Raw genomic sequence first — 69,507 nt, 5'->3', positions numbered from 1 at the left:
TGGTACATTGAGGTTTAGTAATGGATGGTTGCAACAGAAGTAAATGTTAGATCAATATCATTTAGTTTATAGCGTATAAGACAGCTCTGTCCTCATCATCACACGCTGATAAATGGCTTCTTGGAGATGTCTTCTTTAATCTGCACGATATATGACAGGCAGGTGAAGGGATAAAACAACATATCATATTGTCTGAAAGGAATGCTGAAGACAACACAGTGTATCATTGCGCGGACCGAGTCCAAGTAACCTTGGCAGTGGACCATCATCTCTGACGAATATTCACTGCCATTAATCGAAAAATCCTGATGGTTTCGCAATCACTACCAAGAGTAGAGACCATCGAAGCCAACTTTTTTTTCTTTTCTTGTAAAGTTACTGGTTGTTTTGCCAACAGACATTCTCTTCATTTGGGCAAACCCACACTGCTAGCAGGAAACATTCACAGCAAGACCAGAACTGCACAAAAAGACTGAGGCAATTTCGGAATAACTCACAGCAAACCAAAAGTGTACGAACTGCTGTAGATGCTGGGTAGTATTCAGGAAGAAATCAGTAAAAGGCAGTAGCCTACACACACTTGTGTACAGAAGTAGTAACTAGCAAAGGTGAGCATTGGTGATCTTGCAGGTAAAGGAGAACTAAAGAGCAGAAGAATGAAATGCCTAGCTGGATTTGAGGGTTGACGTGAGCTAAGAGTGAGTGGCGCTATTAGATGTCCACTCAGGCACACAAGGCTCATTAGTACCTGTCACATATGGTAGTGTTCAGCAGAAACATCGCTTTGAATACAACACAGCATGACGATGCTGACAAGTGTTTTTAACGGAAAGTTTCTCAGGACTCAGCATGACAAAAGGGAGGATATGTCGTATCTTATTCCGTACAGAATATAGAAAGTAAACATGGCTTTCAGTGTTTCACTAGTGCATGTCCACCGTGGTGCATCTTGGGTAAGGGGGACAACAAACTGCAAATCAAAGTGCAGACAGGGGGTTTATTTATTACATAATTGAGCAGAAAACTTCGACATCAGACTAAAACAGGCGGGAATAGAATGAAGTTAATTAATTGCATTCAGTTTCATATATATATGTATATATAATTTTCTCAAGATGCTTCACATAACCCAGAGTCTGAAACCACCAGAGGAAGCACTAAGGTGAGGCAACGGAAAATCTTTAATGGATATAACAGGAAGAACCCTTGAGCAAAACTCAGTTCATGTAGGTCGGTTGAGGACGCCCGGATAGAGAGACAGAAAAAAACAGGGAGGCGGGACAGATGAGAGGAGAGGAGTAGCAGATAAACTCCTTTTTACATATACACCGATCAGGCATAACATTATGTCCACCTTCCTCATATAGTGTAAGTCTCCCTTGTTCTGACTCACCAGGGAATGGACATGGGCCTTCTGAGGGTGTCCTGTGGTGCCTGGCAACAGGATGATGTTAGTGGGGGGCCTTTGGGTCCTATGGGTTGAGGGGAGGGGCCTCTGTGGATCATCCCACAGATATTTGATCAGTTTGGGATCTAGTGAATTTGGAGGCCAGGTCAACACCTTGTGTTCTTCGTGGTTTTTTTTAGTTGTTGTTTTTCCTAAGCCGTTTTTGTGTGTGTGTCTGTGTCAGGCTGCATCCTGCTGGGGATGGCTGCTGCCATCAAGGAGTGTCATTGCTATGGGGTGGGGGTGCCTGGTCTGGTCTAGGTGGGTGGTCTCCACATGAATGCCAGGTCCAAAAGTTTCCCAGTAGAACACTGAATTGTCACAAGATGGTCAATGTTATTCACTTCTCCTGTCAGTGGTTATAATGTTGTGGCTGATCAGTGTATCTGCATGCATACAGCACAGAAACATTATGCAAATAAAACGTACATTCAAAGTAATAGTTGTATAATGGTTTATTGGGTATGCAGTGTGCTGATAAAGTTACAATTCTAAGAATGAACAAGAGCATAGAGGCAGAATACTAAGTCAGCGATGACAGAGCGAGTAGGCTGATATAATGCATGAATATATAAAATATCAATATTGTATAAACAGACTGGTGAACTATGCATATCAGCTAGGAATGAATAACTACAGGTAAGTTGTGTAAACACCGGGCAGGTCGTTGTGGTCAGGACCACAGATAATAAACATAAAACCTCAGGTCGTATCATATTAATTCAGACAAAAAAGCCATTTTACACATTTATGACTAGTGATTCATTGATTTTGTCTTTTAATATTACCCTCCAAAGGTCAGTATCGATCTCTCATATTTGTGTCTGTCGGGCCAGTTGACCAATGCTGACTCCAAGATACAACTTTTATGGCCCTAATAAAGCTTTTGCGTATCACCTGTCGGGAACTTCCAGGCAGTTAAAAAAGTAAATGAGCAACAGCAACACTTTGGGCGTGAAACATCCGCTCATCTTCTCAACATTATGCTATACAATGGAACATTTAGTGAGTACCCTTAAACCAGTCTTGATAAAACGATTCCAGATAAAAAAAACAATTCTCAACAAGTTTACATAGTGAAAGTGTGATGAATTGTGTCAGTTGAGACTTTCCAGTGGATTTCTCTAGAAGTAAGAGCAGATCTTGTGGGGGTATTGTTATATTGCCTGTGTGTGGGACGTATTGCACAACATTATTTACATAATGGTTGCTTTCAAGCCAATCACATTGTAATTGTTCAATAACTGTTGACCGCAATCTAGTCACTCATCGTCAAGTCCACAAAACCAGTTTTATTGTGACATTATCTTTATGTAAGACATGGTGTATTGACATGTCTTCTAAGTAGTCACTAGAAGATGGGAAGCCATGATAGGCTGGTCCAAAGTGAACCAAGACCCAAGGCAGACTGGGTCCTTGGTCGAGAATCATCAGAGTAGGCCACATTTCTTTGTCAGCGGCTTTGTGTTCTCTGATGGTGGGAGCGTAACCTCACCTGATCTGTTCTGAGACCCTCCACCTCAAGGAGTTGTGTGTTTTAAGAAGCTTCCAAATGCTTCAAGAGCTGCATCCCAGCACAAAAGTCCAATGGCCTCGAAGGCAGGTTTTAGGTATCACACCGGTGTCGCTTTGTGCAACTCTCAGTCTACGAAGAGCAGGGAAAAGAAGATTCAACCAACCTAATGAGATACACTTGAATGCAACAGTAGAGTGACTTGTATGCAAGGCAATGCATCACCCTTTGGTGGTGTCAAATGTTGAATAGCTGAAATGTTGGCTTAAATTGGAACAGGAACCACCAAAGCAAAGTTCACCACAAAGAAGAACAAACAAGAAACAAGCACAGATGGAAGATACATATTAAATGTTCTCAATCAAATGTTTATATATTTGTGAATTTATATATTTTCCGCTACAGAGCAGACCTGAAGTAGCCTGGTTGTTCAGCACGTTCTTGTCAGTGCCGTCGGGGAGCTAGAACAGGTGGACATGTGTCTGCAAAGCTTTGCAACGCAGTACCACCCAGGAGCCTTCGGTCCATTGAGTATTTCCACAGAGCAACCCTTTGGTAAGAGCTGATGACAAACATTTCTTTAAGAAGGAGCAAACTTGACACCTCCATTCAGCACCCATTAGGAGTATTTCTCAACATGTAACTGTCAGTGTGAGGGGATGTTAAACCTTTGAAGGGTTTAAGGTGCCAGAATCCAAATACAACAACTCCAGGCATCAGGGGAGCTAATTCTGCCGTAAGATATGTGCATTTCCAATTAGTCAGTCAAGATGTAGACTAAATAAGATGCGTGTGCATCCTCCTCTCCTGCACAAACACTGATTGCATACAACTGCACATTCATTCAAAAACTGTCTTCCTGTGAAACCTTTATAATGGGGCAACCAGGGGTGGGCTGGTGTTAAGAGTAATTTGTTTCCTACGTGAATCGTGAACTTTGGAGGATGAAGCTTTAAAGCACTGATGTCGGATTTCAACCGAACAAAAAAAAAGAAAAAAAGAACTGAGAGATGAGCTTTATTGAAATATGATCCTGGCCAAATGCCACAAGGGCGCTTATAAAGAGTGCCTTGCCTGTACAGGTTGGTAGACACAGGAATAGAAAGCTACAGACTACACCTGGAGCATCAGAGGTGAGTAAACCTGAGGTGTCTAAGAATCTCTGTTGCAGACAGAGATGATGCCCTTTGGATTTCTTGGATCAAAATAGGCTTGTTGATTATTGATCCATATTCTAATATATCATTTTTAGCAATTGTTGCATTTCTTCGTGCAACTTTACTTCTTAAATAACAGGGCACATTAATAAACTGTACAACTTTATAATGTCCTGCAGTTGTGCCAGACTTTAATCAGAGTGGAAGATCATCAGTAATCCTTATTTGTAAAATGTTGTGTGTCTTTGAGAAGCTGTAAAACTGAATTTGACTCACACCCAAAAGACCTAAAAGGCGACAGATAGCAAAGATTTATGGAGATCCAAATATCCCAAAAAAGGTGATGCAAAAAGAAGAGATTTGTTTAAAAGTTGGTTTCATTAAAGAGTCGTTACACACAAACTGGCAACACAAAGACAGCCGGTGTTTAATATTTGTTCAAGGTACACGGCTTCAGGTGTTCGCGGGGGAGGAGCTGGGGTCAACAATCACAAAGCGATAAGACGTATTGCAGCCGAGGCTAAAAAGTCTTTTCCTTTCTGCTGTTTTTCAGAGCCGCCACCAAGGACATCACCATGCAGTTCAACACGCTCTTCTTCATGCTGATCCTTTCCTGTGTCTGTCTGTCACTGGCACAAGGTAAGGCACTTTATCTAAAAGTCATAATCGTGCAGCATGCAACACTTTTTGCCACTCATTGACTGGATCAATTATCTTGATTCAGCGTGGCACAAATTGTTCAAATATTGAACACTGAATTTGCTTCATTTCTGATATTCCAGTGTCTTACGATGACTGCTGTCTGAAATATGTGAAAACGATGGGCCACAACATGCAAAAACACGTAGTGAAATACAGAATGCAGAAGACCGATGGAGGCTGCAACATCCCCGCCGTAATGTAAGGTCAAACAATAAGAACGGCCACTTTAAAATCTGAACTGATCACACTCTTCAGTTCACTTATCTTTCTGTGCTTCTAAAAATAAACTTAGATCAATTGTTGTTGTTTTTTAGCTTCACCATGAGGAGGGGCCGTCGGTATTGTGCGGACCCCAGGGAAGACTGGGCCACACAACTGATTAAAAAGATTGAGAACAGGAAGGTAACTGCTTCAGAAAACGTTTGACCTGAGGATCTGATTGTGTGCTTTGAAGTGACATTCAAGCCAGTGTCTTTATTTTTCACAGGACACGCATCAGCCCAAGAGGGGCTGAGGCTCGGCGCACCCGACGCTGCTCATTTTCCGCCGTCTGCCATCTTTTATTGAGAGCTCTGTTTGGCAACAAGCGGTTTTGTTGTGATTTTATGGCGTCTAAGCTGGCAGGCAAGCGAGGAGGCTGGCCAAGGAAATCTTTGTGGCTCTTTACTTTTACTTTCGCTCTGCACTAAGTCAAAGGTCAAAAGCTTAGTGTCGCAGATGTTCTCAAGGCACACGACACATATAAAAACGTCTTTAAATACATGACTGCTTCAGAGAAAAAACAAACATTCATGACCGTTTTCTTTCCTTTTAAAAGTCATCTGCTAATAAATAAGCTATTTAATTGTCCAAATGGTGATGGAATGTAAATGTAATGTTTAGTGATCCCTTCTGTAATGTATCCATATGTCTATAAAATACACATTTATATGAAAACACATGTCAATATAAGTAAATAATTCAACTTTTTTGTTATAAGCGTCATAGAAAAAGGAGAAGCTCTGTCTTAAATTCTTTGAAACTTTTTTATATGTCTTTTCGCACATTTCGTGTTTTATTGTGTTCCAATAAAAGCATTTCAGTAAACTGTCTTATCATGTCTGACTCAGATAAGTTTATGGTTATGTTTTCTACTCAGAGTTTGTGACAGTGTGTGAAAAAGAGAACGGGGGACACACTTAATTAACTTTCTCTTTGGACATAATGAAACGTTTTTACTTTTACCCCGCGACCCTTCACAGGACAAGCAGTTACAGAAAATGAATGAATGAATGAACTCTAGCTGCACAGTCATCAATACCTGTTTAACTATGCTTTAACACAGTAGAAGACACAAGCACGCTCTATTTAACAAGTAGATATGTAACCAGACACACCTTAAAAGACCTTTGAACAAAGCAGCACTGCGATAAAAACTCCCTTTTATGCCTTATATTTCATAAGTCAAAATGACAAGTTCGCCGTTTTACAGGCAGTTATTTTGTCATTCGCTCTTTACTGTATGTAGTATGTGACTCTGTGAAGCTTTTTTCCAACCATCTGTTTTCACCACTCACATGCACCCATATATATGTATTATTATTATTATTATTATTATTTCTGCTTCTCAACTGATGCAGGCTGAGCTTCATCCTCCATTCGGACCAAGCACGCGAACCGAGTAAACACTCGATTTTTCTTTCTCCCATTGCATTTTTCCTGCAATGCAACTTTAATTTTTTACCGGGCTGTATTTGTTTTGCTTTGCACAAGATGCACGACTAATTAGACCCAACTGAAGCCAGTAGGATCCTAAAAGCGAAGAGCAGAAACTCTGCAGATAGAAATATGCACAACGTCTGAACTGACACAGAGTTGGATATCCCCATTGATCTATGAGTGCTACCCTCTCATCTTCATGGGTATTCACAAGAACTGCTGGGACTTGCAGATAATATGATAAAATCTAAGCTGTGAGTAATTCACCATGTTTGACTCTATCTGCGGAGTGATTGATCGCTTCCACACACACATCTACCTTGCATTAGCACCGTCTTGCAAACAGCAAGACGAAACAAACAAGTTGGTGTGTCTCAATAGAAAATTACGACACAGGATTAATTATCTGATGTTGATTAAAGGAGAGGTGTGAAAGCTTCTTGGGCTCAGTCAGCTCTGCTCAGCTAATTCACCAGGGAGGGAGAAGGAGATTGGAGTTGTATAGCCATAAAAAAAAGATTTAAGGAAGGGCAATCAAGAAATTATAGTGAAAAATCCTCCAAGCTCACAGGTGGAAGAGTTTGTTTGAATAGTTTGCCAATTTAGCTCAAAGGCAAAAATGATAGATAGTCTGGCAAACACATTATAATTACTAAGACGTTAATGGCATATAGAATATTGATAGACATTTGAAATTGCACAGCTTGACTCACAGATGCACCGCTTTTCCAGGTCAAAGAATTGGATTGCAGCTTGAAAAGGATTTCAGTGATGAGGCTTCGTTTCTTTTTGTTTATACCACAACATAGCTGACATATGTGCGCTGGATTTCTGTTCTTGCATGCTGGGGCAGAAATAGGCTGGCAGAAACAGTAGATGCATTTTTTTATCTTTTTTTTTTTTTTTTTTTTTATCCAGGGGAAAAAAGTGAAAAAGTATGAAAACAATACGTGGGAAAAATCCCTTCACATTGAAACAAACGTGATGAATTACAGGAAACAAGATGTTTGGAACACGTTTGGGGGACTGGAAAGCAGACTTGTGTTACTGAAAACTCCTGGGCTGAGTTCAGTGCCAAAAAAAAAAAAAAATTAAAAAAATTGACATGTATGATAGAATTATAAATCAGGATGGACTAAAAAGAGAAGATGAAAGCAGTTGTAAAACACTGCATGCCACAGAAGTATTTGGTCACGACGTTATATTTATTGCCATAATATTTTGTCGTACCTAATCTTACTTCAGAGCCTGTCATAACAGCTACTTTGATTCATGCGCACAGTGAATCAAATGTATTATCCTGATACGTGGCAGAAACATTAAGAGTTCTGCAATTCTTCTTATCAGAGTAACTTTACTGTGATGCAAGTTTCAATCATGGTTATAAAGTCGTTCAATGCGCAGCTGAGTGTCTGATCTCTGCCTATTTGCTGTATCAAATTTTACTGACCGGCTTGCTCACATATTTTATTATCTATCCTTTTTATTCCCTTAATTGCCTATTCATTCATCTTTGAACGCAACTAAGGTAATTTTTACAGTACATGTTACTTATTGCTATCTGTCTTCTCACTTTTTGCCTGTATGTGTCTGTTTTTGCAGATACTTTTCCAAAAATATGTATGCACACACGTTTCTTTATGTTTTTATTTAACATTAAATATGCCGTACATGTAAATTATGACAAACAAGAGTGCAAACTTTACACAGTGATTTTTCTTTTCATGTAGGATCACTAAGGACAATAATGATGGCATTTTCTTTGTAAGGGAAACATGAAAAGGAGCTAGTCTTACTAATTTGTTGAGAGGTTTATCATTAATAATAATGAGCCAACTTCATCTCATATTTCCTCCCTAGAACTATTTACTGCTCAGCAACAGCTGAAACGTATGTCTAAGAGTTGATGGCCGGCTTAACGTATCAAGGTTTCAACACAAGAGGATTAAAAAACTATAAACAGGCAACATTAAGCTCCCATTTATGTGATCAAAGATGTATTCTCAAAGGATAGAATGACAAAGCCAGACATCAAAATGTGCATGAAATGTAATTCCCCTGTTAGCTCTCTGACTGACATTTGACTCATTTAAAAAAAAAAAAAACATTCAGGTGCTTTTGAAACTCCACATTCGTGTTCGCTTACTGGAAGAGGAGTCACCGGGTCATTGTCAGCCCACATGCCCCAAAAAATGCCCGTTTGGTTTAAACGTAGATCATGCTGTAAAAAAACTTGGAAGTTACCAGTGCCAAGTGTGGTCACAGTTTGCTAACTGTTTCTACTTGCATGGACAGGGAATCATACTTTCATGGCTAGATTCACACATGATACAACGTTCTGCTCTTTTTACAACCTCTTCTGACAACAGGACAGCTGTTGGAGGATACCCTCTCCCTAAATCCACATTGGAGTTTTGACACAGGACACAGCATGCTGAGCTCCAGTGGTGCTGGTATATGTTTATTTTTCTCACTATTATTTCATACTTGATTTACAGGCATGAAAGTAATGTCATTAATTTCCCTGAGCCGACATTTATTAGTAAATTTCCCTATATTTCTGTAAGAAACAAAACTACATGACGACACAGATCACAGAGTGGCGCTTGTTTAGCGCGCCATCTGACCCGGCCTTCCATCCGAGTCTGCTCCGAGACTCTCTGGTGCATGTCTGGATGTAACCCACGGCTTCCACGGACCTCCTCTTCTGAACCCGATGGAGTAAAATCCGATACGCCCCTGTAATGGGGCTTCTCAAGTCCGCGCTGTTGAGAATATGGGCCTTGGTGATGCCGAGATCCTCCAGCGCTTCCTTCACAATTAACTCATCTGAGGTGAGGATGCAGTTGGGCTCAACCAGGTGGGAGGGCGTAGCTCTGCAAGCTGGGTAGGCCTGAGGGTATTCAACCCCTCTCATCCAGTCGCTGGACATGATCTTTGCTACAGTGAGGCGATCCACGGGTACTGGCCTCAGGAGGCCTTTAATAATCTCCTGGCATGGCTGTGGCACGTAGGTGGGTATAGTATAAGAGCCCTGCAGGATGCAGCACTTAAGCCTGCCTGTGTTTGTAGCTTTGAATGGCATCGTGGCAGTCACCATGAAGTAAAGCAGGATACCCAGCGCCCACAGGTCTGCATACTGACCGACGTAACCTTTATCTTTGAACAGTTCGGGAGCCGCGTAAGGTGGAGAGCCACAGAATGTGCGGAGGACATCGCCGGGGCAACAGTATGTGCTAAAACCAAAGTCCCCCACTTTGATGCAGTAGGTGCTGGTGTAGAAGACGTTCTCGGCCTTCAGGTCCCTGTGGATTATATTTCTATCGTGCTGGAGCAGGAAAAAAACAAATGCATGGTTTAGATTGTTAGACTTGCAGCAAGGTAATTACACTTAATTAAAACTAAACCTAGGTTTCAAAATATAAAACCTAGACTAAAAATTAACTGAAAAAACAGGGTGACACATAACATATAAAAGTCTTTAGTTGTAGTTTTTGTCTATTTGATCAAATCTGAACTTCAGAAGTGACAACCATTTTAAAAAACTAGTAAAAACTAAACAATTTTTGAAACATTTAAACATTAAACTATTAGAAAATTCAGCTAAAATAAAACCAAGCTACTAAAACTGAGACTAAATATCAGAGAATAAAAAATACTAAACTAATTATTTAGTTTCATCAGATGGGAACACGTAATGAGATTTCCTGCACAACTTTTTAGATATGCAATCTCTGAAATCTAAAACAAACGTAAAACGCATATTCAGATGTTAACTGGTGTGCAGTCGCCTCTAAAAATAATTCTGTGGTTCGATTTTGTGGTCTATCTCTCTCTGTGTCTCACCATGTGTCTGACTGCAGATAAAACCTGTGAAAACACAAGCTTGCTCTCCAGGTCTGACATGCGCCCCCTGGTGGTGATGCGCGAGAACAGCTCCCCTCCGCTGGCGTACTCCATCACCAGGTAGAGCCGCTTGAACGTTTCCACCACCTCGTACAGGCGCACCACGTTGGGATGGGCCAGCTTCTCCATGCACGAGATTTCAGAGGCGAAAAGAGCCTGGGAACATTTATCCAGACGCACTTTATCCAGGACTTTCACAGCCACTCTTTCTACAAGAAAGATGTAGACAAAGACGGTGAGGCAACAAGGATAAAAAAAATAAACTCTCTACCTTCTCTATTATTTAATCTTAATTTCATTTCTGCCTTTTAATAACTTCCACAGCATGCCCACTTATCAGCAGCATTATAGACAAGCTGTGAAAGCTGAGTGCGGATTAGAGGGTGGCTGGTTGATGGGATTAGTTATGTCTTCTGATATCTGGAATGACCCAGACTGGCTGTGCACTGTGAAAAATGCTGACCTGGGTCAACTGAAGTCTTTTCTGTGCGATCAATCTGGCATTCGTTTTAAAACTTTGAGTTCTAATCAAATCTGTAAATATTAGCTGACAGAAAGGCCTCCATATTTTTGTATATATGTACAAAAAAAAAAACAACTGTATATTTATATTGATGTAAAGGCTAATGCCTCGTAATAATCTGCAACTGCGTCATATATTGGTAGTGTTTGCATGTTTTAAAGATTCATTCCAATGAATCAGGTAATCATGCACTTTAATTTCATCCTGCTCCTTTAACCAACTGTATCGACACCATCATGTTAATGATTGTGCATCAAGAAAATTTTAATTTGTTTCTGGAGCTAATAAGTTTTAGTAATGTCCCCCATAGCCAGCCATGATTTAAAACCACCCGGCTCGCGTCCTACCTGAAAGCGGAGGAGTTAGAAGAAAGCAAAGCAACCGAAATCTCACCTTTGGTCAGGTCATGTATTCCCAATCTAACCTGGGAGAAGTTGCCAGAGCCGATCTCCCCCCTGAGCTCGTAGAGGCCCACCCGCCGCCCAAATGTCAGATCATCCATCACCTTCTCCGAGTGGGTCAGATTGTACAAGGCCTTCCCAAGCGTCGTGCACTGTTCCCTCTCCTCTGCCGTGTTCTCCTCTGTCTCCGCCTTTTTCAGGGTGAAGATGTCATCCTGGCGTGGAGTCGTCTTCAGGTGAGCCCCTGAGATTGGGAAAAGAGTTAAATTGGTTGTCGTGGCTTGAATGATCGCCGTCAAATCCTGCAATTTAAACAAAGTGTCTGCACTCACATGTTTTTCCTCTTATGTTCTTCTTGCTTCTTTCTGTGTTGATGGCCTTATGTCTGTTGTTGTACATGATTCCTGTCCCAAACACCAGAAGACACTCTTGCTTTTCTTTGAATCCAGTCTTCCTGGAAATCTTTGAAACTAAAAAGGTGGTAGACTACTAATAAAACAAATTTCCACAAAGCAAAAACCGAACGAAAAGATTTGTCTGAACAAATGTGTGCGATAGGTATAGATGCAAAACCCCTTGTATGCATCAGGAAAAAGGTTGCGAGATGATGTCTCTCCAGCTTCCTGCACGGACGCTGCTAATGATACAACTGCTGCGTGGTCACCGGCTCCCTCCCAGTACTGCATAACTGTCCTGTTGTATAATCCAGAACTACCACTGTACATAACACCCTGTAATCCCTAAGTGTTTGACTCCTCCCATGCAGACAGACAATAGACGGGCTTTAAAGTCTTCTTTAACCCCTAGACATGAACATGACACCTGGTAAAGGACACTGATGAGATTACTTTTACAATGCACCCACAATCGTTATTGTCAGGGGTCAACGAGCAGGGGCAAGGTTATAGTAACTGCATATAAAGTGGTGCAGTTTCATTGGATTTCCTGTGGTTGTAACTGTTAGTGCTTAAATTTTCACATTATAAATTAAACGTTATTATCTGATAATTTTTCTTGTGTTGGCATACGAATGGTAATTAGAGAAATAATTCTGATTCTCATTAATCTGCAACAAATCAAATGAAACAACTCACCCTCTAATTAGCTCATTTTAAAGCTAAAGGAAGAGAGAACAGAGGATGAGGAAGCGCCAGGCCGACCCGGCAACGCAGTGTGCCAGACACCGACCATGACACCAGACAGACACTTGGCCAGACAGTCTGCACTGGTGTCTGCCTGGACTGGACCAGGGATTGTCTGGTAGTCATCATGCATGCTGTAAGCTGCTCGCTCATGTCGCAAGTGACTCACTATAATCCAATCACAACCCGATCATCTCAGCACGTGCAGTTTTGAAGTCCTCTGTGGAAAGGTGAACGAAACAGGGAAGAGTGACAGTAAAATTACTAGCATTTTCTAAAGTCTATTTTGGGCTAGGAGGACATCAGTTGCAGGTTCTGAGAAGTGCATGGTCTGTGAATAGCCAAAGAACAAAAATATATAATTTATGGGTTAAAGGATTAAGGCTATTTATCATAAGCCTAATGGGCCTCTCATCTGGAGCCATAGCGATGTTGAATGCAAGTTTTTGTGTGCAAACTTTTCTAGTTACAGCACATGCTGCAACACCACAGTCATGAAGAATTAGACGGTTTATGGTTTGGATTTCTCAAATTAATATCCAGAATGGTCCGTTTAAAACGTATTTTTAATGAAGATGGTTTGAATTATGTCCAAACCTTTTGTTATATACACACCGGCTCGAAAGATTCTTGACCTTGGAGGCGGCAGCTGGCAAAACAATCTCACCTCGAGGTCCATCGCAGCTGCTCTGGCGCTTTCTCTCTTCATTGTGGTCATTTGTTTGGCAATCAGCTGTTGTTTGCAAGGTCAAGAATGAACCTGGGATCGGCCATCTAAAGTCTTTGACGTGCTCTGAAACAAAATGGAAACGTGAACTCGCAGAAAACTCCAAATCTGACGAGGAAGGCTAAACCCATAACCCAGTAAAGCTTCCTCTTCTTTCAATAATAATAATGTTAATAACAGACTAAACACGTTTTAAAGGTACCCATAATTAAATCAAGTCATCACTATGACTGAATGTGGGTTTTACCAGGATTATGAGAGATTAATAATGAGATTAGCTGAAACTGAATGGAAGGAGTCGACAACTGAAACTGCTGCAGGGGTGTCACCTTAATCAAAGTGTCTGAGTGCTGACGGCTCCCCGAACGATGATCCGTTGATCCTGGTGAAAATGAGGGGATCACATCAGCACATCAAAGCAGGGCTGACACCTTGTTAAGATCGAAGCGGGAAATTAGTAAAAATGACAAGATTAAAACATAGCTTGTATTTATTTTAATGATTTAAAACTTTTTAGGACTCAGTGAATGAAAAGAGAACATTACCAAGGTAGTTTAGTTGCCCCTTTTAGCTCAAACTAAGCTTGCATCTGTGGCCTTTTCACCAATATAATACATTCTTAGTTAAGTTTATATGTAACACCCTTGCAAGTCTTAAAACTTGCTTAATATACTGTGTTTTATGCTAGATTCTCCACTTTCTCTGAAGGGGAAAGAGAAGCAGCGATTCGAAGGACAGCTCTGTGAGGTTTGGCCATTTGGTGTCATGTTGAATAAACACAAAGGTGCTGGGGCTTTCTAAGGTGGCGTCCCAGGCCCCCATGCTGATCCTGTTTATGTGTTCGGGCCGGTTTTTGTTTTAAGTCGGAGGTGCTAAACACCTTCCCCCTGAGATAAAAGATGATTAATGCCTTTGAATGAGCGACGCTTTAATGGCTCAAGGCTACTTAAGCACTTCATTAGTGCGAGCTCAGGCCCGGTCACCACACTCGAGCCGCTGGGTCCCCTCGCAGCAGAAACAGAGACGCTGGAGAGGTTTTGCTTTGAAGTGGCCCCTGCTTGTACGAGCTCCATCCCACGAGGCATTTAACATGGAAATTTGATTAGCTCTCACTTTTTTGTTTTTTTACTGGCAAAACGTTAAGGCCTCGTTTTTTTTGTTTTGGGGTGACATTTGACTTGATCCCGTATAAATATCCGAGGCATCGCTGAGCAGAAGGGCACTCGGGATCTGGCAGCTGAGGAGCACATCTGGACTAAAGCCATGGATATACCCCAATCTTTCCTTCTCTTTCTGTGTGTCCTCCACCTGACCTGTAAGTACCCTGTGTTTATTCTGCACTACTACAGCTGTGACATGTTCAGCAGAAGCTATTCAGTTGACAAATATACCGATTAATTACTTCTGATATAACTGGTAAACATGAGCAGTAGAAAAAGGATGTGAAGAACTTGAAGTGGGATCAGATTACTTTCCATTTAACCAAACACTGTAGCTTTTCCACGCAAACCCAACATGAATATTTCAAGATGACCATAATATAAAGATGCATTTACGTTTTCCCTGTAAAATAACTTTTACAGCTTTTACAATGATAAATATATTTAAATGAATCATTAAAAGAAAACAGAAAACACATTTGTGCAATGGTGATTTCAGAGAAAGTTCTTGAATCAAACACAGTGAAATGAAACTAGTTCAAGACGCTGACGACACTGGCATGTTCTTGTTTTCGCTTCTAGTGACTGGAATGTTGAGCAAACACATCGATCACAGGAACCTGTTCACACAGAGGGTGTGCTGCAAGAGACAGAGTCACTTTGTGTACATTGGACAAGGTAAAGCAACACATTCCTCCACGTGCACTTTCCCAGAGTGTGCAGGAGGTTTCATTTGCACCGACACGTCTGTCTCCATCTTGTTGTTACTCGACCGCTCAAGCGTTTGGGGGCGAATCGAAAGTTAAAGACATGAATTTAAAAATATATATATATAATATTATTATTTTTTGGAAAAAGACCAACTCTCTCTCTTTCTCTCTCTCTCTCTCTCTCTCTCTCTCTGCAGACATCTCTGGGAGTCCTGTCAGCGTGGACGTGGGAATGTGCAGGTCACACTGTGGGGGGACAACAAGATCATCACATGAAGCAGGGCAGCAGGAATACTCCAAACATTCCTCAATGCTGGAATTCCTCAGGAGCAAAAAAGTAAGTGGAAGACTGTGACAGTTCTCTGCTCTGCCACCAGGGCGCGCTATAACTTTGATATTATCTTTCATGACTGCTCTTGCACAAATTTGTCAATGTCATTAACTTAGTCCCCTCAATGTAGAGTTTTAATCAACTGATGCAATATACATATATATATATATTCTTAAATTCAGTAACATTTGTTGAGCTACTTTGCAAAAACTGTGCAACAAACTCTACTCATTAACCCCGTGTTTTAAATATTCACCCTTAATTTGTACCATGCACTCACAAGCGACACGTTTTGACTTTTATTAATTTACCTTGAAACTAAAAGACGAGGACGCGAGGGCCTGCTGCTCCAGAGAGCTCGGAGCCGCTGAACCAGCTGCCCTCCTGCGGCGCGAACCAGGTGTGCGAGCCGACCGGGATGCGCGTGGACCGGGTGCTGCTGTTCGAGGGACCCCGGGAGGTGGAGGTCATCGAGGAGTGCCACTGCGAGATCAAGCTGACTCAGTGCATCCGCGTCCCCGCGCTGAAGACGTACTACTCAGAAACACCGTATGAGACGGTCATCGACGTGGGAGGATGCTCCCGGTCCAAAGGCTCCCCAGGTGTGTGTGTGTGAGGTCTACTAAATAAAAAAAGCAAACAAAAATGTGCTTAGATAGATGAGCACGGACACTTGGCCATTGGAAAATTTCGATTTTGTGAAACAGTAAAACTTAAGTTGGCCTCTTTTATTTAATGCACATTCATGAGTGGACTTTAATTCACTCTCTGCAGCCTAAGTCACAGTAGGAGTCAGGCATTTAAAGTCCCTGTCCTTTTATTTGACTATATAAATACATCTTAGCTAAATTCACACACATAAGTTTATGTTTCAAATACTAGCGGGATAAAGAAACTGTATCAAAAGTATGATATTGTGTCTGTTGCTTCTTATGGTTTAAATTTGAGCCGTTTTTTCCCTTTATCCTTTATCTTTTACAGAGGGATTCTCCTGTGTCCCCACCAAGTTTGACTCAGCCTTGGTGGAAACCCCTAACAAAGTGGATCTGATCCAGACCGTGGTGGCTTGTGAGCTGAAGGAGAGCTGCTACAGGATCCCATATGTGGAGTATTACTATGAAACAGTCCTCCACGCAGACGGCATCAAGGAGGAGAGACTCAAAGTGAGTGTAGCCTGGGAACTGTTACCAAAACACAGCTCTTCTGTTAATTTCCTCTATGCACATGTTGTTGTTTTTTTTTAAAACCCAGCTCTTCAGTCTTATGATTAGCACGGCATATTCTTAACACTATGAAAGGAGCGGTTCACTTGCGATGCCAGTTTCGCACTCTTTTGTCATCGAGTTGAGAGGAAACGAGGCTCTAGCTGAGCGCCAGACAGTAATGAAGTATCTTCATTCATGAGGCACATGTGTGGAAGACGGCACTTAATCAAACTAATCCACTGCCTGGTACCACACATCAACAGGCGTGAAGGACTTCAGGATGTGTTTAATGCTTATTCATGCTAAAAAACAGACTGGCAGGTTTTACTGTAGCAAAAGCAGAGTATGAATTTCTTGTATAACCATCTAAGGGGCATGACAAAATGTAATAAGTCTAATCAGGTCAAAACAAATTTACAGTGTATTTACAGTATTTTTTGTAGGAAAACAACATTAAAACTGTAATTAAACTAGTTTGTGGGCCATATATGAAGAAAACAGGGACTTAAACACATTCTAATTTCTGAGAAGACCATAACCAAGAGAAGGAACCCATTATTTGAGATTTTAACACAAGACTTTATCTAATAAATAAATGGCAGACCACTAATGTTAAATTTCTCAGCAATAAGTTTTTGGCTTCTGCCGTGTCTCAGCACCAATGGTGCAAGTGAAGTGCAAACACAAATGGCCCCCACAGGTGATGAATCAAAGCAGTTAACATGATAAACAGCAGCTGGCCCCCCGACTCAACTGGGTCAATATTTGTGACCAGCTGTGCGCTGATTTGCCTCTCTCTGTGTTGCTAATTTTCCACAGGAAATAGATGTGGGTAGATGTTTGGGAGGCTGCACTACAGGAAACCGATGCCTTCTCAGGTCAGTACGAACACAGCTGCTGCACACACCTCCTCTGCACCTCTCATAACAATTGCCCGCGAGCTCTGACACCTTCTGCACTCAGCATGTTGGCCCTTAAGGTTCATCCCTACACCAAATGTCCCTTTTTTTTTTTTTTTAAACTTTCTCTTTATGCTCAGATTCTGGTAGACACTCAATGTTAATGCAACATTATCAAAATGTATCTTAGACTTAGACTTAGATAAACTTTATTCACTTCATATTTTTATACACTTGCATGTATGCTGCACAACTAGACAACTAGAAAAGTCTATTTAGTCTATTTATTTCCTTAATGCAAGTCTCACTGTGCTTTGTTTTTCTTGTCTTTAATAAATCTAGTCTCACGTGCATAGAAGTGATTTAAGCACACATCTGTTTAACAGAAACAAAATAAAACAAAACAACATTTACACAGGAGATACCCTTATTATGACAGTAAAATGTCTATAATGTCCTGTCACATACTGATATGCTGGATACACAAACTTGTCAGTTTAACTGTTTCTTTTACATTGTCCATTAAAAAAATAAGTGTTTCTGGAGATGCACAACACACTTAAAGAGTATCTGTTGTGGTAAGAATGCAAATTTAAGCCTGTCGCGTTTTATGTTTTATGCTGCAGGAGTCCAACTGATCCGAAAACCTGCCACTTGTGGTCCGAACGACAGTCCAGGTCCTGCGTTCCTCAGGGCCACGAGAGCCACAGCTTCCTCAACCAACATGGCCAGATTGTAACCGTCCTCTCCATCTCTTCCTGCCTTTGTCAAAGCTAAACACTGCGCCCTCTGCTGGGACAAAAGCTTCCAAACATTTGCAGGGACTCTCAAAGTTTGGCCCACGCTGACTGCAGGACACTGATGACAAAATGCTTGAATTTTTAAAGAATTTCCTCCCCTAAAGTATTATTGTATTATATGTAATATATGTGAATAAGGATAATTTTGTAAATAAAATTAATACAACAATTTGTGAAGACTTGAGAGTGCATCATTGTAACTTTGGTCAGTGTGCAGACATTTTGGAAAGGTCTCCAGTGTGTTTTTTCCAAGAAAATAGTAAAATGTCTAATGTTTGTGTGTGAACTGAAACAAGAGCACAATGCCTGGCAAATTGTGCTCTACACTTTAATACGTCCATGAATGAATCAAAATATCAATTATCTAACAACACATTGACCCAGTTTAACCTGCACCATAAATCTTAACTGGAGGTGTGCCACACACTCGTGCATATCTAAAGTTTCAAAGGGTTTCAAATGAAACTTTGAAGAAGCACTATAAAGGGGCACAAAGCCAACCGACTTTGTAAGTGCCCCTTTGAAAAAACACACGCGTAGGTAGTTAATAGCTTCTCTATTTACGTGTGAACCAACACTGGCCCAGCTTTCTGTGTCATCTGACGAGAAAAAAGTTTTATGGCTTGTCTGCGAGGTGTCATAAAAACTTTGATCTCCTAAATGTTTATTACGGTGAGAGGTAACAAAGTCTTCAGCATCATTCTGACTTTTTATTTCCCCGTGCGTAATTGTGGGTAAAGATCAAAGGGAGCAAACGGCACCGTGCGTAATTTGAGTCGCCGAGAAAATAATTGAGCTGGCTTTGAGAAATCAAATATAAATAAGCGAGTTTAAATGATATCACAAACCCATCTACTACATTCAGGGCTTATACTGGATATATGTAATCAATATTTCAACATATATGTGGAGAGATGTTAGAGGGTAAACCTACAGTCATGTTTTCAAACATCATCGTCCAAGTAAATCTAAATCATAAAATTAACTTTAGGTTTTATCAGTAAATAGGTTGTGCAGACAAACTGATTCTGTTGGGTCTGATTTTAATTTAACCACATAAACGACATACAAGAGATCAGCTCAGCTGGAGATCAGGGCTCCTTTTTTAAACTATAACTGCAAATTTGGTGATTATCCAGCTGCAGCTAGATAAGCAGTTATGTAAATCTCAGGAAGTGTAGCCAGCGACACCCGTCTCTTTATCGAAGTAATTGGGTGCCACCCAAGACAGTGTGCCCATTATTCTAAATTAATGGATTCATTTAGGCGCAGTCGACCTCCCACTGCGAATGCACGTCCCTCAAGTGATCAGCTCCAGCCTTATTCTGTTCAACAACTTCACATTTTTGTCCTTTATGGATAACTATATCCAATATAGATGAGACTCAAAGGCTGAATGAAGTTTATTTGAGACGTATTGCCAGACGCGGAGACAATGGGCTTGAATAAAATTCACAATCGGGTTCACACCTCGTTAACTCCGCCATTAGTCTCCCTTTACATTCGCTGATTGGTGATTTACATTTGCGACCAAATAGCATCTTTACTGCTGTTTACCAAAGGTTGGCGGCACTGAAGAGTGAAAAGGGGCATTAGATATAAAAAGTCGAGCTTCCAGGACTCAGCAGTCACTCCGACTCCAAGTTGCTGTGCGCTTCGAGGACACCGATGCACCAGGAATCTACCCACACCTCCGAGATGTTGATGTTTGCGATCGTCAGCTTTGCCACTTTGGTGTGCAACGCCGCTGCACGGCCTTCAGTCAACTACATGGAGAACCACTTCACCGCCGATAATGAGTCAGCGGAAGTCCGTTCAGCTGCCATCAAGAGGCTTTTGGAAGTTTTTGGGATGGAGGACCCCCCTGCTATCCATGGACACAAGCAGCCACCTCAGTATATGCTCGATCTGTACAACACGGTTGCTGATGTGGACGGTGTGACCAAGGACCCGTATCTTCTGGAGGGGAATACCGTGCGCAGTTTCTTTGACAAATGTAAGATCCGATTCGTGGCTGCTTGCGTTTGAAACTGGCTAAAACAGATAAAATATAATCAGGTTTGTTCCGGTGCCTAATGATTTAATTTCACTTCCATTGCAGTGCGCAGTGAACAGGTGGAGTTCAGGTTCAATTTGTCATCAGTCGCAAGAACCGAGAAGATTCTCACTGCAGAGCTCCATCTTTTCAAGCTGCGGCCTCAGGCAACCGAGACATTCAACAGGCATCACTTCTGCCAGGTTTGTAACCCAAGAAAAATCAACAGCTGATGGATTCATGTTGAATTTAAACGCACTCAGATGCACGTTTCTATTGTTGGTTAATGTTTTCGTGTTTCATCCAGGTCAGTGTTTATCAGCTGCTTGACAGAAGCAAAAACAACACCCAGGAGAAGAAGCTGTTGTCTTCTCGACTCATCCCGGTCCACTCCACTGGCTGGGAAGTGTTCACAATCACACACGCAGTAAGTATCACCTACTTTGAGCAAACTCTGGGCAGTGTGGAGTAAAAGACTGGGATTTAACTGACCGATCAACCTCTTCTTCTCAAAGGTCCGCTCCTGGATGATGGACGAAGACAGCAACTTGGGACTCCACGTGGTGGTTCGGACCCTGGGAGGAAGCCAGATGGATCTGAAACTGATCCGCTTCGCTTCTGGGCGCAACCACCATCAGAGCAAACAGCCCATGTTGGTGCTCTTCACAGATGATGGTCGTCACTCAGCGAGCCTTGAGAACGCAGGTGAGATTATTTTTTTTGTCAGCTTGCCTGATCATGTTGTGTTCAGTTATAGTAGAATACAAAGTGCAGGTTGTTCTGTGGTTTTACAGAACAACTGAGAAGCAGGGGGACCAGAGGAAACTCGACTTCTTCTTTCAAACCTCCTCTTCTCTTCTAAAAAAACTGACATCTGGTGCTGCTAAATATCTTCTTGGTGAAAGGAACATACTGTACTATATATTGAAATTGCATGTCCTAATGAAAAGTTCCTCTTTCTTTCTCCAGATCCAAATGATGCCATAGTGACTTCCAGCCTGCTTCAAGCCCCCATGTCAGGTCCATCCTCCCGCAGCGCCCGCTCCCTGGACTACAGCGAGGAGGAAGGTGCATCTATGGCCTGCCAGCGCCTGCCCCTCTATGTAGATTTCGAGGAAATCGGCTGGTCAGGCTGGATCGTATCTCCCAGGGGTTACAACGCTTATCACTGCAAAGGCTCCTGCCCCTTCCCCCTGGGCCAGAACATGAGACCAACCAACCACGCCACCGTCCAGTCCATCATCAACGCCCTGAAGCTGTTCAAAGGCGTCGAGACGCCCTGCTGCGTGCCCGACAAGCTCTTTTCCATCAACCTGCTGTACTTTGACGACGACGAGAACGTGGTGCTGAAACAGTATAACGACATGGTGGCTGGGAGCTGCGGCTGCCACTGACATCAACCAGCGACCAGCTGGGCTGCACAGAAACTCACTAAGAATACCATGTAAAAAGGGTTTTGATTCAGCCTGCTGAGCCTAATGTGCAGCTACGACTGGGTAATGTCCTGCATGCGACATTGTATTATATGTAAATATCCATAAATTATAATATATGACAGCGACGGAAGTGATATCCAGTGAAAGATGTGAATGTGTATATTTTATGTTTTCTGTTTGTAAAATATTAGACAAGTCAGAATAAATGCAGTAAAGAGAAAAGACGGACCTGTGAATTTATTTAAAAGAAAGATTTCAGTGTCGAATTCTTCCAAGGACGTCACTAAATGGACGTGTTAGGTTGTGGCGTGTGTCCATTAATCAGCAAGCCTGCAAGTGCAAGAATTAAGCAAGTTGAGCAACTCCTGTTAGGACATTTTTTTGAAGAGTGCGTACCATCTTCTCTCAGTTTTATGAGTATAACTCTTTGCACGTCTAAAACTACACTAAGTACAATACTATCTTAAACTAAAACAAAACTTTCTTTTGACTTATTACAAAAAATCTAATCTAATCTAAGTATTTGGTATGTGGAAAAAAGCCACAATGAGAAACGCTTTAAGTTTTGGGGTTTTTTTGCATGTCCTTATATGATCTAGGTCTTAATTCATTTATTAAATGCATTTGCAACAGAAACCCAGACTTAAATTAAATTAATATACAGAGTTTGCACCACTGTATGCAAACTCTCTGTATTATAAATAATTTCTTTAAAGGTGTGTGCAATAAATGGCACACTACTGACAATACAAGTGACAACTGTCAAATCTACTAGTTGGAAAGAGACAGAGTTTAAAATCTTATTTGAATGTCACATGCTGTCACTCGTGGACACTGACTAGATCCATTCACTTTGAAAGTAGGATCTCGTCTGCACAGTCTCCACTTCACCACCAGAGGACACTGTTGAGCTGCACCTGGAGCTGCCTCAACTAATAAGACGTGTTCCTATTTCAAGGGTAGATATATAAAACTGATTTGCTTTTAATGTAAATCTGTAATTTTGTAAACATGCTCTTCTAAATGCATGTACAATAAAAACTGAAAATATGCCAAAAAAATAAATAAAATAACACCACAGAAGCAAGTCTACAGAACAAGTTTGAATTATTAATGAAACACTTAAATATTAAACCCAGTTTCCTAAGCGAAAATTTATTCTAACAGTACTGAAGTGCGATGTCTTCCTGAAAGTATAATCCGACTGTTTAAAGAGCTCCAGAGGTCCCTGTAGTTCCCCCTCACCACCTTATGCTAGTTTTCTGTCCCTCCCATCGCCTTGAGCTCAGCGAGTTTTTGTACAACCTGACTTTGCATATATTACCAAAAAAAACTACAAATGTTTAACTTGCTAGTATAGTTCTGCGCTTCAGGATTTGCTCCAAGTCAAATCGCTCTGTAAGGGCGTGAAATCGGGAGTAGAAAACCTCCAGGCCGGGAGAAAATTAAAAGAGCTGACTGGGAGCAGCTGGAAGCTGCTGGAGGGAAACGGTAGCAAAGCACATGTAAAGCAAAAAAAAAAGTCTGGACATAAGGCATTATGAAAAGGAAACACTTTAATGGGACCAAAGTAGTCTCTATGAGCAGTCCCTCTCTTTACAAGCTATGCCTACAGCCTGATATAAAATGATTGTACAACTAATGTTACAGTCAGCAGCTGGAAAGAGAAAATATTTAAGATTTTTGGAAATTGAACGCCTTAAAAAGATTTATGCAGCTTGTCAAGTCCTGCTCATAACCAGGCTGCAAGTATTTTAAGAAGCCCGGAGAGGAAACAGTATCCAGGCCAGACATCAGGCTAAAACATCATTGGTTGTTTCTGCTAAAACACATTTTAATTCCAGTCTTCTAAGACTCTTGTTTCCCACAATATTTGTGCATGACCACCACAGAATTATTAAAGACTGGGAAAGATTGTTGTGGCTGTTTAACTTCAGCTTTGTGAAGGGTGTGTGTCCTGCATCAGCCAAATTTGCTGTAAACACATCCTTACCTTTACTTTGTACCTTCTATCAAGGTATGTTACACCCCTGATTTGTTGAATGATCAAATATAGAGCAAATAACCAGGGATATTTAGGTTCCCCAGGTTGTTACGCACAGATGTAGAGTCCTCCTAATAAAACATTATATTGATTTTAATGAATAACATCCATAATGCAACCCTGTTTGTTAAGTCTTCCTTATCCATTGTGCTACTTGCAACAGAGTGAGGTTAATTTGATACTGTACTGTGCATCTTCTATTGTAAGTTATAATAGAAGGATAAATGACAAAGCTTTATATCAGAGCCTCAAGTCACGGTTGAAACTCTGGCTTCTTTCTTCGTTTAAGGCCAGATATGTCAACACCTGACCTTAAACTGGAGGTGAAACCGTACTCCAACGATGGAGTTCTCAGATGAAACAAAACTTGTCTCCTATCAAAAACTCTATTTGCCCACGACAAAACCCTGCCTCTAAAGAGCGTAACCCGAGCAGGGAACGAGGCGTCGGCCATAGAGTGGCACTAAAGGGGGTTGATACCACTTGGCATGATGCTGAACGACAGCCCTTTATTCATTGTCAAAGGGGCCGCTATTCACAGCGGAGAAAACGATGAAATGCTGCCATTATAGTGGGGACCAAAGGGCCCGGTGGCAGCCCGACACCTGATCTCCTCTTTGGCTCTGGCCTCCTTTTGTGAGAGTATTTCATAACTGACATACCCACCGGAAAAGAAGAAGAAGAAAAAAAATGTTGGAGCAGTGATGGAGCTGAGAGCGGGCGTTTGTGCGCTCAGACATGGGGAATAAACAGACCATCTTTACAGCGCAGCAGCTAGATGCATATCAGGTCAGTGTCAATCCTGTTTCTTTCTGAATGAGAACAGCTCAGGTTAAATGTTGCTTTTCTTATCACTACTAGCTGTCAACATGTGTCAACACGATTAATCAGACTTCTTTACTTTCTTGTTTATTAGCGAAAGGATATTAAGGCTCATGAGGTGCAAGGGGAGCGAAGGTCAATGCATGCCTTATGGCGTTTGTTGATTTTATTTTATTGGTGACCTTCTGCAAATAATAAAAAAGCTATTTGCAAATGTCTGTCTTTGCACATTTTACAGTTTGAACCTCAGATCGGACAATCTGAGGTCTAAAGTTAGAGACAGGATGTTTGAAATTTAATCAAATAAGCACATTTACTCACTGGATTTGATTTATGTGTACTCTACTGGATGCTACTTTTACAGGGAAATATTATTATTGTCAAATTGACACATAATTACTACACATAAAACACTAGGTGTTCAAAGAAAATATACAGAACTCTTATAGAAACTAAAATTATCTTCTCCTCAACTTTCCTTGACGTACATTTTATTGCCGAAAACAACTTTTACTATTAGAACTTTACTTTCTTGAATCTAGTGTAATACTGATCCTCTCCTGCCATGATCTGACTTTATTTGCAGGACTGTACGTATTTTACAAGAAAAGAAATTCTCAGGTGAGCTCACAGGTATTTTGTTTGTACTTCCTGATACACACCAATCAGCCACAACATTAAAACCACTGACAGGAGACGTAAATAACACTGACCATCTTGTGACAATTCAGTGTTCTGCTAGAAAACTTCTGGACCTGGCATTCATTCATGTGGATGTTACTTAGACATGTGGCACCCACCTAGACCAGATCAGGCACCCCCACCCCATAGCAAAGACACTCCTTGATGGCAGCTGCCACTAGATCCCAAACTGATCCAAGTATCTGTGAGATGATCCACAGAGACCCCTCCCCTCAAAGGCCCCCCACTAACAACACCCTGTTGCCAGACACCACAGGACACCCTCAGAAGGCCCATGTCCATTCTCTGATGAGTCACAACTGTTTTGGAGGCACAAGGGAGACCTACACAATATTAGGAAGGTGGTCATAATGATATGCCTGATTGGTGTGTAAATTTTATTTATGACAATATGGCATTAAATTGCGTTGTTTCTGCTAATGTAGGCTAGCACCCTTGAGACAATGAAGCTACCACTTTTGGAACTTCAATGCACTGAAGTACAAAACATCATAATACAGAAGACAAATACTGAAAGTGAACTTTTTTTTTTTTCTTAACCCATCCCCAGACTGTTCTACCGCTATCGGGATTTGGCCCCACAGCTCGTTCCTCTTGACTACACCAACCACCCAGATGTGAAGCTACCATATGAGCTGATTGGGAGCATGCCAGAGCTGAAGGTACACCCACTGGTCCACACGCTCCCAGCAGACCCGCTCTCTCCCTGTGTTCCCACTCCATAATTAATGGCCAACTAATCGACAGAATTCTTTGAAAGGTTATATGTTACCCGACTCTTTTAAACTTGGAAGAAAGCTGGTGGGTCCCAGAGGGCACACTTGTTGGAAATGGGTCAATTATATGCCTCTTTACACAGTGACAGTGAGGTAAACAGGTGTGTGTGCGCTAACACGCTGCTCACCGGCACGAGAAAGGGAAAGTGAGCCGGGCAGCACTATGCTCATAAACTCTGGGTCATTCATTATTCCAAATTGTGACGGATTATTTGGAATATCATCAGATAAAAAAAATAAAATAAATCAGACGAGAAAGCGAGATACAAGTCAGTTTATATTTTACACATAAGGCCTGGTTATTCTCCGTCCAGGACAACCCGTTCCGTCAGAGGATCGCAGAGGTTTTCTCGGAGGACGGAGAGGGGAACATGACGCTGGACGACTTCTTGGACATGTTTTCAGTCCTCAGTGAGATGGCTCCACGTGACCTTAAGGCCTACTACGCTTTCAAAATTTACGGTAAGATGAATAAAGACTGAATAAAATGGTGGTTTTCTTAAAAAAAAAAAAAAAAAGACAGTTCCTGTTTTCAGTGTGTTTTGCTGAGTCTGACTTTACTTCCTCAACGCTGTTCCACAGACAACGAAGATAAAGGTGAAATGAGTCTACTAGTTGTTTGAACACTTATTTGATCCTTTTAAAGCAGCCTAGTTAAAAAACAACTACGCAGAACATTTCTACTGCAAGAGAAAAGGAAATGCTTTATGTGTTAAATGGGCTGTGCACATATAATCATTTTGTTTACTGATACGAGACCGTACAGAGAGAAGATAGGGAAGTCTTAAAATGAATTAGAATCAGGTCAAATTCCACATTAGAGAAATCCCCTCAGATACAGAGTGTACGTAATCTTATTTTATAATTTACCAGGTTTTATCGATGCAATCTCTGACCTGCAGCTGATCTGTATCATGAGGCCAAAATCTGTTGAAAACATCATTTAGTAAACACCATTTAGCTGACTGAAGAATGTCAGGTACACTTTTTTTATATATATATATATATATATGTATATATATATATAGGGGCCTGAGGTCATGGGGTCAGTTAACATACTATTTACTAATATGATGACAGAGCATGCACGGTGAAGGGTCATGGCGCTGTAAGCATGACGGATGGTGCGTGGAATGCTTTAAATCATTAACCAGCCCATTATAGAGGCAAAGAGACTGTCAGAGCCCAGCCTGTGGCTTTGCACCAGTGTCGCCTCTAATTAACAAAAGGCTGACGGAGGAAGAGGTTATACACACACACACACACACACACACACACACATACGGCCGAGACCACGGGTCAAGGGGACTTTTCCTTCATTATTCAGTAATAGGGGAGATGTCACTGAGTTACAGCTTAGTCGCACTCAGATGAACAGGAATTATGCCAAAGCACTGGTTTAATTTACATTCTTGTTTTTTTCCAATAAGTTAATACACTTATCAGACATAACATTATGCCTTATCCTAATATTGTGTAGGTCACCCTTGTGACTCATCAGAGAATGGACATGGGCCTTCTGAGGGTGTCCTGTGGTGTCTGGCAACAGGATGTTATTAGTGGGGGCCTTTAAGGGGAGGGGCCTCTGTGAATCATCCTACAGATACTTGATCAGTTTGGGATCTAGTGAATTTGGAGGCCAGGTCAACACCTTTTTAATGTTTTATTTTTAGTTGTTCCTAAAGTGTTTTTGTGTGTGTGCCTGTGTCAGGCTACATCCTGCATCAAGGAGTGTCTTTGCTATGGGGTGGGGTTGCCTGGTCTGGTCTAAGTAACATCCACATGAATGAATGCCAGGTCCAAAAGTTTCTTAGCAGATCATTGTATTAAGATGGTCAATGTTATTTACTCCTCGTGTCATAATGTTGTGACTGATCGGAATGATTAAATGATTATCGAGAGCTCTCCCATCTATTTTTCTGTGCAAGATTTCAACAACGATGACTTCATCTGCAAGTCCGACTTGGAGAAGACGCTGAACAAACTGACCCGTAACGAGCTGACCGAGGACGAGGTGAGGATGGTGTGCGAGAAGGTGATGGACGAGGCCGACCTGGACAACGACGGACGTCTGTCGCTCGAGGACTTCCAGCACATGATCGTCAGGGCGCCAGACTTCCTCAGGTGAAAAAAAGGGGGCAAGGGTAACGTTTTACCACATGTGGATACGGTGATGATGATGATGATGACGAGCAAACACAGCTACCTTCAAAAACAATACAAAAGAGCACAGGCATTTACAAAATGTTCTTATTTTTGTCTTCACAGCACCTTTCACATAAGGATATAAAGGAAATGAAGCAGCCATTGTACATTTGTTACTTGGAATAGCACCAAAGGATGAACTCAAAATACCTAAGATCTCAGTTTTGAGCAGGAGCCTTACTGTAAATAGATTTGTTTGTAAAGAGCCCACATTCGATTTTCTTTTTTGCTCCTGCAGCCACAAAAGCAAAAACAGCAGCAAGCCACGGTGTGAATGCAGGTCCACAGTGAGGAGGAGGCGGCATCGGCCAATCCATCAAGACAAGGCTCATTAGTTATGACCATCAACAGTAGATTTGCATTTTGTGTCCAAAGGGGTTCAGTTACACCGGACTATAAAAGAAACACATGGCAGATTATTCCAGTGGGTTCAAAGCAGGCCAATGAAGGGCGAGCCATTTATCATGAAAGCCATCCGATATCCGATTCTAATAAGCCAATAAAAACACAGAATGAAGTTTTTTTTTTTTCCATTTTATTTTATTAAATCAAAAGTACACATATCTACAAATTGTAGATACATTTTTATATGGGTTTAGAAAGTACAGTACAATTTAAGTATAACTCTTTTTTTTTTCTCTCATTGTGATATTTACAATGTTTTATTACCCGCCGCCCACCCCCCCCAAAAAAAAATCCTCCCTGTGTACTTCATACTCGATGGAATGAAAATATGGCTGTAAAAAGGGACGTTGAGTATATGACGACACGTGATAGGAATCTTAAGAAAAAGATATGCTTTAAAAAACAAAAAATAAATCAAAGAGGAAGTATCATCTCTGTGGAAAATGATACAGCTTGAGTCCCAAGAAAAAAAAAAGCCTGCTCCCTATTTGTTTCTGTTTAAAGCTACAGTATTCGACCGAGACAACGCCTCGACGCACGGCGCTCGACAGGCTAAAATCGACCTGCATCGATGTAACAGTTCTCTATAAACGGAGCACGTCTTGTTTGTTGTTTTCTTTTTTTTTTGCCTCAGTGAAATCACACGTAACAACATTATCAACAACAACAAAAAAAAATTGCCCGCACATTCAACTGCACAGGTCTACAAAGTATGTCTGAAATTTACATTACACACATATGCACAGGTCCAAGAGTCACAATGCATAGCTCACCCTATGACAGAAAGAACTTGAGTACTAGCGGTTAAGACAAATGGTCGCGGTAGTCATGAGGTCCCAAATTATTCGATATTAAGAAGGTGCAGGCAAGCAAAAGCAGATTCCTCCTCCATATATTGTGCATATAGGAACTTGATTTTTCAGACTAACGAAAGCTAAAGAAATGGGAAACAATGGATGAACAGACTTGAGTTTCGACATCGGAGTAAAATACGAGCGGAAGGTACATATTTGCATCAAACACTTCAAATTAACTGTCTCTTTCTTAATTGAATACTGAGTTTGCTGGTCATCTATTCTGCCTCTGGTGCCACCTAGTTACCAAACAGAAGCGCCACAGTTAACAGGAACGCGTGAGAAAATATAAACACTACTACTACTACTGAGATCACCTTTAAGTTTAGGTCAAGCTGGCTTTTATAAATGTCACTTGGCAGGGCAGTAGCATAGAAACAGAGGCTGTAACGTTCTTTTTACACACGCACTTATTACTGTTGTTTTTAAGTGAACTAATAACATGACAGTGGATCGCTAGCAGTGTAACAGCAGAAGAGATCGATTCATTTATAAGTAAATTTTGGTATAATATGCCCATTATATTACCAAGAATTAAAGTGTTTTTTTCTTTCTTTAACTAATTGTAACTATCACTTGGCACAGGCTACACACAACACAATATACTGGTAAAGTGCAAGGAGAGCTGCATGGATATCAGAAGGGAAGGGGCCATACAGCGAGACTCCTCGAGTGGTTATTTTAAATTGCTGATCAGTTAACCAGAGACGTCATTTAGCTTGACTGTGAATCAGAGCCGGAAGTTAAACTTTTCAAAATGAAAGGCTCATCTTGTTTGAAGCAACCTTACGAGTCAATCGAGAGAGAAGAAGCAACTCTTCAAGCAAAAATATCCAACACTTGGTGGTTTCAGCTTCTCAAAAGTGTGAAATTTTGCTGCTATTCTTCGTCTGCTGCGATGGTAAACAGAACGTTTTTGGACTTCAGGGCATCTCCTTGGGCTCACTGGCGTTTTAAACTTTAAACTAAGCTTTCATTGCAGTTGTAAAGTACAACTAAAGTACTTCAAGATATGTTCCAATATTGTGTACTTAAATCACGTTCACATTACGTACTCAAACATCTGGTCCAACAAAAACAACCCATCATAAATTGTGCAGCTGACACTTTGACAGCAGAACTTGAATGTGTATAGACACATGTCTAGGCTGTAGCTGAAAGTGTATCGCTTCCAAACTGCTTTCCAGCACTTACAAGCTGGCACTCGATATTAAAAAGAGTTGCAAGCCGAGATCAGGGCTTGTAGAAACACATATTTTTTTTGGATGCAACAAATGATTGTCGAGAACTACACGCAAACAAAAGCGCAAGTGAAAACTTTTCCAATCCAATTTCTCTCTGACCCTTGACTTCACTACCGTTGATATCAGCTGCTGAAATGAAAAAGAAAACAGCTCTGCTCCACAGGCGCTCAAGCCCATCAGCCTCTGGTTGACATTTGTCACATAAAAAGGGAAAGAGCTCTAATAAAAAATATATCTAAATATCACATTTGTATTCCAATCCCAAAACTAGTAAATGATTTCTCATCCACGGTTGTGCTACCGCCTGTGCGAAACATCAGTGCTTAGAATGAAGAGACTAACTTCAGAAGTAAGAGCCTGTCTTTTGTGTGAGGTGGAACATCTGGATAATGATCCTGGCCGTGTCCTCCAACAGCCAAGCACTTGACAGATCTCCTTAAAATGGAAGAGATGCACCTCTGGAAGCTTTCAGAAGAGGAAGAGAGGAGGGGGAAGGCCTCCGCTTACTGAGAATATAATGGTTTCTGTGGACTGGGAGGACAGGCCATGACGGGGAAGAAAGAGGAAGGAGGGAGGAAGTGCTAAGAGCGAGCACAGTCCATTTATGTCCAGCCAGCGGGGCTGCCAGTGTGAAAGGCCCCGTTCCCTCAGAGCAGGCTACAGCGGAAGAAGCTGGTCTTTTTCTGAGGCTCTGAGATCTTGACTCCGTGACTGCTTCCCTGTGGCGTGTTGCCCTCCTGAAGTAAAAACATCAAACAGGTCACAGCTCTGTCAAATGTCCACTTTTAACCCGATTCATTCTCACACTGTGAAATAAGCTCTTCTATGTGACACTTACCAATTTTGTGTCCATTTTTGACTTGATGTCTCTGGCGAGTGTCAAAAATGCCTACGAACCAGAACAAATGTACATGGAGTTAAGTTTGTGATATGCATCTATAGTATGGATATTTACATGGCATTTATAGAGACGAGAACTGAAACCAGTTCACGTTAGAAACTTGTGGGCAAGAAAAAAAAACGTATTCACGCTCAGTACTCATAGGAATGTGATTTTCAAATGGAGAAACCTAATTTAAGAAATATGAAGTTTTAACATCAGTGGCTACGTTTATATGTACTAATAACAGAAATGCCTCATGTAACCACCTCAATCCAGCTATACTGGCCAGATCTAGACTGATAGGAATAGTGTAAATGCTTCAATAATCGTTTCACTGAGAAAATATTTGCACTTGATTGGATTGTTTCTCTGTGGTTGGAATAAATGCAGCGTTGCACATATTCGCTGCACATGGGGTAAACATCAGGTGACATGACGAGTTTCTGGAAAGGACATAAACATGGCACACTGGACTCTATGTGGGCACCCCTGTTGTTGAAGACATCTGTCCATCTTGGTCACCTACTGCTTTTGAATGAACTCAGTGTTATCAATAAAGTTACAAAGATACTGTCTTCTTCTTCTGTTTAATTTCCGGCTGATTCGATGCGAGTGGAACCACTCTGCACATGTCAAATAAAGTTACATTCTGGTTGTTGCTTTAAGGGCATGTAAACATATACACTCACTTGCCAGTTCATTAGGTACACTAGTGAAAACGAATGCAGTCTAATACAACAGCCCTGCACTAAACCTTAGCTTCATGAAGGTAATGGTACTCTAAAACAACAGAGAGCCGTGTTGATTCAACTGTGTATTCATTTTGAAGGCTGTGGTTTGTACAAGTGTTGTAATCTACTGTGTTGTACCGACACAAGTTTTGTTATTTTTGACAACCCCGTTTTAGTCGTTGGGCTAGACAGTTTAAGGTCACCACAAATGATCACATCCTCTAAAATGATCTTACAGTTGAACTTCCACCTTTCTTGTTTCAACATAAACTGAACATTATAACATTCACGAAGCTAAGATTTAGTGCAGGACTCTTAGACATTAGAACGCATTCATATTCATTAATGTACCCAACGAATTGGCAAATGAGTGCATATCTTACCAAATCATTTAATTTAGCATCCATGTAAACAGGTAAATTGGAATTTCAATTTATTTCAATCTGATTGGAAACACTGTTCAAGTAGATATAGCAGTGGTTGTACGTTTGCTAGCTGGCACATTTCAAATCAACAGTACTTTGAGTTCTTGAAAAAATTACTAATTAGGATGTGTCTGGTGATCGTTTATGATTTAACTAGCTGACAAACTTAAAAAAGTATTAAATAAAATATTCAAATTCTCCTAAAGGAAAAGAGGCTACTTACGTTTTCCACATTGATGTTGGCCTTTGCACTCGTCTCCATGAACTTGATTCCGTACTCAAGAGCAAGCTGAAAGGGAATGAGAGGAAAATAAATAAATAAATAAATATGCTACAAACCTGCCAAAATTAACAGTGCATCGGTTCCATTATTTCCAATCAAATAAAATTAAACTTCTCACCTTCTCCCCTCTGTCTTTGGAAACCTGCCTCTTGTCATTGATGTCACATTTGTTGCCAAGTACCATCTTCTCAACATCAGAGGATGCATGCTGGATTAAGAGAAGAGAGTTTTAATTTCCTACAAGGTGCCATTCAGGCAGCGAGCATGTAACCGAGGATATATTTAGACCTGTATATACCTCTTCTATATTCCTTATCCAGTTCTTGATGTTCTCAAAAGACTTCTCGTTGGTGATGTCGTAGACAAGCATGATGCCCTGTTAAAGGACAGTAAATCAGACGCGTTGCAACAAATGCAGCCGAGGAGCTGTGGCTTTATAGGAAAGAAGATTTAAGTCACATTTGTCTTGTCAGCGTAAGAAGGCACCTACCATCGCTCCTCTGTAGTAGGCCGTTGTGATTGTTCGGAAGCGCTCCTGACCTGCTGTGTCCCTAAAAAAAAAGTACAAAAGATATCAAGTTTCAAAACAAATGTCGATCACAGTGTTTGGGAAAATTAGTGAGAAAGTTTCAATAAATTTCTCACTACAGGTAGCTCTTACAACGTTTGAGTTAATTAAAAGTTTTCCAACAAGCTGATATAGCAGCAAATACCTCAAGTTTATACATTTTAAAGGCTATACATCCACTGTTTTTTGTCAATGCAGACAGAAATGGGTAGTTAAACTTATTAGAACCTGTAACTTATATCTGAAACAATAAAATAGGCCATTATTTATATGATAAGCATGATAACATATCTCTAGTCTGTATGAAGCTCATCTTGAGTGGACTGTGTCCAACCCATATTTTGCTTTCCTTCAATAGGTACATATTGATAAAACACTTCCTTCACGTCACATGTAAAGCATTTAAAGGAAATAAACTTACCATATCTGCAACTTTATCTTCTTTCCGTCAAGCTCTATTGTCCTAATCTTGAAATCAATGCCTGCGGGGATAAAAGAGGATCATGCATGTCAATCATAACGTTAGCTTGCTAGCTTAGTATATCCAGGCGAAACCTGGCTGTGACGGCTGTACCAAAAAAAATAAATGTACACAAACGGATAGGGAATACACAACAAAAAAGGCAGTAATATGTGTATAGAAGAAGATTGGTGCGTTGTAAATAACTGTATTGAACAACCATAGCGTGCTACGTATCGCGTTTTCCGGTGCTTTGCCAGAATGTAGACGGGGGCCTACATGCTAACGCTAGCTAGCAAGAGAGCCAACCGGCATGACTTTAAAATAAAATTATTTACAATACTGTTACTATAAGCGTTTCACGTACACACGTAACAGTAAGTTTCACGTTGCACGGCTTACCACTGACTTCATTATGTCAATGACAAGTAAACGAATTACACATTTTTATAACTTACGAATTGAAACTAGTACTCCACTTAGCATAGCTAGTAGCATTCCAGCAAGTAGACAGACCCGCAGATACAGCCCACTGACGCGTTGTAAACACACAGAATGTCACAGTTTACATCAGCCCCTCCTAAAAAAAAAAAAACTCACCTATTGTCGAGATAAACGTTGAGTTGAAGGCGTCCTCTGAAAACCTGAACAGGACACATGTCTTCCCGACACCAGAGTCCCCGATTAACAGTAATTTAAACAAATAGTCGTATGTTTTCGCCATATTTGATATTATTGCGGAAATCCCGCCCGGCGACGCAGTGACGTGACTGTGCGGAAAGGACGCCCCCTGCTGGCCCGGAATTCACCTGCTTGTTTATCACTGACGAGGACCAGCAGACGTTCACAGGTCAGTCATGATGGAGAAAAAAGGAAGTTAATTCAACTCAAATAACCCATCTACATAATAATATACTTAATGATTTGAATTTGCAAATTACTTTACCTTTCAAACAGTCTTCTTAGCCGTCTGTATTCATCAAATGGCTATAAATTAACCAGAACAATGGGTTCAACTTCCAAAAACTATGTTTAAATTCCAAAATATGAAACATTATGCTGGATTAGCTACTACTTGACATTCACAACACTACTCTTACAGCATGTGCATGTGGCTGCATGTCTCAGTAGGTAGATACGTACATAAAAGTAATCGAGTTGCATAAGGAGTCACTGACTGTACCCTACCTTTGCTGCTTAGATTATATATTGCTGATAATAGTTCTTATCCTGAAGATAAAACTTAAATTGCAACACTGTAGGATCACATTTTGCCACGTTTATATTTTTGACCAGAACAAAAACATTCACAGTACAAGATGTGCACGTGGCTGTGTCTATGAGGAGTATACATATATGGTAGGTATGATGGTGCAGAGCTAATTTTGGGTGTCTTTGTGTGCTGCATATTTGTATCTTGTGGAGCTTGAAAATTACATCAATAATGCAAACCTATGGAGTCCTTTTACTGTACCTTCGATGCTTTTAGTGTATAACATGAACTGTGCATATACTGTATTGCTGAACCTTCTTTTCCTGAAATAAAACTTTTTATTGTACTCAGCATTTTGTAGAATTTGTTATTTTTGACATAAAAAAAAAAAGGTCTCATCACATTTGCTGTTTCCTAAACATTAGGTTGCATCACATGGCCTTCCTCAGTGCAGTGATTCTACATTAAACAGCTGGAATCATGATTTTTTTTCTTTAGATAGCTTACATTAATGTAAGTCTGAAGCCCTACTTATTTTTAGGAATAAACAACGCTTGACTTTAAATTGAATTGTCTGTAATATGCTGTGGCCTGTATCTCATTTAAAAATACTAGCAGTATTCCGTGACCTTATGCTGTGGAAGCGAAGAGGCACCAGATAAGCAACAAGAGCAACTTCACTGTCGCAGTCGAAATAACTGTGCGTGTTGGCACACGTAAAGTGAAGGGTGAGCTTCTTCTCCTGTTCCAGTTAATGGATATGTGTTGAAATCGCCTCTAGGATACACATAAAACACACACACACACACACACACACAAAGAAAATGCACATACTCACGCAGATGACACAACAGCCAACATGACACATAAAACATCAGCAACACTGTCATCGTCATTGTTTTATTTGTGCTCTGAGTTTGGTCTACAACACAATTTATCAATGATCAACAATCATTTGGACCCAAAACCATTTGTTTTTTGTATTTTTTTTCAAAAAGGTAGAGAAACAAAAGAACCATAAATATAAAAAGGGGGCTACATGTGTTTAACAAAGAGTGAAATTACAGAGAATGGATGGCATGTAGAAAATATCTTTTACAGAAGGATTTTTTTATTTTTTTATTATGTTTGATGTTCTTCTTGGCGTTTTACAAGCTATTGAGCTCCTGCAGTGTTTGGTCCAGGACTTGGTGCATTCCTACGTTTTCCTCTTTAGCATTTGATAGGCTCTCTGCAATAAAAAAAACAAAGGTAGTAGATTTAACATACAGAGAGTTGGCAGTGAATAGACAGATAATTGAAAATAGATTTGATAATACCGTAATTTCATTTTGGAGCAGACAGAGCAATAAAAAAACAAACACGCTTGTGTATAACAAAACCCACAAATGTGGATTTCACAGCCGCAAGTGGGAGAAGAGATATTCAACGACAGAAGACAGGGTAAAAGAGAAAAAATTATCTTTATTGAGCTTCAGTTCAAAAGGATGTAAGCAGTGAAACAGAAGGGACAAAAGACAAGACAAAGAGCTTTTAATAATGCAAATGCAATAACACAAAGAGAAACAAAGGGAAAGTGAAAACAGGAAAAAGCGTGAGGTTTACAAGGTGTTCATGTCATTGAGGGCATGATCCAGCTCCTCGCTGATCGCCTTGTATTTCAGCTTCTGAGTGTACAGTTCATCTGCAGGTCAAAGGTCAGAGATAGAGCAGGCGCAGGAGGTTCAGAGGAAAGTGCGGAAAGGTCACGGAGGGAAATCAGGAAGAAGAAGGAAGAAATCACACAGATCAGATTAAAGTTGAAGAATAAGGAAAAGTCAGGAATAATGAAGATTTTTTTACAAAAAGGGATGGAAATGAATAAAGTTACCTTCTAAGTCGTCTATGGTCTTTTCCAGCTTAGCGACTGTCCTTTCTGCGAATTCTGCACGGGTCTCCGCCTTTGGCAAACAATAAACGCGTTAATCATCCGGACGCGGCTTACCTCGGAGAACACAGGAGCTTAAGCAGACATAATTTTACCTCTTTAAGTCTGTCATTCAGGACCTTAATCTCCTCCTCGTATTTGTCTTCCTTCTCGGAGTACTGCACAGAAGTGTTCAATTATTTTAGTGCGAAACAATAAATCTTACACTTTTTAATCCATTTCATCTTTCCATGCTCAAAACTTTTGTTAAAAATGATATCAGTATTAAAGCTGCGGGATATTTGCTTCTTTTTAAGCTTGTGGAATGTAAATGTTTGACGTTGTTGACGTTGAATCAAGCTGCAAGCCGGTGGAAGAGTTACCTTATCAGACTGAGCCTCTAGAGACTTGAGGTTGTTGGTGACGTTCTTCAGCTCCTCCTCCAGGTCACCACACTTACTGAAGGAATAAGAAAATGTGTAGTTTTAATAACGCATCAAAAGGTCGCAGGTCATCTTGGCAACAACTGATCCGTGCTTACAGTTCTGCAATCTCTGCCCTCTCTTCTGCCCTCTCCAGCTCGCCCTCAAGGATGACCAGCTTACGGGCAACCTGTTGTTAGAAAGATGTGAAATCAGCATTGAGAAAAAAAAAAAAGCAAAAATGACACCATTTGAGAAGTGGGAATTAGCCGCAACGCGATCTCCTGTTTTTCCGCACCTCCTCGTATTTGCGGTCGGCCTCCTCGGCGATGTGCTTGGCCTCTTTGAGCTGCATCTCCTGGATCTCCATCTTCTCCTCATCTTTCATGGCTCTGTTCTCAATCACCTTCATGCCTCTAAAGATGAGAAAAGAAAAAAAAGTTTAGCAAGACAACAAAGACTCAGTCGACTGATATTACTGAAGTAAGGAGGCATCCCTAAGAAAACTCTGGTCATTACAGCATCACTCCGCTTTGTTAAGATTCTTGAGGAACTGACAATGAGCCAAAATGACATTTGAACTCTTGACATAAAACCCCTTGATGAAAGAAATAAGTTATTAAGTTTAAGTTAAGTACGCAGGTAATCTTGTAAAGTACGTGGCTGCTTTTAATTTCGTGCTTCGTGTAGAAAAGAAAATGTTTATCGGATCCAAATGTGGTTCACATGATCCATCAGCGGTCCACAGTGAGGACATTTAAGCAATACAAATATACTGCAAATCTTTTTTTTAACCTTAAAAAAAACACCAAAGATTTACTTTTCTTGGTGAATGAACCAAACACTCCATTAGTCTCCCCCTCAATGGTTCCAACAAAGGAAAATTTGAGTGATTGTAGCAAGTTTCACCGCGTCTCCTGGCTCTGATTTGCAAAGTCAGGATGGTTAAGACATAAGACATTATTTAACCCATGTTTGGGAAATATCCTTGTCACAGTAGCGTGGAATTTGCCAAAAATATATACAAAAATCGACATGTGATGCTTAAATTAAGGACGTGTTACAAGCTGCACTACAAGTAGTGCCACTTCCTCCTAAGTGGGAGCTGGGAGCGAGATTTATATTTACTTTTGCTAACATAACATATTGAAATTGTTTATCTAGGGCGACAGATAATGCTAGCTCCAAACTGTTTGACTGACGTTAACATTAAGTTAGTAGCAACTGCTTTTTTGGATATCAGTGTTGCCAGATCCTGCAAGACTAGGCCTCTGAGAAGCAGGCAGGTCAAGCAAATTTTCATGCTTGGTCAATCTGAAAAAAGCCATTTTAGTAACACAATGCCTGGAAGATATAAGGCTTGTTTAAAAGGGCTGAATACTCCCACTGGGGTGAAAGGACTCTGCCACCATCTGCCGCTAGTATCCTAAATGGGGCGGGGCAATGGTGAGTTTTAAGTGGATGGTAATAGCATGTGTATCTGATGAGCAGAACCTCCTTTAGTGGCTCAAAATCTGCCTCCACACCAGCGAGGCCACTAGTGAACACATCCGGATGCGCGGATCTATGCCGGTCGTCACCTTTCGCTCTCATCTGCAGCCTTCTCAGCGTCCTCCAGCTTCTGCAGGGCTGTGGCCAGTCTCTCCTGAGCGCGGTCCAGCTCCTCCTCCACCAGCTGGATCCTGCGGTTCAAAGATGCCACCTCGCCCTCGGCCTGAAGCCACACAGAGAGAGATTGGGAGGGAGGGAGAGAGAGAGAGAGAGAGTTCAGAGGTCAGTGAGGAAACATGCTACAGGAAGGACAGCCATTGTTTAGTCCGAATGCTAAAAACCTGGCTACATATTAGGGAAGTTGTAATTACAGCATTCTTGAAGCCAGCTCATCTGAATATGATCAATTCTCTGTAGCATTTATTCCCGTTTTCTTTTTCTCAAGCGCTCGGTTTCACTCTGAGCAACCATGATGAGTTGAGGACTTTGACCTGACACATGCTGATGACGGATAACAGGCCGTTTTTTTAACCCTGACATGTCTGAAATGGTGCAGCTGGCTGAAACGGGGTGGGAGCAACAGATTACTGCTTCTTCAGCCTGTTTCCTGCAGCGGTGATATCACAGACAACCACTTCTGTTCTCTTCTTCCTGTGCAGAGGCTGAAGAGTAGAAGGGGGAGGAAGAGGAGGAAGGACCCCCAAACTCTGGATTTCAGACAAATGTGTCCACAAATGTGTCACTCAGACAAAATAATAAATAATAAAAACGTTGAGGAGATAAAAAAAAAAACGTTTGGTTGTTTGGCAAAACGAGAAGAAACTACGCCCCTGCGAGCAAACTGCTGTTGTAAAACGATCCAAACGTTTGTAAACCTCCAGTGTCTTAACATTTATACGATACAAGCGCGTTAATATGAAACTGAGTTGGTGTTAAGGAGACAAGGGGCGGGTTAAAGTTAGATAACAGCCGAACAAAAGTCTGCAAAGGAATGTGGCTACAATGATGCCCCGACTTGCCCGTAAAATGATAAACAGTGAACTTAACCAGATTAAAATATACATATGTATATAACAAATCTACAACAGGGACGCGAAGGCACCGTTTGGAGTGCTTTATTTGCGCGTAATGGGCGTTTTATTATCACTACCTGGAGTCTTAACACCGAGACGCTGTGCGTAAACTCTTTAGTTCTCGGTAAAGATGGTTACCAGCTATGAGGAAACTAAGGGGGAACATGAAAACGCGCCTGAAGTTGGTTTAAATCGTAAGTTTCGAGTCTCACTTGTTCGCGGAGTTGCCGTTCAGCGTCCAATTCCCTTTGTACCGTCACCGCACGATCTTCTGCCTCATCAGCTTGTTGCTGGAGAGCTTGGATTTTCTTCTTCACCGCCTCCATAATGTCGATTGATTAGTTCACAAAAACAAAGGTAACAAAGTAGAAAACTGGCGATCTGTGTCCGTTAAGTTATCGATGCGAGGCTCCGAGGAAAAACTTTTTTTTTTACTCGGGCAGGAAATCAGGGACGTGCAGGGCTGGGATGGGAAAAAAAAAAAGGGCAGGGAGTTTTCAGGAAATTTATGGCGAGATCCTCCAATCCTGTGAAGAAGCCTGTCTCAGATGACATCACAGGATTTAGGAGGGGAAGGGACTGGTCTTTTCCTCCACAAAAGAGGTGTGCAATGTCACTTTTTTTTCGTGCGCGAGAGGAAGTTTGGGCTTTCTATTGTGGACTTATATGGCAAACGTAAGGTGCTTAGGCGGCACGGGAGTAAAGAGAAGAATGGCGCGGTCTGAGTCAGAAGGCTGAAATATGAATCATAATCGGACACGTTTGTGTGAATGAGAACAGGAAGTAGAGACGGCTAAAGGCGTGTGCGTAAAACAGAAAGGGGCAAGCTGTAGAATGTATAGAAATCAAAAGGTCCAAAGATTTACTTTTCTAAAGGGGGGAGGAGGGAGGGTCAGGGGTGGGTGGAGCGGTAATAATCCTAGTCAATAGGGGCCGTTGGCCTGCAGTGGCCTGGAATGTAAATTGATTTGATTGCAGACATGACCCGCAGCCATAGGGTGGCGACACATTCCTTCAGCGCCCCCTTCTGCCGCCTCCTCCTCCTCCTCCCCCTCCTCACTTTTCAGAGCAAATTCTGGCTTTATTTTCTCCTTCTGTTCTTGTAACACATTTATATATATTAGCATGCCCCATAGGCAGCGAGAAACACGTTTGGATAAGTCATAGTAGTGGACAGTCCTACACCCTGGGTATCCGATAGGTCATCTGAGACTGAAATAATCTGTCATCAGTCACCTTTAACCTTTCAGGTCTTATCTCACCTGTGGGCCGGGTAATTTGAGGGCCACACCGTAGAGGTCACTTTATTTGCTTCTATACATTCATTTTAACAGTAGAACAGTTGTTAGAGCTGAATTTATTATCAAATCTGCTTATGAAAAACTGAAATATAAGAGATAAGACTCTCGTGGGTTGTTAGTAAAACCATGTTTTGGATTCGTCAGTATAATTATAAGATAAAATAATATAATCCTTTAATTTGTTCCACAGTTCCACCAAAAAAACGCCCAAATTGAACCAAGCGTCTGTCTGTTTCCAGATTTCTTTGTCTCACCATTTTTTTTTTCTTCGCCTTTTCAGCTTGGGTGGAAAAACTATGTTCAGCCGCTAGATCCATGACCCATATAAACTGTAGATGCTCTTTAAAGGTCAGTGGTCATTCACCTTTTGCGCCAGGTATGCACTGTAAGCACAGACAAAGAGGAGTATGATACCTCTCCCCAGAAAAAGGCCAGAGCATTGATTTCATTAGACACTGCAGTACGGGGTTCTCTGTTTGCTTAAGCTGCATTCCTGGGATTCCTGGTCGACTACAGCCCGGCCAAGTTCTGTCTGTGCTTGAGAAATATCTCAGTTACAGACCTCAGCGGAACGCAATAACTCGGTGATTCTCAGCAGTATCTGGGTTAGGAGACGCAAGTCTGAGGACTCACTTTCGGGGCTGTTAGTTTGTATGTTTTCTTCTAGATCTAAATGTCAGTCTTTTAACCACATTCCTTATATGGTTTGTTGCGGTAGAAGTAATAAACACTATTAAGGCAAGTCCAGACATTGCCTTTTTGGGCTTGTGTAAGCAGAAGCAGCAACACTTGAACCGATTGCAAAAAAGCTCCTCTGTGTGCAATTTAGTTTTAAACCAATTTCGACAGACAGGATGTTACCGGTCGTGTTTTTTTTTTTCCGATCATGAGGAGATATTTAGCTCAGTCCACATGAAAGAGTGGATACTGATACTTTGTGGGACAGAAACTCAGAAGTTCCCGGGTAATGTGAATAATGTGTTTCAGATGCCAGGCCTCGTGGTAAACTCACATCTGTGGCCTTCTTCTCTGACAGTTCCAGCTTCTCCTGAGCGTCCTTCAGGGCCTCCGAGTACTTGTCCAGCTCATCCTCCGTTCCCTTCAGTTTCTTCTGCAGAGCCAGCAGCTCGTCCTCCAGCTGAGAGAGGGCAAATGTGAGAGACAGCCAGCAAGGAAAACAAGTTATTGATCGGTAAAAGCATAAATGGGACTCTGTGTGACGAAATACCGGCGTTGTTTGGATTAGATGATACATAGATTCACAAAATAATGCTTAATGTATTAATCAAAAGTCACTGGAAGATATTTCGGCTTGTTTTTGTATGTTTTGAGGAAACATTTTTTTGAAAAAAATTCATAGGATCTGTAGGTTTCATTCTTTGGGTACCAAGACATTTTTATTTTCCAATAAATCGTGAAGCTAAAAAGCCCTGATTAAAGGTCTGGGCATCATTACGATTCATCATCTGGGAACTAACTTTAAAAACAATTCACCCCTCCGTTTAACACATGGGCATTTCCTTATATCGGTGAAGCTGGATGGTTTATTAAGGGTTCATTAGGGTTCATCCTATGGTGACCATGAATGTTTAATTAAAAATCTATTAAGCAGATCCTTTAATTGTTTGGTGGTGCACCAAAAGTCACTAGGGTTCGTCTTCTGGCAGCTATGAATGGCTGTAAAAACCCAAACACGTTGAAATGTTTTAATCTATTGGTGGAGCCAGATAAAAGGTCTCATTAAGAATCAATCTTAGGGAACCATAAATATCTGTAACACATAATTTCAGGTTTTATTTCATTCTTTGTCAGAGTTTCTCCAGTAGAAGACGTTCCAAAGTAAACCATTCGTGGTTTATCAAGAGTAATGTTTAAAATTACTTTGTAATCTGGGCGAGCCAGTCCTTTCATTGTTGTTGGAGCCCGTGCCTGATGTGCTGTGTAATAGCTGTTTACATTAGTTTTGTGTATTTTCAGTGCCTTCCGTCGGCCTGACTGCAAGTTGGAGTTGATCTTGCCAAGAATAGCAAAGAAAGCATCTCGTAGCGGTGCTTGTGCCCCTGCCATCCCAACACACTAAAGAGCTCTGAGTAATCTTCTAGGATTTCACTCTGACTGTTCCTTGATGCAGTAGACATACCGGGGCTCCATATGTGCGGTGCCATTGACAACTGTCACTCCTTGTGCTCTCTGAGGGTGTGATTAGGGCTTAGCCACCAGAGAGAAGATTCTTTCCACTTCCTTTAATGTAGATCCTGGCTTTGTCCGAGCCTCTTTAACTCTCTGCTCTGCAGCATTCCTCTCGTACCACCATAATGATGACACAAACTCCCTCTGTGCAATAATCGCCTCTATTTAGAAACCTCAAATATCCTGTCACATCTCCAGATTCTACTTTGCTCATATCAAGTGGTATAAGTACGCTATCATTAAGCTAGGCCTGGAAATATCAAGCTGTCAGAGGCTCAAGCGCTGCAGGACCAAATATGGATATTTGGAATTTGTGAGGTTTTTCTTTTCAGACTTCAGCTCTGATAAGGATGCTGAGCAACAGAGTGTACTAAAACAATAGCTGCTGTAGAGTTTTAACTCCTGCACTGCCGCTCCTCGTTGCGTCTCGCAATCCCTTTTGATTAACTGTGATTGTAACGACCAGCAGTCGTCACCGCACCGTTTTATTTGTGCTTCAGTGTGGATATCCTCCACCTACTCCTGGCTTATACTCAGCACTGGGCTCATTATCAGCTGCTCCTTGTAATTCAGCATTTGGTTCTCTTGGGAAATTCTTGACATTTCACGTTGAGCCTCTCTGCAGCCTGCACATGTTTGCTAATGCTATTTTTTATTTTTTTGCTTTTGAACCCAGATTAGAGTTAGAATAAAGGCTTAAATACTGACAGCAAATTACTCACATATGGTTGTTTGTTTTTTTTTTAAAAAAAAGAAAACTAATGATATACTTAAGTGAAATGAAAACACCCATAAAAATACAAGTTACAACACCTTAAATGTGGTCATATGTGGATTATAGTCACTTCAAACTAAAATAGAATGATACCAAGACAGAAAATGTACGGAAAGGAGGAAAGATGGGGCAATAATATTGAGGCAACTCGGCTGGTATCAATGTCAATAACACAATAAGGCTAATTTATGCAAAAACACAACAAAGGTTACCTATATTAGTAAGGCCGTTCTAAATTACAGTACGTTTCTTTGCAATTTCCAAAGCAGAAAGTATTCTACTCTTATTTAAGTCATACTCATATTCCCACTGTGTCACTTCAGTATTCTCATGCTGGATAAATAAAATTCAATAAAGTTCATCCATTATGCGGTTTACTTTGTAAACTTGTCAGCCACATCTCACCTGCTTGCACTTGTCCTCTGCTGCCTTCTGGTCGGACTCAGCCTGCTCTGCCCTGTCGATGGCATTCTCCTTGTCCAACTTCAGCATCTGCATCTTCTTCTTGATGGCCTCCATGGTGACTGTTGGGTCTCAGTGCCTCAGGAACAACAAAATAATGTATTTCTTTAGGCAAAAAGTCGTTGCAGATGTTCGGCGGAAGACGCCTAGCAGGAGCCCTCACAAGGTTGGCCGGGACAGCGACTGGCAGATGCAGGGAGGAGGAGAGAGACGGAGGGGAGCTCAGAGCGAGGACGCGCAGGAGAGGAGAGGAGGATGCAAACTGAGAGTCAGTGGAGCTCTGTGTGATTTAAACTTGACTGGAGGTTTGGACAACCCCAGTCCCCAGTGACAGCCCTTTCCCACCGGTTACCCCTTCCACCACTCCCCGCCTCGGCTACTCTAGAACTTACTGTCCCCCCCTCCCTCCCTAATCTAAACTTCACCTCTCAAAAGCTCCTCAGAGGAACACCGTGGTGTAGATGTCTTCCCTCTGCCCGGCCTACATTTACTGTATGTCCTTGTTTGGATTTTTATGTTTTGCGAAAAACAGGAGAAGATAAGAAAAAGAAAAATAATCCAGACATCAGAAAGACATTGTTCACATTAGTAATATGAGTCATTTTTTTCCCCCTTTTGGGCGATCTATATGTCTGTGTTCTTACTTAGGAATGTTCAAATTGACGTTAATACCAGAGTTGGTTAGAAAGGACATAGTTTTCATTCTAGCGCTGAATGAAAAAGAGCTGCATGGAAAAATGATCCAGCCAAAGAAAATTTGGGGGAGAGAGCTGTCTGCGTGTGATCTACACCAGGCAGCCGGAGCGTTACAGCCCAGCTACACAGACATAAACCATAGGTCCACTGCAATTAAGATCCCTTTTAATTGCCGTTGGCTTGACAGGCCTTTATTTAGATCTGTTTTCTGTAATTTGTGCGGCACACAATATGAAAAGATTTTGTTGACTGTGGGATATGACTTGTGCTTCTGAGACAGATTCTAGGAATATGGTTTCGTGCCACTATAGGAAATATTTGGCACAGTTTTACAAGTCAAGAAAAAAAAGCAGACTTTAAAATGAAAACAGATGACGTTTGTTTGTAATCCAGGATCAATCGGGATGCGAAATCTGAAATTGTCACAGTGAGCAGGGCGGCGCATATCTCTCTGCGCTTGCTAATGACATCAGAGCTGATGGGCCTCTGTGTTTGCTTTCAGCTGCCCCGGCTAAAAATAAAGATTACAAGGGAACTCAAAGAAGGGTGCGTCGTGCAGGGGCCATACATCTGAAGAGAAACTCGGACAAATGCATCCTATGTCTTTTTGAATTGCCACTACTGATATTTGCATCCTGGTGGTTGATGTTTATAAAGACAGCGCCCTCGTTGCGCGAAGGGCGCTGTGCGGGAAACCAAAAATGAGAATATGTCTTTTCTGCAGGAGTTTAGGATTGTTGCCCAGATTATTTAGTCCTGACAAAGCTAAGAATACGCCTTTCTTAGTCTTGTCCTAGTTCGGGTGATGCAGAAATTGTCTGAGATTGTTTGTTTTGAGCTTACAGTCCGTTTCACGTCATATCACATCAACAGACAGGTAAAGAACACAAGTAAAACACTCTTTTCTGTGTGACTTTTGAGTTTGGAAAGCTCTCAAATTGAATGTTACGCAGATCAAAAAAGCATTGTCTTACAATTGAAAGTAAGAGACTGACGGGAGAAGGAAACCGTAGCCCTTTTTGGCAAACATTAATGAAGGTGGTGGCAGTTTGATAGCTTTAAAATCCTGGGGTTGCATCATGGCCTTCAGCGATAAGGGCAGTGACTGTGTTCCTTATTTGGTTTGGTTTATCTGGAGGCTGACACATTACAAATCACCTGTATACGGCAGCAAATATTGAGTTTGAAATAAAAAGCCTTTGACTCGTTCCGGTTTTGTAGGTGTGAGAAAGGAGGCTTGGAGAGGAGAACCGGGAGAGGGGAAAGGAGGTGAGGCAGAGAGGAAAAGAGAGAGTGAATCAGAAGAGGAGTGAGAGAAATCAGAGCCCTCCCACAGGAAACAGAGCTAAACTCCTCTTCTCCTTGTATGGTAAAAACTCCCCCAAAAGCCACAGCATCGCCTTGGGAGTAGAGTCTAAGTCCTGCTAAGTATAAATCACAAAGCTATGGGAATGGTGGAACAGATCAGAGTTTACGTGTGCACTTACCATGAAGAAGCCGTACCGTTTTAGAAGCCTTAAGTGCTTGATGTCATGGAAGCGATATGTGGCTACTACTGGGTCTTGAATGTTTTCAAACTAACAATAGACCATTAGCGGCCACTTTAACATAACACGTAGTCATTTAGCAAAGGAGGCGATAATGAATATTTAACATTATGCTGTCGCAATACCTTTATATCCGACTAATCAAATGTAACACCTGTATGATGCACTGACTCACAGTGTGCTGAGGCAAGCCAATTCATCATCGACCAAAGTAAACACGTCAGCCCTGTTCAGCTCCAAAGCCTCTGCACAAACATGTCCCATTAGCTGCACAACTACCAAGACACAAACACAGCGTACAGCGGATGAGGGACGCGGCATAGGCAGCATATTTAGCCCTGTAACTCAGTCCACTTGTATGTGTGACTCCTGACAATGTCTAGACTCCACCTCACCAGCCATGGGACAGCAGATCTGTCACTTTAAAGGGGTACAGTTGTCTTGCGCAAGCCCGCCGCCGAAAGGCCTCTCGAGCCAAAAGGGAGTGGTGCTATTGGAGGAAAAAAATAATAATAATAAAGCGATTGTGGTCACTTTTCACTCGTAAAACACACTTTTATTACCTTTGCTTCAGTTAAACTTCCATACTTTATAATGTCAAATGGAAATCCAGATACTGCCCAGTCTGTTTGAAACAAAAGCACGCATTACATTCCTTGAAATTTAGTCACAATACACAGGAGTTCAAAGCACCAGCTGTTTTACTTGAAGTTATTTTAATGCTAAGCCCGTGCTACTTCAGTGATTAGCTCCGGTAGCTTTGTGCATTAGAGCGACATATTAATAAGTGGTGTAGTTTTAGATACGCGAAGCAGCAATACCTCTTCTTGTGTTTCAGGAGTCTTATCCCCTCTGATGAAGTCAGTGTTTGTTGTCTTGGCTGCCATTTAAGATTTACACATCAGCAGTTATAGTCGGCCGGATGAGCAACTGAATTAGATTTGAGTGTAGAGTGACTGGAGTTAATGCCAGCTCACATCAGCATTTATGACCATGAAGGTTTGGACAGATTTTAATCGTTTGAACGAGAAGTTAAAATTCTGTGAAATGACTGCCGGCCAAAATGAATGTCTGGTTTTGTTAGATTGAAGTTTGGCTATTAAACACCACCATCAACAGTTTTGGTCTCAGACAGGAAATTTTAACAGCATACAGTTATGTTTTAAATAATTTGGGATGGTGGGCGAGGTGGTTAGCACTGATGCCTCACAGCGAGAAGGTCCCAGGTTCGAATCCATGGGCCAACTGGGCCTTCCTGTGTGGAGTTTGCATGTTCTCCCTGTGTCTGCGTGGGTTCTCTCCAGGTACTCCGGCTTCCTCCCACTGTCTAAAGACATGCTCATTAGGTTAACCGGTGATTCTAAATTGGCCGTAGGTGTGAATGTGAGTGTGAATGGTTGTCTGTCTCTCCGTGTTAGCCCTGTGATAGACTGGCGACCTGTCCAGGGTGTACCCCGCCTCTCGCCCGATGACAGCTGGAATAGGCTCCAGCAGACCCCGCGACCCTTAACAGGAATAAGTACAGAAGATGAATGAATTAATTTGGGATGGCTCCTTGGGAAGGAGTCAAGTCAAGTCCATATATAAATACTTTTCAGAGTATGGTGTGGTAGACGTTAACAGGGCCTGCGCAGAACCCTGATCTCAGACCCTGTTCAGACCTGAGGGCAACATCCGTCCTGAGTGATCTGATTGCGACAAGCCTGCTTAAAAGTACAGGTGTAAACACACCCAGGACGCACAGAGCTGAAATCAAATCCCTCACACCACATTTGGAGCTTGTCTGGGCTGCTTGAGACCACATTCCTTTAGCAGTGTGAACACACGCACAGAGTCCTGGCCACATCCACGCCCCGCCTACTCAAATGACATTCTCCGCATAAGCGAAGTTTTGCCTCATTCATTTAGAAACACACACACACACAACCGACATCGACAGCTCATCAAGGAACGAACTGAAGCGCCAGCGTCTGAAACTGAGACGACAAAAGTTTAAGGAAAATCCATAGTTTTGGAATGAGATGTTTAAAAAAAACAAACAATATACAGGTGCAACAACACACAGTGACTTTTTAGGGTAAAGGTAAAGGAAAAGAGAAGTGTTGAAAAAAAAGCTATGAAAGGTAATAGGATCCTTTTCATTGATATTTAATGTCCATATTAGTCATTCTTATGTTTGTTAATGGCCTTTCAACATATTTAATTATGATCCACTACTGTCCTCATGGCCTGAAGCTGATCCAAATGGTTGAGAATGGTGCTATCTTGTGGTGATCGTCAAGCGGTAAGAGAAGCTGTACCTAAAAAAAAACATCTGGTGCACAACTTCCACCCGTCCAGTAGGTGGAGCTACTGTCTATGTCTGCATGGGAAGTACTGTATACTTCAAATAGAAATTCAGATTAGTGAGTCCATGTCAGCAGAAGGGAGATAAGGCTGTAACGTGAGAATGAGTGAGTAGTTTTCATCGGCATGGCAGCGATGACAGCAGATGACATGTTCAGTCATCATGTTGTACAGGTTGGCACCCAGCCGTACAGCACTGCTGAAAGCATTGTAAGGGCAACTGTGTGTAGGGCTTCAGGATACATTCAGACAATGTAAGCCTAAATACACTGAGCGTAAATCATTTCTAACATGACTTTATACACAATCAAATATTAAACCACTACCAACGTATATAGGATAGTAGAAGACTTCTGCAGACTTTACCTGCCTCAGAAGTGCAGGAAGCACTCTTTTCTCTTGAGCCTGTGGAGGTAATATCTGTGCAATAACCTACTTATATCTACATATCTTAAATTCTCTCATATGCAATGTCCCAATGTGCTATTGTTTAATTTTCTACTTTTTGTATTTATTTAATGTTTGCTTTTTTATCTCCTGTGTGCTCTGTCTCTTAAACTATATGCTGCTGCAACCCTGCAAATTTCCCCACAGTGGGATAAATAAAGTACATTGCTGCCACAGAAAAAAAACAAAAAAAAAAACAGATCAGTGTCACATTATAACGTGATAAATTTCACGTTGAAGCATGATAATTTGCTATAACAGTTTTGTCAAGTTGCAGGGATGCAATGGCTCCAGACTGAGAGTCTGAAACTGCTGAGGGGTTAGCCTGCTATGAGATGAGTTTTTCAGAACCAAGCAACAGATAACTTAAATGTATGACTTTATAATGGGTTCACTAAAGAATAGGATATAGCAATAAGATAAGTTGTTTTCTATGATAATGTATTTCAAAATGTGCAAGTGTGTGCTGGTGTAGTGTTCATTCACAGATACCATATCATTTTATTTCTTTAACAATAAGGCTTTTATCTCTATACTTAATATTTTCTAAGGAATCTAAACAGTGTGGTATCTGTGTAATTGTCCACAAGTCCACCTGCACCCAAGACTACCTAATTTATCACATTATAACATGAAACTGCTCTTATTCTATATTTTATGTGTATAGATTGAGATTTAGTATATTTTATCTTATTTTTATTTTTATTTCACTTATTTAAATTCGTGTGTTATGTACAAGAGAGTAAAGCTACCGGAGTCAAATTCCCTGCACATACTTGGCCATTAAAGCTGATTCTGATTCTGATGAAACGTATCTGTTTTTTTATTTTTGGCATGGCAGCAATTAAGGATTATCTTATTTTAAGCCTTTCTAAGCCTGTCTCTTGCCAACATAATCCTATAATGTGAAACAATAACCACACTCTGCAGTATGTACAGATTTAATGTTCATCCAATACATTTCTATGAAGAAAAAAAAAAACACCTGCCTGTCTCCTGTAGTACTTCCTCCTGCTCCACAGGGGGCGCCGCTCATGTCCACGGACGGTGTAGCAAAAAGGGAAGGGTCGTTTTCTCTTTTTCCACTATTATGAATGGATGTCTGCTCTTTAATTGTATCCTTCAGCTTGAAATCATCAAACATTATCGACACGGTGCCGGTAACGAGCAGGACTAAGCTCGTATAAATTAGTTCAAGATGTCTGCCAGCGCGGTATATGTCTTGGATTTGAAAGGAAAGGTAAATCACCGGGGCTGCGGTGCTAAGCTACCGTTAGCCTAGCTAGCAGCCTTGCTAACACATTCTTTGACAGATTATGATGTGGCTCAATCCCCTGCACGGTAGCTAACGAATCGGCGGTTGAGAAGCAGTTTAAAGGTTTCGACTTGTAACTAACGTCAGTAATTTGCGTCTAAACAAGGATGTCCACTTCATATTATGAATGCAACTGATAAAAATCCCAATCTATAGGGATATGAGAAATAAGTAGCTGACTAATCAGGTGACCAGCTGTTAGCCTCAGGGAATGTAAAGACTATTCCAAAGCTCCCTTGAAAATGTACATAATTAAGTGTTCTGCCTGTAAACATGGAATAATATGTCTAGTATCATATTAATACAGCCTGCTTTTAATCATGCCAGTCTTCCGGTAAATTCGGCATTAAAGTTAGCCGTTGAATTCAAGATTTATTTTTCTTATCCCCGCCCACATCATTGTCTTAGTAGTGTTAAAGGATGGAGTAGAAGTTGCAGGTGCAAGACTACACCAGCGAATAAACACTTGATTTTATTTCTATTGGTGCCTCATATATTCAAAATATTTCATTAGTGTGCATCCATGATGATTGTCTAGTTTTCAGTAGTGCTGCAGCTAATCCTAAATAACATTCATAAGGCAAGCTTCACATGTCCCGTCTGTTCCTTTCAGGTCCTGGTGTGCCGAAATTATCGGGGAGATGTGGACATGTCAGAGATCGAGCACTTCATGACCCTTCTGATGGACAAAGAGGAGGAGGGGACGCTTTCTCCAATCCTGGCCCACGGAGGAGTCCGCTTCATGTGGATCAAACACAATAACCTCTACTGTATCCTTATTGTTTACTTCCTGGTATTTGTGCACACGCTTCTTGTAAACAATTAGTATTATATGTTTTTTTCCCCTCCTTTTTCTGCTAAATTTCTTAACTCACGTCTCTTCAGTGGTTGCGACGTCCAAGAAAAACGCCAGCGTCTCACTGGTTTTCTCCTTCTTGTACAAAATTGTTCAGGTGGGACTGAATGCTTTTCCTGCTGTGGTTTACAGCGGTTCCAGTTCTCAGCACAAACAAAGCCACGTGCTGTCTGTTGATAGCAGCGGACGGAAAAGGGTTTATTAAACCTAATTTGTGTTCTGCAGGTTTTTTCTGAGTATTTCAAAGAACTGGAGGAAGAGAGCATCAGGGATAACTTTGTTATCATATACGAGTTGATGGACGAGCTGATGGACTTTGGCTATCCTCAGACCACTGACAGCAAGATTCTGCAAGAGTGAGTATCCCTTGAGCTGCAGTCACACTGCAGTTAACTTGATTTACACTAACAAGAGATGCAACTAATGATTAATGTCACTATTGATGACATTTTTTATTGCTTTTCGATTGTTGTTAAGTCTATAGAATGCCAAAAATATGACAGATGTTCATCAATCTTTTCCATAGTACAAATTGATGCCTTCACATTATTTCTTCAGTCTGTCCATCAGTTATGAGACGAGGCAAATGGTCAATTAAAAAACAAAACAAAAAAACAATAAGGTCAGTAATGCAGCTTTATAAAACTCTGACTTGTTTTATAACAGAGTGTTAAGACAAGTGCAAATTATTTATAATTAAGTTGAGTCCACCAAAGACACGTTGCTGTACACTTGCACAATGAAGTGCTTCTCTCTTTTTGTTGACATCAAGGAAGCAGCCATCTTGTCTGAATAAACTTTTGTGTTATGGTCAATGGACAAAGGCAACGCTGATGTTCAGTGTGAGCTCCACCTGGCTGGTCGGTTGACTTGTACGACGCAAGAGCTGTTGCACATTCTGGCCATGCGGGAAGGCGTGCACATGTAGTATGAGTTAACAAACAAAACTACTCGGTGTCTGCCCAGAATTCAAGGTTAACCCCACATTCATAGCTGATAGTAGGGCCGAACGATAAGGCCAAAAAATAAATTCTCAATGTTCCTTTTTCAATGATACACTGATCAACCACAAATTTAAAACCACTGTCATGAGAAGTAAATAACTTTATTAACAATCTTGTGACAATACAATGTTCTGCTGGGAAACGTTTGGGCCTGTACCACCCACAAAGACCAGATCAGGTACCCCCACCCCATAGCAATGACACTCCTTGATGGCAGCAGCCAGTCTCCCATTGCTTTTAACATATTTACAAATGCAGGCTTGTAAATGAATAGGTTTGTGATACTGCTACATTAGTGTTAATTTTGTCACCTATTTTTAATTTAGTCTTAGTCTTAGTCTTGTGCCAAATGTCCTTGTTAGTTTTAGTCGTATTTAGTCATTCACATATCTTATTTTCTTAGTCAAGTTTTAGTCGACTAAAAGTCTCGCCATTTTAGTCTAGTTTTAGTCAAAAGAAAACTCAATATATCTTAGTCAGGTTTTAGTCAAAACATTTTAGTCTTTTTTTTATATAACAAATTATTTCTGAGATTATTTCTGATAACCATTTCAGTCAAATATCGAGCCTCTTCCTTCTACCTAGCATGTCGACGTCGGCACCCACTCTGGCAGAAATCTCTGGTGTTTGCTACTGTCTATCTATGGGTGTTCTTGCTCCATGTAGTTTCATGTTGCAGCCACAGGCTGGCAGCAACAGCACGAACTCATTCGGAATATTTTGAAGGCCTAACAGTTGAATATTCTATCTCACGATGAAAAAGTAGAGACAATTGTAGACGAAACTGAAGAGAGATTTTATCTTAGTTTTTATTTTATGCAAAACATTTTAGTCTCGTCTTTTTTCGTCAACAATAATGGATGTTAATTTAGTCTTAGTCAGCGTTTTTGGACAATGGTGCAGTCTCATCATCGTCTCGTCTTATTCATGGAAAAAAAGGTTGTTGACGAACATATTTAGTCTCGTCTCGTCTGACGAAATTAACACTATGCTACATTTAGTTTTAGTAAACTTTTGACAAACATTACTCTGCAGAGCGAACTATCCCACCTCAGATTTTGCAAAACCGATCCATCTCCATGTCAGTGAAGTAACATGACTGCCTTTATTTGGTAGTATTGATTGGTTCTACTTTTATTTCGGGTGGAATTTGCAATCTTAAATTTCCATTCTTTGTGTGAACAATTGATTATGAAGTGCATTTAGCAGCTGTATAAAAGAGAAAGAAAAGCGGCATCTCTACCTGATAATAAACTTTTGACTGGTGTTACGTGTTTACACGCATATTCCAGTTAAGTCACGTATTGCACATTGCTTTTTCCCTTGTTTGCGGAATCGTCCTGTCATTTCCCTGTGTCTAAAGGAGTTTACTGGCAAAAACTGGCAAAAAAGTGTAAATGATGAAAAAAAAGATTGCAGGACTGTGACTGAAACAGACGTGTAGCAGGCTAACTCTGGATTTCCCCCCCAGTGTTCTTTGACTACAACAATAAGTCAGACAATCCTCCCTCTTAACCAGGAGATTTTCTGTTCTTCTTTGATGCTTTCTGGGAACTCGCCACCGCAGACTGCTAATTTCCCCTTTTCTCATCTTTGCCTCCGTGTTTACATTTTTGTCTCCCAGATACATAACCCAGGAGGGACACAAGCTAGACACTGGCGCCCCGCGACCCCCCGCCACTGTCACCAACGCTGTCTCCTGGAGGTCAGAGGGCATCAAGTACAGGAAGAACGAGGTTTTCCTGGACGTCATTGAGTCAGTCAACCTCCTGGTAGGAGCCCCTTGATTTAGAAGGCCTGTGTTGCTTAAGGAATGTCTGTCACAGTCTTTGTAAACTTCCTCCTTGGGTGCGTCACAACATCTTGCAGTTGTCTGTGCTGTGATTTCTTTGAATGACCAACACTTTTTTTATAATAGAAACCACTGACACTTTTAACCCCTCCTGTCCTTTCAGGTCAGTGCCAACGGAAATGTTCTACGAAGCGAGATTGTTGGCTCTATTAAGATGCGCGTCTTCCTGTCTGGAATGCCGGAGTTGCGTCTGGGTCTAAACGACAAGGTTCTGTTTGAAAACACTGGACGTGAGTTCTCTGTTACTACAATTATTTAAACTCTGTGATGAGCTTTAACTTTTCTTAACAAAAAATTACGCTCAGACAATTGTCCTATCTGCCTTTAATACATAAATTCTCATCCATGTGATGCTGCACGCTGTCTGGGACCAGAAAGAACTGGGATTTGACTAAATTTGTTGTGTGCTAATGCAGGAGGGAAGAGTAAGTCTGTAGAGCTGGAGGATGTCAAGTTTCACCAGTGTGTCCGCCTGTCTCGCTTCGAGAATGACCGCACCATCTCCTTCATTCCTCCCGACGGAGAGTTTGAGCTCATGTCCTACCGCCTCAACACTCATGTGAGTAGCATGCGTCTGGGAAGCTGATCCCAAACCACATGAAGCGTCTGAAATGGTTTTGACACAACTGCCAAGCACGAAGCTCTTTAAAGCCTTTTTGACTTTAACAAACATTCACCACATAGTACTGTTTGGCAGTCGCAGGTTGTCTTAAGGCCATGACATACCAAGCCAGTGTCCAGCCTTCGGTGAACGTCTGTGGTCGTAGTTTATTCAGTGTGTCCCATTGAATCCCGTCGAATGAGCAGCGGGAGGAGCCCGTCAGAGAGCCCTCTTGGATGGACGGACCTTAGAGAATCAGCGCAAGAGATGAAAAACTGAAGTAAACAAACTGATAAGAGGGCACACAGAAGGCTCTTCTTGTTTTTCATTCTCATTTCATCAGAATATTCAAATACAGAAAATATTTCACCATGACATGATCGTGCAGAATGGTTAAACTATAGACCAGCTGATTTAGGAGAAGAGAGGCCAGCTCTGTACGATGGTTTGTAGTGCTTCCTGGCCTCCTAGCCTCCCAGCTAATAGTTTGCCTTTTGGTTTCCCCCTTTAAAATGATCAATACCGACTGCCGCCACCTCCTACAGTTGCTGCACGTACATTATGTCCCAGCTGACTGTTGGTTGTATCTAAGACTGACTCTGTTAATTGAAATATTGATGATGACAGTGGAAAGGTAGTCGGGTAATATTAAAATATATTACAGCAGAATTAGTGAGTTGCTTCCAAAACTTCTCATCTCATCTTACCAGTCATCAACCGCGGACACCAAGTTTAACCACTACAGCAGGTCACCATTCACTTCATTACTGAGGACGTGATCATGACACATGACCGTGCGATATTTAAAGTCTCTTCCTCTTTTCTTTGAATCACAGCTGTTCACTAGATAAATATTTGTCACTGAAGTGTAAATCTCACAGTTAGCCGTTTTTCAAATATATAGAGGCAACATGTTCAGAACAACTGTTTCTATATAATCAGTGCAGCGTGTGAATGTTTATTAGAAGAAGAGATGGGATCTTGTCTCAAATGAGGCAAAACTGCTTCATCATTAAACAGACAACAGTGAAAAATCATAAGCCACAACATTAAAACCACTGACAGGAGAAGTAACTAACATTGACCATCTTGTATATACAATGCAATGTTCTGCTGGGAACCTTTTGGACCTGGCATTCGTTCGTGTGGATGTTACTTAGACATGTAGCACCCACCTAGACCAGACCAGGCACCCCCACCCCATAGCAATGACACTCCTTGATGGCAGCAGGATGCAGCCTGACACAGGCACACAAAAACGGTTTAGGAACAAATTAAAAAAAAAAAAAACCCAAAAAACTGATCAAGTATCTGTGGGATGATCCACACAGAGGACCCAAAGACCCCCCCACCAACAACATTCTGCTGCCAGACACCACAGGACAGCCTCAGAAGGCCCACGTCCATTCTCTGATGAGTCACAACAGTTTTGCAGGCACAAGGGAGACCTACACAGTATTAGGAATGAGGTCGTAAAGTTATGCCTGGTCAGTGTGTAATGAAGTAATAGGATATACACAAATACTTACAGTTCTCTGGCATAAGTCTTTTGCAATAGCGTTACCAGTAAGAGTGCCAGAACGGAAGTAGTGCAGTGGAGCATAGTTCTTTTATTTGTAGCTTAAAGTTGGTAACCCAAGAAATGACTTTTAAACGACTGACCACATATCACCAGAAAATTCTCCAAGCTATCCAATTATACCAATTTAAAATCTATTTGGAAGGCACATTTCTTTAATGCCTTTGCACGTGGGGCATAAAAAGTCCTCGGGTTGGTCTGTTTAATGGCTGATTCGTCCCTGAACGGTTTCTCAATCTGCACTGCTTTAAAAGTTGCTCCTTCCTCTTTACGCCCTGCTGGAGTTAAGCCAATAAGAAGTCCAGGTTAGTGTCTCAGTCTGTATTAGCTTACTGCTGAAGTGATGATGACTGTGAAACTGTGGAACGGAAATACCTACGAAGAGGTCTGACGTGCACCTCCCGAGAAATGCCGTTCCACGTTAGTCGACGCAGATCACAGCAGCTGTGATTAAATCTGAAAGTTGCCGTTGTCCACCATTTATTACTTCCAGCTCCAACATGAGTCCAACATCAGTTCCATTCACACAGAGACAAATTACTTTTATGCAAATAGTTCTTCTTTCTATGTATGTTTCTCATATTTAAAAAGATATAAGGGGTCAAGAGTATTTGAAGACTAATATCGATACCTTCTGATACTGATCAGGTGATGTGCTGTCTGTTTTTAAGATGGATACGCTGAAAACATGTTACATAATAACCCAGTGTCCAGAGCCTCCCAAGTTTTGCGTAATCTGTGGTTGTCCCTAGATTTCCTCGGCAACACTGAGTTCACACAACACCAGATGCACACAACACAGATCGATTCAAATATGAATACAAGACTGATTTGTTGACAAAGTAGTGGAAACAAAGTAAATGTGTATCTTTAAAGTGTTCATTTGTTGGTGTGTTGTAGTAGAACCTACTATCCACTAGGTGGTGACTGTGTCACACCTGATTTAAGCTGGTGTGCTCATCACAAGCCATAGAGTGAAAATCTGTGTCCTCACGTGTGTCGTCTTTTTTTTTGTCTCAGGTGAAGCCCTTGATCTGGATCGAGTCCGTTATCGAGAAGCATTCTCACAGTCGGATCGAGTACATGATCAAGGTACGTGACGGCTTCAATCGCTGCGTTGTTTTTTTTTTTTTTTTTAAAGCTGAACTGTTGATCCTTGGAACAAATGACTGGGCCGTGATGCAGTTCAGACCGGCTTAAGGCAAGTTTGCTGTCATAGCCGAGTGTGGTGCAATGATTTATTTTCATAGTTGTCATTACGTGGTAACCGTGACAATCAAGCACTTATTTGAAACAATAATTAAATCCAGTTTTTATACCCTGTGCAGGCGTCACATTGTGCTAAACTTGACCTGCTTGTTCTGTCTCCTAGGCGAAGAGTCAGTTCAAGAGGCGTTCCACAGCCAATAACGTGGAGATTCACATTCCTGTGCCAACGGACGCTGACTCACCCAAATTCAAGACCACAGTGGGCAGCGTGAAGTGGGTGCCAGAGAACAGCGAAATCGTCTGGTCAATCAAGTCTTTCCCTGTGAGCAGAAAGCATGACTCACGAGTTTCATACTGACTCTGTAATCTTACGTTTTGGTCATATTTCACCGTCGTTGTTGTTTGCAGAATTCTAGTCATTCAAAAATGTAGTTCCTGTGTTTATCTAATGGCACTGAGTTAAATCGGCAGCAGGTTCGTGATTAGTTCAGGCCTTGAATTAAAGAGCTTTTGTGTTTCGACTTGTCTCAGGGTGGAAAGGAGTATTTGATGCGAGCCCACTTCGGCCTGCCGAGTGTAGAGGCTGAAGACAAGGAGGGGAAGCCGCCAATCAGTGTCAAGTTTGAGATCCCGTATTTCACCACCTCAGGCATTCAGGTATGTTCCACACACACAGACACACACACACAAACTCTTTCTGTAACTGTATTTCCCCATACAGTCGATTTAAACCTAAACAATGATGGGTTCAAAATCAAAAATAAACATCTTGACCACCAGATTTGATCACTTTCCAGTAGGATTTAAACATCTGTTGTCTCTTTCCAGAGCAGGAATTTAAACAATTCACATTTGTCCTGTTGACCAGAGGGGGCAGTAAGGCAGCATTAGACACAGTGCTCCCTGTACTGCCCCCTCCCCTCCCTTTCAGCAGTAATTTGACTGAACCAGGGAGCAACTACTCATCATCTTGAACTTGGCCCTCTGCCTTTTATTTTAATTGCATATATAAAATGTAATTCTTTGTAACAGGTTAGTAGATTTATTGGATTTTGATTGTGATTCCTGTGGAACTGGGAGAGAAGCTAACGTTTATGCTTAAAAATCTCTCGCTGACCGCAGACTTACACAGATGTGCTCACACTTACTGTATAATCACAGTTGTCCTGTGATTATATGTGTGGCACCGCAACACAAAATTAAGTTTTCCCACGTCTTCATGTGAGGAAACAATGGCAAACTCCATTTGAAAATATCATATCATTGAGTCAGAGGAAAATGACAGTATTTTCCACCGGTACATTTATATTATTACACCTCAGCTTCACGGAGGGTGTTTGACATTGTACCTGTTTATGTAAAGCATGGACTCCGGGAGTATTTACCAAGATATTCTTAGAGGTCAGCTGATGTTTAAACCCAACATTGTAAAAATGCTGGTGCTTTATTGGAAAAAAACTGGAATTAACTCCCTTAAATGAACACACGCCGGATAAACCTTGCCCTTATTATGCCTCAGTGACGGCGAGAGTTGTTGCTGGAGGCCTGATGTTTTCGGGTTGTCCTTGTGAGTGTCTCAAAGGAATTCTTTTCAGACTTGCCACCAGTGGTGACTTGGAGTAAGAGGAGAACTGATTAGACTTTGGTTGTAAAAGGTCTGAAAGACATATTTTTGTCCATGATGACAGAATTTAACACAAATGTCCCGTAGGATAAAACGATGAACTGATGACCTCCTGTATCCTAAAAGTCAAAGATCAAAATGACACCTTTATTAAATCAAACTCTTCGTCACATGTATTAAATGAGTCCGGACAGGCAGGTTGTAAAGTGCAATTTGACTAGTCACGCAACTGCAAAGAGGTAACTCTAGTTTTATTTCGAAAGCATTTCTTTTAATTGCCATTAAAACAGTCAGTCTCTCTGTCAACACTTTCCTCGGAAGCTCAGCATTGTCGTTCCAAACAGTCGGTTCATATCCAGTGAACCGTATAATTGCACTGTAATTATAAAATGTTCTTAAGAAGCAGTTATATGCAAATTTGCGGAAACTTGAAACAATCACAAATTACAACAAACAAACGTTCAGTATTAAGAGTGAAATAATATTTTGTCAATCTTTTTTGTGGGTGTGTTTGTTCAAGGAAAATCGAGGCAGTGCAGGCACTAGATCTCTGGGCCAGCCAGGCAGGCATGCATGCTTATTGTCCATGACTTCTTGCAAAAGTGGAGGCACCAGGCTCCACGGTCAACTCACAGATGAATTAATGACTGACCTGCCTCCAGCTAACACTCTCATTTAACTTTTAATGCTATTTTCTGTGTGACTCTCATTAAAAAGAAGTCATATTTTCCGGCTTCTCCACATTTCCTATGGTAGTCGATAAAACGTTATTAAGTTGTGTGGACATTACGCAGCCCACTCGGAAACAAGAAGCTCAAACCCAAGTTAATTGAAATGCATGATCCTTGTAATTGGGGTAAATCCTGGCAGTAAAAGAATGCTTGCCATTTTCCGAGGCAATTTGGCAGCTGACAGATATAATCCCCTTTTATATTCTTCCTTTAAAACCCATGAATGAGCAGATGGTCCTATAAGAGCAAGTGCATTTAATAAGCGCAGTGATCGAGGCAGGTTTGACCCGGCTTTGCATACTCATGGCTGAAGCCGTTTCCCGCCATAATTATAAGAATGGAAACTAATTTCAAAACACAACATGTACACTTTACACATGGCATCGACGAAGACTTGAAAACATATCCTGTGTTGTCCATCTTCGATCTTTGTAGCTGTAGTTCACACTAGCTTATCTGTGTTTGGTGCAATAGCACGTCTGTTGTGGTGATGGATCCTCTTTTTGTGGTTTTTCTACAAACCTTGATGACTTGTATTCAAACACAAGAAAACAGAGTGTTTCCTGTTCACTACAGTCTGGACACACCCTGCAGAAGTGCCAGTGCCTCCACCGATGAGCGTGAAGTGAATCTACGTCTGCCACCATTAGTTTGTTTAAGCCAGTTCGTTTAGAACATTTTAAACATACCGAGCTGAATTTGGCTTATTCCTCTTGGCAGTCCTGCTTTACCACAAATGCACATCTCTGATTGGTTGAGCAAGTACAGTACAAAGTCATTGAATCAATCAGAGGTATGCTTTTGCATAATTCTTCTCAGCAAGCCATGTAAAACTAAAGCACGTCCTCAAAACCTGTGAATGCTTATGAAACTTCACCATTAATGAGAGTCTTTAGTCTTTGACGTATTTTGTAACTTCCTGGAAGGAAGCCACCTGAAAAGGTCTGAATCTGAAAACCACAGTGCACCCCTGGGATTTTTGGGCCCAACGTACATCGGCTGAGAGCTAGAGATCGCTTAGGCACGTCAAACTTCGTCTTACAAGACAGGACTTCTGGCAAAGTGACGTTAAGGCTAAAATTTTAAACTCGGTTTGCAATTGTTAATAGTTTAAGGTGAAATGAAAGTGTAGTCCAGAGAAGATGTGTTTCGAAGCTACGTCTTGCAGAAGTGCAAGACACACCCTGCAGAAGTGCTGTTGCTTCCATATTTATACAAATAAATATAATGAGAATCAGTGGTTTGCTCTTTCCCAAGCCTCCAGAAGCCTTCACCCCCTGCCAAAAAAACAAAATCGTGCTTCGTTTTTCTTGTGACCAAAAGCAGAAAACTTTTCCCAGTGTTTGCACTGACACTGTGGCGCACCCACCATCTCAGAGAAAACTTATTAAGAACCGTATTCCCATCGAACCCTCGTGTCAAGCCTGTAACCTTTCCCTTATTATAGGGCAAGGGCAGACTTGGTCTCAGACTCTAATGTAGCCAGCAACGCCACTCTCTACGTGTGAGAAGAGGCTGTGAAGCTTAATTAGACACATGTAAATATCAAAGCTTGAGAAAGTTCCTCTTAACTCCACCACTAAGTGTAGGGGAGCACACATGCGAAGTGCGTATGATGCACGTAACGCCACCTTATAAAATTTACTAGAAAATGGAGCAACCCCACACTTTGGCAGAGCTGTTGTTATATTCTTCAAATCTTACTTCTTTAGGTGATGTCGAGGGAACCCAAACAAGCTGCAAGCAGATGGTCTCTGGGCCATAGCGTCTACCGAAAGCCTGATAAATCCAGACCACACATGCAGTCTGTACTTACCGAACGAGATACAACAAACATCCTCCTTTCCCCTTCTCATCTTACAAGCCATAATGATATTTTGCGGAGAACGGCTTTTGATGCCGTTTTGCTGACTACGTACCCACGGTCAGGCCGAGTGCATGTTTGGCCGCCGGGTTCGAAGGAGAAGTGCTGTGCCGGCAGACTCGGTGATCCCGCGTCTATGTGTTTGTCGTCATGTCTCTGGCGACCACGGCGCTCTCTCGCTCTGACCTCACTGTGTAGTGGAAGGTAATAACAAGGCGGCCGCGACTGAGGCCTCACCAGAGCCCTGCCGCCGCTTGACCCGCAAATTCCTGTCCTGCTTTCAGCTGGGAACTGGCATGATGGAGACATGGCATGGAGACATCTCACGGAGAGGTCAACTTTTAAAACGGCCCTGGAAACCTTGTCGCAGCACATATCTGTTTTCTTTTCTACTGGAAAGCACTCTGAAGCATAAAAGATGCGTCTGTAATTAGTTTGGTAGGGTGCACTTACGCATACATAATGCAACCACAAGACAAAATGCCACACTATAGAAAAGCGCATTAAATCAAGCAGCGTTTCATCATCTGTGCTACAACCGGGGACATACTGTTTCGGTGACATAAGTTTCCCTAACTGTTTTATTTCCCCCACCTGACCGGGAAAAACAATGTGCAATCATTGTTCTGCAGCAGCCGTGGTGGCACGGAGTATTTTTAGAGCCGCTTCTCGAAATTCAGCTCTGTGGTAACACTGGGCTGGTGAAATATCAGTTAATGGCTTGTGAAAGTTGTATCTTGATAATGCTGATGTGCATTTTTTTTTTTCCTCTCACGCCTCAAAAAAAAAAAAAAAAAAAAAAAAAAAAAATACAGTTATGTAAATTAACTTTGTGTGTCCCTTGAAAGCTGCTGTGTAGCTGCTTCCCTCTTCTGATGTGACTCATACTACTGCTTCCTCATCAACAACAGCGCTCCTACTACAACTCAAAGCCAGGAACAGGCTTAAAGGTGCCCTGCTCTGAGCATCTATGCAGAGACGGTAGTCAGCTGCAGTTCTAACGGCAGCGTTTGATCTCACATCAAAAACATGAAACATTTCTTGAAACCCGCGTGCACTGTTCTGCAAAATATCTTTTCTCATTAAATCATGAAGAACACAAACTTCAGGTTGAAATAAGATGAGCTGTGAGGAGTTAATATTTGGGACATAGGCAGTGTAGCTATGCTGCATGAGGTATAATTGAATTGAATGAGTGCATGTTGGACGTAAATTAAAACCTTTCAAAGGCTGCTTTCAAATAATCTTCACGAACACAGCGCAAGCGTTTTTTCTTATGTTTATCGTGAAGATTTTTGTTCGCTGAGATCTTGTTGGAACCATCTCAACACCATCTATAATCTATATTTGCAGCTGTATCACCTCCGTGTTTTTCGTTGCTTTGCGGGAGTGCCGAGTACATCAACAGTAGAACGCTTATAAAATCAAGCACGCAGTGTACTAGTTAGCTTTGTGGGTTTGCACCTTCCTCTCAACCTGTTTCATCTGTTTTTTTCCTAAAGTCCAAAGAAAAAAAAAAAAAAAGGCAGGTTAGGTGAATTGTTGACTCTTGATTGAGTTACTGTATGCAGTTTTTTGTTTTGCATTTGTTAAACCTGCGATAGCTTGTCCATAGCAGACTCATGCTGGGAAGGGCTCCAGCCACCTGTGACCCTGCACAGGATGAACAGCTTAGACTGAATGGAAAATGTTTATAAAGAGGTATTTTTAACCACCTGAAAACACTTGACGTCATGGAATATAATAATCCTCCGATCTGTGCGGTTTGAAATAACGCAAACCCGAAAACCTGAGTGAATTGACTTAATTGAGACGCGATGACATAACCTCGCCTCCTCTTTGTCTCCTCTCAGGTGCGTTACCTGAAGATCATCGAGAAGAGTGGATACCAGGCCCTGCCGTGGGTGCGCTACATCACCCAGAACGGAGGTAGGTTAAGAGGTCACGGATGCTTGTGTAGAGTGCCCGCATGTGCAGGTATTAGGCAACAGTTGGGCAATGCAGTGCAATGTGGTGGGAACTAACCTTGAACAGATGCAGTCCTGTGAAAAAGGGGATACAGTGTAGTACACGAGGCAATGTGGCAACGTCCTGCAAAATGTGAGAAAGTGAACTTTTTTTTTTTTTTTCTCCCCTCCTTCTTCTCGATCTTCACGCCGAGATTGCCAAGGTTGCACATGCTGGTCTTTTCGCTAATGTTGCCACTAATTACCAAACATCCTCATCTCATTTCCTTTATGTTCCATTCATTCTGGGTGGAAAGCATCAGCTGCCTCCACTTGATTTCTCTCCCGATTCCTCCTTTTCTTTGTCCATTTGATTAAGTCTTGTCCATTTCCTCCCTCAGATTACCAGCTCCGGACCCAGTAGGCAGCGGGGCGGCAGGTGGGGGAATCAGACGGGGTGGAGTCAAGTCGCTAATGTGCTATCAATGGCAGGTGGCAGTCACGAGACCAGACGACTGTCCGTTATTCTACTTATTTTTTTAGTTTAGTTTTTTTTTTTTTTATTCATTTACGATCGATGCAAAAGTTACACGGAGCCTTCAGTCAGACGAGGTTCGAAAAACATACCGCTGCGTAGCGGCGATTACGAGCGAGGCCAAGGAAAGACGGAGTGACGTTTACATCAGCTGATACAGTGCAGAGTCGTACACAATCTATCAAAACATGTGTCAAATGGTTTAAAAGACTTGTGTTACATTTCCCATTTAATGTTACTGTAAAAAACAACAACAACTCTCTTAAACTGTCTGGTATTTTTTTGTATGAAGCTGCTTTTGTTCTGCCACAATCCCTGTTTGTTGAATATGTGTATATATTTGTTACACGTTAATGAACGTTGTGTCAGTATTATTAGTTAAATAACTGTAAATTAAGCTTTTCTCTTCTTTCTTTTTTTTATTTTTTCCTATTATCGCCTCCATTGACACACAACAGAGCGCTTGGCTGCTTTTTTTATTCGTCCCCCTCCCCCCCGACGTTAAGCTTCGCAGCAAACAATAAATGTGACTTTGAGTTGCGCTGTTACGATGTTTCTTTCTTCCACCCCGACACTTGTTTTCCTTTTTCTCTCTGTCTGTAACCAAACTATTTCAGATCATTAAATGTCTATTTAGAGAAAACTGTTCCATCACCTGCTTGCGTCATTTTTCGTGTAAATCGATGGCGTCACCACCGTGAGCTGCTTCAGTGTCACATCCAGGCGCCTGCCTCAGTGGGGACTGCTGAATGAATTGAAAATGTTGTAGACAGAAACCGAGTCGGGGGGGGGGGGTTTCCTGTATCAGGCTCGAGGTTGTTGCCAACCCGGGATGGGTTTTTTTCCACCTCATCTTGCAGGTCTTTTCAAACAGTGCGACTCTTAATGCCCAGGGCTCCGTGATATCATAGGCGACTGAGTGCAAGCGCTCCGTAAACACGCAGCAGAGCCGGGGGATGTGACTCAAGCTGTGGTCAACGGTCGCAGACATGCTAGAGGGAAATGTACGATGGACAGCACAGAGTAGTTATTGTTCACGCCAAGCCACGCTGCACTGCAGTCCTGCATGAGGTCATTCTTTAAGTTTGTCCTCTTAGGGGACTGTGATCCTCCTGATGTGGCGTGAGTCACTTGGAGCAGGTGCTGAAGGCCGCGAGCCCGTGTCACAATGACATGAAATTCCACGTTTGTTTCTCACATGCTATGCTGGGCTCGAGTCGTTTGTCGTTCGTAGCGTTGTTTTCCCCCTTTCAAAGACACCTGGTCTGAGCTGAAACACCTACACTGCGTGTGTGCCAAGTCTGGGAACAAGAGGTGATTGACTTGCAAAAGAGAGAACGCAATGTCACTGAGGTTAAAATGTTCAGATCAGGTTTAGTGTTCACCCGACTGGAACTAAAATGTAAAATGTGGCTGAAGTTATGTTCTTATCGTCTGGTCTATTGTTTACATCCCCAGACGGTTTATTTTTAATCGCATGAACATACGATAAGATCTCAGATGTCAGAGTAACACCTACACAAATCAGCCACAACATTATGACCACTGACAGGAGAAGTAAATAACATCAAACGTCAATTCAGCATTCTGCTGGGAAACTTTTGGACCTGGCATTCATTTGTTTGGATGTTACTTAGACATGTACCACCCACCTAGACCAGACCATGCACCCCCACCCCATAGCAATGACAATCCTTGATGACAGCAGCCATCCCCAGCAGGATGCAACAACTCAAAAAACATGAAGAACAGCACAAGGTGTTGACCTGGCCTCCTGGAAAAGGTTATAAACTTTTATTTTCAGATATTTATTGATGTGTTTGCAGATTTTCTTTTATATAATCTCTGAGCAGTAAAGCATGTTGTTGTGCATGTGAACTCATTCCCTATCTGGCCATGATCTGAATGACAGGTATGAGACGGGTAATAACACCTACTCATGACCAGATTAGATTTATCTTGTCTGCATTGGGCCTTTAAACTGTCTAGGGTTAAGGAGTCTCGTGGATCAGGTTATCCTTTCTCTATTTTTTATTTTTATCTGATTGTCTCTTGGTGTTCTATTACAACTGTTGCTGCACAACTATCTCTAAAGCTCCCAGGTCGTAACATCCCTGCACCGGAGCCGTCGGCCGAACACACTTACTGGTCGACGTGTGCTCTCCCTCACTGGGGAACTGTGTCTGTGATACTTGGCAGAGCATGTGAACGCAGCATTTGGCGCTTGATGAGAAGGACGCATTCATGAGGCGAAGTCGACCTCTGAGGAGTCGGGAGGGGAGCCCTGACATACCTCATGTTGCAAGATTGCTTACAGAAGAGTATCCTCTCTTATGTTTGCAAATATTTAACACAAATATATACTCTCTTCTCTGCGATTTACCGCAGGGTTATCATAACATGTTCCTCATATGCACGGCTTCCTCATTTATACCAGAAACGTGTCATTTCTAAGAATGATTAAAAAGCAAATTGGTGTTTAAATTGGAATGTAGAGATAATTTTTTTTTTTTTTCACGTGCATGTAGAAAAAACAGCCACTGGAATAAAGAAGTAAGTTCGGATTTCAATATGGGATGTCTTTCAGCCGATACACATAGAAAAATAAATAATTATATCTCTGCATGTAACTGGAAAGTCATACAACTAATCAAAAGCCATTTAGTTGTCAAACTGATTTAACTCATTGGTGCACAGATGACATTACATAACTACGTCCCAAATCCAGCCCAGTATCAAACTACATATGCACCGATCAGGCATAACATTATGACCACCTTCCTAATATTGTGTAGGTCTCCCTTGTGCCTCCAACACAGTTGTGACTCATCAGAGAATGGACATGGGTCTTCTGAGGGTGTCCTGTGGTGTCTGGAAACAGGATGTTGTTAGTGGGGGGCCTTTGGGTCCTATAGGTTGAGGGGAGGGGCCTTTGTGGATCATCTGACAGATACTTGATCAGTTTCTAGTGAATTTGGAGGCCAGGTCAACACCTTGTACTGTTCTTCATGTTTTTTTTTAGTTGTTCCTAAACCGTTTTTGTGTGCGTGGCTGCATCCTGCTGGGGATGGCTGCTGCCATCAAGGAGTGTCATTGCTATGGGGTGGGGGTGCCTGGTCTGGTCTAGGTGGGTGGTACATGTCTAAGTAATATCCACATGAATGAATGCCAGGTCCAAAAGTTTCCCAGCAGAACACTGAACTGTCACAAGATGGTCAATGTTGTTCACTTCTCCTGTCAGTGGTTTTAATGTTATGGCGGATCGCTGTATAAAATTTCGTATTTATTTATTTTTTAATCTACAAATTAAAATTTTAGCTGTCGGATAAATGTGGTTCGGTAAGAAGGCGATATCTGTAGCAGAAAATGAAAAGAAAACTGAATGATTAATTACCTTACAGTACATTTAGGTAGATCAACTCACTTCCTACTTCTGCTGAATCTATTGTATGTTTATCGATTCTGGTTTGCAAAAAAAAAGAGAGAAGTTAATTATACCTTTAACATTATGAAACATTTTCTAAATTCTCAAACATCTCTTAAAATATTTTCCTTGACGCACATCATTCCTTCATCAACCTGTTTAAATGTGCAAGAGCCTTTATTTCATCATCTCTGGCATTTAAACAAAGGACAGTATTATGTAATAATAAGCCTAATTACTATTTGGATCGGTAAAAGTATTTCAGGTAATCAAGCCAAACTGTAGCTTTGATGTCAAATGCACCCTCTTGTGCCTCGCAGCACAACGACACTAACAGGTTAATGACATCAAAACCTTCACCTTTCCCCTCAGGTATTATTCGGTTACCATGCCAACGGTGGACTATTGACACCTTTTTTATAGTGGAATCCGGACCAGCAATGGAAAATCACCATGGTTACTCAACGGCGATGAAGCAACAGGTAGAAGGGAGGGGGGGGGGGCCTGACAGCGTGGCAGTGTCAACGTCAAATCCAGGTGTGCCACGAGGATCCCCGTGTTTACCCACACAAGGAACCCCGGCGCCTAGCAACGAGGGAAATCCTCTCGTGCCTTATCGGGACTGTGATCTCTGCGTGACGTCAAGACGATGTCATTCCTCTCACTGGCATACAAAGTGTCCCTATAATCTGCGTCTCACTGTCAGTTGTGAAATACAAACAGTAGGTGAGTCACATTCAGGCAGCAGTTGGAGAAAAAGGTATTTCACTATAGGTGAGGCCGCAGAGTGTGACGGACTTCCTCCCAGACAGACCTGAAATAGTTGTTACGCTGGTTGAAAGAAGCCAGGAGCATGGTGTGTGTGTGTGTGGTCCATGCTGGCTTTACTGCAGGGTATTCCTCA

General features: G+C 41.5%; 8 protein-coding genes across 11 annotated transcripts; 5 read left to right on the top strand and 3 right to left on the bottom strand.

Annotated features, from left to right (window-relative positions):
* The first annotated feature begins 3,974 nt into the window (after window positions 1–3,974).
* ccl25a (chemokine (C-C motif) ligand 25a) lies at window positions 3,975–5,905 on the top strand. Its single transcript, XM_084547256.1, has 5 exons — window positions 3,975–4,093; window positions 4,671–4,756; window positions 4,900–5,017; window positions 5,134–5,221; window positions 5,307–5,905. The coding sequence occupies exons 2-5, from the start codon at window positions 4,693–4,695 to the stop codon at window positions 5,331–5,333; spliced, it is 297 nt and encodes a 98-aa protein (XP_084403382.1). The 5' UTR covers window positions 3,975–4,093; window positions 4,671–4,692; the 3' UTR covers window positions 5,334–5,905.
* A 2,247-nt stretch (window positions 5,906–8,152) lies between these two features.
* Window positions 8,153–11,746, bottom strand: LOC311489610 (serine/threonine-protein kinase NIM1-like; the record flags this gene model as incomplete). The annotated part of the gene is made up of 4 exons (XM_084546756.1): window positions 8,153–9,845; window positions 10,364–10,632; window positions 11,340–11,591; window positions 11,680–11,746. The coding sequence occupies 4 exons, from the start codon at window positions 11,744–11,746 to the stop codon at window positions 9,093–9,095; spliced, it is 1,341 nt and encodes a 446-aa protein (XP_084402882.1). The 3' UTR covers window positions 8,153–9,092.
* A 3,488-nt stretch (window positions 11,747–15,234) lies between these two features.
* On the top strand, window positions 15,235–20,039 carry pnhd (pinhead). Its single transcript, XM_084545693.1, has 5 exons — window positions 15,235–15,423; window positions 15,743–16,019; window positions 16,399–16,580; window positions 17,442–17,500; window positions 18,148–20,039. The coding sequence occupies exons 1-5, from the start codon at window positions 15,319–15,321 to the stop codon at window positions 18,296–18,298; spliced, it is 774 nt and encodes a 257-aa protein (XP_084401819.1). The 5' UTR covers window positions 15,235–15,318; the 3' UTR covers window positions 18,299–20,039.
* admp (anti-dorsalizing morphogenic protein) lies at window positions 19,990–21,877 on the top strand (the record flags this gene model as incomplete). The annotated part of the gene is made up of 5 exons (XM_084547226.1): window positions 19,990–20,317; window positions 20,423–20,559; window positions 20,664–20,783; window positions 20,872–21,061; window positions 21,326–21,877. 5 exons carry the CDS (start codon window positions 19,990–19,992, stop codon window positions 21,748–21,750), a joined length of 1,200 nt encoding a protein of 399 aa, XP_084403352.1. The 3' UTR covers window positions 21,751–21,877.
* A 2,697-nt stretch (window positions 21,878–24,574) lies between these two features.
* On the top strand, window positions 24,575–28,849 carry LOC311488840 (calcium and integrin-binding family member 3-like; the record flags this gene model as incomplete). Of its 2 annotated transcripts, XM_084545694.1 has the most annotated exons (6): window positions 24,575–24,625; window positions 25,245–25,279; window positions 25,911–26,022; window positions 26,451–26,598; window positions 28,065–28,260; window positions 28,405–28,849. In XM_084545694.1, 6 exons carry the CDS (start codon window positions 24,575–24,577, stop codon window positions 28,424–28,426), a joined length of 564 nt encoding a protein of 187 aa, XP_084401820.1. In that variant the 3' UTR covers window positions 28,427–28,849. The 2 variants fall into 2 exon arrangements, with proteins under 2 accessions (XP_084401820.1, XP_084401821.1); XM_084545695.1 differs by lacking the exons at window positions 25,245–25,279; window positions 25,911–26,022.
* A 149-nt stretch (window positions 28,850–28,998) lies between these two features.
* On the bottom strand, window positions 28,999–35,641 carry LOC311489501 (ras-related protein Rab-8A). The gene is made up of 8 exons (XM_084546609.1): window positions 34,795–35,641; window positions 34,156–34,216; window positions 33,657–33,717; window positions 33,465–33,542; window positions 33,285–33,374; window positions 33,107–33,172; window positions 31,683–31,733; window positions 28,999–31,581 (listed from the first exon to the last, which is right to left on the bottom strand). The coding sequence occupies exons 1-8, from the start codon at window positions 34,916–34,918 to the stop codon at window positions 31,492–31,494; spliced, it is 621 nt and encodes a 206-aa protein (XP_084402735.1). The 5' UTR covers window positions 34,919–35,641; the 3' UTR covers window positions 28,999–31,491.
* A 645-nt stretch (window positions 35,642–36,286) lies between these two features.
* Window positions 36,287–45,294, bottom strand: LOC311489369 (tropomyosin alpha-1 chain-like). 3 transcript variants are annotated; one of them, XM_084546432.1, is made up of 9 exons: window positions 44,971–45,283; window positions 42,613–42,738; window positions 39,316–39,449; window positions 38,034–38,151; window positions 37,855–37,925; window positions 37,697–37,772; window positions 37,430–37,492; window positions 37,278–37,347; window positions 36,287–36,638 (listed from the first exon to the last, which is right to left on the bottom strand). In XM_084546432.1, exons 1-9 carry the CDS (start codon window positions 45,082–45,084, stop codon window positions 36,556–36,558), a joined length of 855 nt encoding a protein of 284 aa, XP_084402558.1. In that variant the 5' UTR covers window positions 45,085–45,283; the 3' UTR covers window positions 36,287–36,555. The 3 variants fall into 3 exon arrangements, with proteins under 3 accessions (XP_084402558.1, XP_084402559.1, XP_084402560.1); XM_084546434.1 differs by lacking the exon at window positions 36,287–36,638 and adding an exon at window positions 36,994–37,091 and having other exon boundaries at window positions 44,971–45,294; XM_084546433.1 differs by lacking the exons at window positions 42,613–42,738; window positions 44,971–45,283 and adding an exon at window positions 40,512–40,781.
* A 5,574-nt stretch (window positions 45,295–50,868) lies between these two features.
* ap1m1 (adaptor related protein complex 1 subunit mu 1) lies at window positions 50,869–65,826 on the top strand. Its single transcript, XM_084546682.1, has 12 exons — window positions 50,869–51,303; window positions 51,992–52,148; window positions 52,264–52,331; window positions 52,460–52,590; window positions 54,863–55,010; window positions 55,194–55,320; window positions 55,507–55,649; window positions 58,291–58,362; window positions 58,643–58,801; window positions 59,011–59,136; window positions 64,552–64,627; window positions 65,046–65,826. Exons 1-12 carry the CDS (start codon window positions 51,262–51,264, stop codon window positions 65,066–65,068), a joined length of 1,272 nt encoding a protein of 423 aa, XP_084402808.1. The 5' UTR covers window positions 50,869–51,261; the 3' UTR covers window positions 65,069–65,826.
* Window positions 65,827–69,507: the final 3,681 nt, after the last annotated feature.

The sequence above is a fragment of the Chelon labrosus genome (genome assembly GCF_963514085.1).
Source record: "Chelon labrosus genome assembly, chromosome: 6".
Taxonomy (NCBI): Eukaryota; Metazoa; Chordata; class Actinopteri; order Mugiliformes; family Mugilidae; genus Chelon; species Chelon labrosus.
Note: the sequence above shows the minus strand (reverse complement) of the source record. Positions and strands in the feature narration are given on the sequence as shown.

Excerpts from the sequence above, each read along its gene's own strand:
- ccl25a (XM_084547256.1), top strand. The coding sequence starts at position 4,693 with ATGCAGTTCAACACGCTCTTCTTCATGCTGATCCTTTCCTGTGTCTGT. Across the intron at positions 5,018-5,133 it reads TGCAACATCCCCGCCGTAAT|CTTCACCATGAGGAGGGGCC; the intron begins GTAAGGTCAAAC and ends GTTGTTTTTTAG. Across the intron at positions 5,222-5,306 it reads AAAAGATTGAGAACAGGAAG|GACACGCATCAGCCCAAGAG; the intron begins GTAACTGCTTCA and ends TATTTTTCACAG.
- pnhd (XM_084545693.1), top strand. The coding sequence starts at position 15,319 with ATGTGCAGGTCACACTGTGGGGGGACAACAAGATCATCACATGAAGCA. Across the intron at positions 15,424-15,742 it reads AATTCCTCAGGAGCAAAAAA|ACGAGGACGCGAGGGCCTGC; the intron begins GTAAGTGGAAGA and ends TGAAACTAAAAG. Across the intron at positions 16,020-16,398 it reads CCGGTCCAAAGGCTCCCCAG|AGGGATTCTCCTGTGTCCCC; the intron begins GTGTGTGTGTGT and ends TATCTTTTACAG.
- LOC311489501 (XM_084546609.1), bottom strand. The coding sequence starts at position 34,918 with ATGGCGAAAACATACGACTATTTGTTTAAATTACTGTTAATCGGGGAC. Across the intron at positions 34,217-34,794 it reads AACGTTTATCTCGACAATAG|GCATTGATTTCAAGATTAGG; the intron begins GTGAGTTTTTTT and ends TTATCCCCGCAG. Across the intron at positions 31,734-33,106 it reads CCAACATCAATGTGGAAAAC|GCATTTTTGACACTCGCCAG; the intron begins GTAAGTAGCCTC and ends TCTGGTTCGTAG.
- LOC311489369 (XM_084546434.1), bottom strand. The coding sequence starts at position 45,084 with ATGGAGGCCATCAAGAAGAAGATGCAGATGCTGAAGTTGGACAAGGAG. Across the intron at positions 42,739-44,970 it reads CAGAGGACAAGTGCAAGCAG|CTGGAGGACGAGCTGCTGGC; the intron begins GTGAGATGTGGC and ends GCCCTCTCTCAG. Across the intron at positions 38,152-39,315 it reads GCTGCAGATGAGAGCGAAAG|AGGCATGAAGGTGATTGAGA; the intron begins GTGACGACCGGC and ends TCTCATCTTTAG.
- ap1m1 (XM_084546682.1), top strand. The coding sequence starts at position 51,262 with ATGTCTGCCAGCGCGGTATATGTCTTGGATTTGAAAGGAAAG. Across the intron at positions 52,591-54,862 it reads GACAGCAAGATTCTGCAAGA|ATACATAACCCAGGAGGGAC; the intron begins GTGAGTATCCCT and ends TTTGTCTCCCAG. Across the intron at positions 55,650-58,290 it reads CCTACCGCCTCAACACTCAT|GTGAAGCCCTTGATCTGGAT; the intron begins GTGAGTAGCATG and ends TTTTTGTCTCAG.